Source organism: Amborella trichopoda, chromosome 11 (genome assembly GCF_054954075.1).
Source record: "Amborella trichopoda isolate Santa Cruz 75 chromosome 11, AtrichopodaSantaCruz75HAP2 v2.0, whole genome shotgun sequence".
NCBI lineage: Eukaryota > Viridiplantae > Streptophyta > Magnoliopsida > Amborellales > Amborellaceae > Amborella > Amborella trichopoda.
This window is the reverse complement of record NC_142346.1, coordinates 35,780,367-35,852,455: the sequence shown is the minus strand read 5'-3', so window position 1 is coordinate 35,852,455 and position 72,089 is coordinate 35,780,367. Positions and strand designations below refer to the sequence as shown.

The window sequence follows — 72,089 nt, the reverse complement described above, 5'->3', positions numbered from 1 at the left end:
TCAATGAGCCATCTTAATATTACTCTGAAATCTACTTACAAGACCATATGCATGATTCAAATCAGGTCTTGTGCACAACATGACATAATTTATGCATCCTACAGCTTGAGCATATGGAATTTTTTCCATTTCAGCTTTGTCACTATCATATAATTGCCACATTTTCTTTAACAATTTCAAGCCGTTACAAACGGGTATATCTATGGGCTTGCAATATTTCATCTTCAATATATTTAAAATACGTTCTAAATAATTTTCTTGACATAATCATATAAGTCTCAAACTTCTATCTCTTGTTATTTTAATGCCTAATACATGAGGCTTTTTCTATATCTTTCATCTCAAAATGGGAATTTAGCCATGATTTGATATGATTAATCATGCCACTATCATTATCAACTATCAAAATATCATCTACATATAATGATAATATAACAAAATTGCTCCCACTATTCCAGACATATACACAATGGTCTAACCTATTGGCTATATAACCAATTTTAGTGATTGCATTATGAAAAGTAAAGTACTATTGCCTAGAAGATTATTTTAGACCATATAAAGATTTTGTAAGTTTGTAGACTTTGTTTTCTTAGTCTTTAATTGCATATCCTTCTGGTTGTTTCACGTATATATCTTCTTTTAATTCTCCATTTAATAAAACCATTTTGACATCCATCTGAAATAATTATATATCATAATATGCAATTAATGTTAGGATGATCCTAATAGATGAAAATTTGGCTACTGGAGAATAAGTTTTTATATAATATATGCCCTCCCTTTGGGTAAACCTTTTAGCTACCAACCTAGCTTTATATTTATTAATGGATTCATTTGTATGGATTTTTTTCTTTATGACCCATTTGCAACTGATGATTTTTCTATCTTTAGGGAGGTCAACCAACTCCCAAACTTGATTTCTTTTAATAGAATCAAGTTCATCATCTATGGCTTGAGTCCACTCAGTTGAGTCATGTGAGCTAATAGTTTCACTGTAGCTTTGAAGTTCATCTATTGAATTCGCATTCATTGAAGAATAATTATCTTCATTCATAAACACATAAAATGTAGTACTCTAGTTCTTTTAGGCCTATCTGGTATACTTGATTCAATTGAATCATTCTCACAAAATGTAGCGGGAGACTGACAAGTAGGGTCTTGGAGACCCTTATCTTTATCAATTTCGTGTAAGTCAATAGGCTTACTTAAAACATTTTTATCATCTATATTTTCTAAGAAATGAGCATCACGACTCTCTACTAAGGATCTAGTCTCATGGTTATAGTATCTATAGCACTTAAAATTTTCTGAATAACCTATGAATGAGTATTTTATAGTTTTACTTTATAATTTATCCCTATTTTGTGGTGGTATAAGTACATGTGCCCAAGAACCCCAAACTTTTAAGATAGTAATGTCAGGTTTCCTACTTGTTCATAATTCATATGAGGTCAAGTCTATAGATTTTGTTGGAACACGATTAATAATATACATTGCAGTGTTGAGAGCTTCACCCTAAAAAATAGGTGGTAAGTTTAAATGACTCATCATAGACCTAACCATGTCCATTAGAGTTCTATTTCTTCTTTTGCCTACACCATTTTGTTGTGGTGTATATGGCAATGGTTGTTTGGCGAATTATATCATGCTCCTTACAAAATTCAGTAAATAAGGAAGAGCAATATTCACCTCCCCTATCTGTTTGAAGAATTTTAATATATCTACCTAACTGTTTTTCTACCTTAGTTTTATATTCTTTAAATGTTTCTAAAGCATATGATTTTTTACTAATTAGGTATACATATCCATAACGTAAATAATCATCTATAAATGTTATAAAATATTTCATACCTCTATGTGTTTTTATATTTAATGGGCCACATACATCAAAGTGAACAATACTAAGTAGTTCACTAGACCTTTTCTCTTTTGGGAAAAGCTTTTTAGTTAGTTTACTAGAAATACAGAGCTCGCATGTTTTGAACACAATTTTTTCTAAATTGGGGAGCAAGCTTCTTTTAACCATGTGATTCATTTTATTTTTATTTATATATCATAATCTCAAGTACCATAAATATGAATCATCCACACACACAAAAGCATCAAAAGAGGCATCAAAATTACCAAAAAGAGATGAACTTTCATTAATATTCAATCGGCACAAATTATCAACTTTAGTACCATACATTAATACTCTAGAATGCTTCCCAATGGTGACTCGACCAGACCCGAACCTTATTTCATAACCCTTGTCGTCTAGCCTAGGGATAAAAATTAAATTGCACATCATATTAGGCGCACACAAAGTATCAGTCAATAAGAGATTTGTTCTTCTTGGTAAACACAGGTTAAAAGTACCGACACCTAGTACATCACAATAGGTGTCATTTCGCATATAAATCCGACGGTTACCGGCTGCAATTTCCCTCAATTATGTGAATCTGTCCTTGGTCTTGGAGACATGTTGAGTAGAGGCTGAGTTGACCCATCAATTTCTTAAGTCGGTCGGTAACTATTGATTCTAGGACTACGCCGATCAAGTCATTTTTTTTATTTTGATTATTTCGAACAGGGTTGTTATTCTGGTTTCTATTTTGTTTTTCAGCTTAGGATAATTAAACTTGATGTGTGCAATTTTTTTACAATAAAAATAGGTCTTCTCAACCTTATTCTTTTGATTTTTAAAATTTCTCTCATTTCCCTTATACCTATTATTGTACGGTTTCTTGGGGATCTGAGAAGATAAACTTTGGGCAAAGTAGATCTCACTTGACTTCTTCTTCATTCTTCTCTCAGCTTCAATACTAAGAGGCATGGGAAGATTTAACATGGTTATTCCTTGTACAGAATGATTCAATGCAATTACAACAGGCTCCTAAGATGAAGGGAGACCATTAAGGACCATGGATACTTGCATGCGGCCGAGGACTGGATTCCTGGCTGCAGCAAGGTCCTTTGCGAGCACTTTCATATTATTGATATGTTTGGTCATGGAGTCTGAAATGCAAGAATTGTATTTTTCTAATAACAATTGCACATGGGTCTCAGAAGTGATCCCATATTTTTTAGGTAAGGCACCCATTATACTTTGAGTTGTGGTGTGATCCTCAAAGACTCTACTTAAATCATTTTTTATAAAACTCAACATAGTAGTCCTAGCTACTTTGTCATCTTCTAACTATTTTTTAAGTCGCCTTCTGGCTTGACCATTGGCACTAGGCTCTAAAATTTGTGGTTATGTATCTAGAACATAATCTACCCTATTTTGGAAAAAATATATTAAATTTTTCTTTTCTACATAGAAAAATTGGTTTCATTGAGTTTTTCAAGTTTTGATAGTTCTGACATGACAAGCATAGATGCCATTTTAAATTTTAGATAATATCTAAAGGTTTAAAAAATTTAATTGTGTTTAAGAACAGGGTTGTCTGCTAGTCAAAACAATAAATTGCCGACTTTGTACGAGCAGTGACTTCAATGAAAAATTCTCTTAAAAGGTTTATGTTCACACTGCAGTGATGCAAGAAAATAAAAAAGTAATGCAACAATCTACTTTATATAATTCTTGCATAAGACTAATTTTGATAAATATATGAATATGTTTTAGCTCTAGAGAGAGTCTACGATGATATTTAATATTTTTCAACAAAAATATGGCATAGCATAATCACAAAAATGAATTAACAAAATCAAAATCATGAAATTTTCTTACTTAAAGAGATCAAAGCATAAGATAATTATGCTAAGCAATGATATAATTATTATGCAAATAGAATATGTAGAAATATCCCTAAATTACATTCCAAGCATATAAAAATATAGAGGTTTAGAGAGAGAAAAGAAACCCCCAAAAAAAAAAAAAAATTGGATAACTTAGAGAAAGAAAGGGCTCGTTATTTTGAATTGCAACTCATTAAGGAAGGGAAGATGTACACTTTTGCAGTCCAGATGGTTTAACAGAGAGAAGCACTAATATAATATTTCAGTGAAATTCACAGGATTTCAATGAAAAATCAATGATCGATGAAGTTGTACTTTGAGCAAACCAATTTTGTTTTTAAGCCGAACTTTATCGTGTCGACAACTTTTATTGAAACAGTTCGCCTTAAAAAATATATGGGTTACACAACAACACGCTGAAAAGCAGCAGAGCATTTAAGAGATTTGTAAAATACTGAAAGAAAAAAAAAATTGTTGCCTTGATGATGAGCCAGAAATAAAGGTGGAGACAAAAAAAAAAAAGTATGATATGATTCTCTCTGCCTTTGCGTAATTAGCGCAATAGATATCGCCATTTACAGAGTGCGTCTATTAACAAAATTCAGATGGTATAAGTTAACAAAGTGCGTCTATTCTTGCAGATGGTGTAAGTTTACAAAGTGCGCCTATTAACTCTTGAAGAAGGTATAATAGTTTAATGAGAGAAAATAGCAACAGAATGTATAATAGTTAATAGTTGTGCTGCTGTAATTTTTACGATTCACACTGAGATACTTTACGGTTACCTGGTTTTTTAGTCTTGCCTAAGCCGTGAGTCAATTCTTTATTCATTTGTTATTATCTTTAGGATAATTGTTCCATTGGTTTTCTCTTATCTGTGTAAGATTAGCTAAAATCTTTTGATATCATCTGTTTCTATTTTTTCTCATTAAATAAAGAATTGACTCACGGCTTAGGCGAGACTAAAAAACCAGGCAACCGTAAAGCATCTTAGTGAGAATAGTAAAAATTACAGCAGCACACTCAACAACAATCTCTTAGTTGGCTCTGATACTAATGTTGGATTATGAAGGAAGATATGGACTCTAAAACTCCAAGTATTACCAGCGGATTATGAGGGAAGAGATGGACACCAAAACTCCCAGGATTACTAGCTCTGATATCCATAATTATTAGCGGATTATGAGGGAAGAGATGGCTTCCAAAACTCCCAGGATTACTAGCTCTGATATCCTCAGAGGTCAGGGTTTTCCAGAAAAAATGAAAACTCAAAAATAACTTATCTGTGTATGCCTCTCCATGGCCTTGAAAGACCTAGTTATAGAGGAACGAAAGATGCCATTCTTCAACGTTCGGCTTTCTCTTAAAAACTCTCAAAAAACGTGATCTATAATCTGGAAGGTAGGTAGTTATCATCTAACATCTTCTCTCTCTAAAAAAATACCCTTATTTTAATGATAAATATAATCTTTATGATAAAACTGCTTGTGGGCTTAGGTAAATGCCCTACAGGTTACCTTTGGTGGATCAAGTAGGTGTGTATTCATTTTCCTTAAATCACGAATTAACGATAAACAAATGTTCTCATAACAATAGTCAGTTTTTGAAGCATGTTTCGGATAAATGGTTATTGCGAAAGCGTCCCATTACATATGGGCTCAAAGAACACTTCATAGAAAAAGTTTATATAAAATTGTAGAATCAAGGTGCACCTCAAAAATCTATCCGATAAAACTAGATTAATATTGGATGACAATCTAATTGGTCATCTCGATATTGAAATGTTCAGATATAAAAAAAAGAGAAAAAAGGCCTTTTATCCAAAAAATAGTACATTTTGCAGCACATTATCGGACTCTTCATTTTCAAGATTTTCATGCGCTTATATATCTACTTAATTTGAACAAATTTTGCAGTTTAAAATTTGTTAATTAGATATGAAAATAGATTCTCAAACCATCCTAAAATTTTTCAGCACCAAAATTGGATCTTATGACAAACTGGGGAGGTGCATCTTATTTGATTGTTTAAGGTTGCAACGTTATGCAGACCTAACCCTGTGTGATTGTTTGTTTTAAAAGGGCAAATATACAACATGACCATTTATTTTTAACACCAAAAAGTCAATACTTTTGTCATTTAGACTCCAAACTGGGGGTTGTGTGAGGAAGAATGAAATTCCGGACAATAGAGAGACCGGGAGAGGGACAAAAAATAAATCAACAAGAACGTGATGAAAAGAGGAAGCCCAACACGACATATGAAGAATTTAACACTTTAATCATACTAACAACATTTTTGTCCTTTACAAATACTACATTGACGGTCCAAAATATTAGATGCATTATTTCTAAAACTTAAAATTTATTTTTTTTCATATCTATGCATCGTTATGTCGTGATGATCATGCATCTTTATATCGTGATGATCAATTTGAGGATATGTGAACATCAAAACAACATCCTGTAGTGAAATTATTGAGATGGGCTCTAATTTTGCCTCGGCTCTATATAAACTTTTTTATTGAAGTAAATTTTGCTTTTGGCAAAAGTAATACACTACTTCCCATTGAGAATCCAACTTCCACAATTCCAAGTCATTACCAAATAAAATTAAAAACCGTTGATCCGATTCCAAGTCATTACCAACTAAGAGAAGCATAAGTAGGGGTGGCAAATGGATCCGACCACTTGACGTGTAGGGCCGACCTTAGGTCCAAGTATGAGTCCAAATTTTGGACCCAAATACTATTTGGGTTTGGGTCTGAGTCCAACTGGACCCGACCAGTATGGGTTGTCATAGGGTATATATGATAGCAATCATATGTCTTTAGTCATGTGTTAGGTGATCATATTGTCATAACATTGACAACAGTTACAGTATTATTGACCAAAAAAAAAAACTTATAATAATAAAATATATATATAACGAAAAAAAAAAACAAAAAATAATAATAATAAACATTATAGTCACAACGTGACAATAGATCTAACTCGACCGGATACCTGACACGTCTACGTATGATTCCAAATTTAACCCGACCCGTTGCCACCACCATGTATAACCTACCATACCTTGATCTCTACCATCCGCTCATTCACTTGACGGTGATGTCCGCAACATGTGTAGAATGTATGTACTATACACATAATAGAACGCACACGTATACGGAAAACTTATAGAAAACCTAGATCTTTCCAGAATCTTCCCGGCAACTCTTTTCTGGGGTTCTCTATTCATTACTTAAATCTGAAGAAATTTGGGGTTTACGCTTTTGAGTTTTCCTTTGTCATATGAATTCGAAACCCCATTTCGCCACCAGAATCGTTCCCGTAAAACAATCCCGAAGTACCCCAGCAACGTTTTCCGACAAAAATTTGGCCAAGAAATTTTCAGAAGATAAAATTTCCTGGTTTTTTAACGTGATTTTCGGACCATATTTGGCCGGAAAATACCTTTACCTCTCCTTTCACTGCCTGGAAGCCATGTTCTTCTTCTTTGTGGGAGGGGTGGAGCAACAGGTGAAGCAGGTGCTCAAGCCAAGCATAACCAGATGCATAAGGTGTGGATCACGAGCTTCTCTTGTGGAGTACGAAAACGTTCTGAAGCTCTTCTTCGTTCCGGTGTGGAGATGGCCTGGAAAGAATCCGGCGGTTTACTGTGATAATTGCTCCCTTTTATTGCCGGAAAGGTTCATACCCTTGCCGGAAAATGAAGATTCTGACGTTGACTCGAGGGTTCTCTCTGATGTTCTGAGATGCCATTCTTGTGCTCGACTTGTGGAGCCTGAGTTCAAGTTTTGCCCCTTTTGTGGCTCTTCCCTGTGAAAATGGGAAATGCCTTCTACTGTCCTCTGTGAATTACCGGGTTGGTTATCTCTGCAACAGACGAGAGCATTTGGGTAGTTTCTCTCCTCCGTTTCTAGTTGGGTCTTGAATTTTTATTTTATTTTTTATTTTATTTTATTTTTTATTTTTTATTTTGTGAGCTTCTGGTGTGGGGTTATTCTTCTTTGAATTCCTCTCAAAACTCTATCTTTTCTCTGACTCAACTCGTACTGTTTCATGCTTGCTTTGGAGCTGCGCTTTTCTCTCGAGTCCCGAATTGGACAGTTTTTCCTCTTCCTCTCTCCTCACATCTCATTATTATAATTTTTGAAGTTAATTACGTATGGATTATATATCTATCCCAAGGAAAACACGGTATACCTCTTGTATAGAAATATTACATATGAGGTGATGTCGGTTAATACAATTTTTATTTATTTATGTATTATTTATTTTTTTTTTGACAAAATTACCTCTTGCTCTTATTTTCATTTTTTATTTTATTTTTTTTATTTAGTTGGAAAAGTCCAACGTTGTTCCTCTCTTTTTTTAGAAAAATGGTCTCGGACTGCTCTTTATTCGGTTCAATCCTTCTTTTTTTTTCTTTTTTTTTTTTAAAAAAAAAAAAAAATGGTCTCGGACTGCTCTCTCTTTTAAATAGCGGTTCGAGAATGAGAGGTTCTCATTGCTATCATTTTGCAAAAAAAATAAAAAAAAAGAAGCGAGTAAACACTTTGGAGCGGTTATTTTTTTTAAATGAGAATGAGTGATCTGAGGTTATCGGACTCGTATTATTTTCAAAAAATAAGGAGCGGTCTTAGGATGGGGATCTCGAATCATTGTTTCTTTAAAAAATTGAATCGCTCATTTTTTTAAAAAAAAAAAAAAAAGAACAATCGGTTCGAGATTCTAATTTTGGGCCGCTATTTTTTTCAAAAATTAGAGAGCAGTCTCGGGATTTCACACTGCTGTTTTCTTTTTTTTTTTTAAAAAAGAGAATGATCGGTTCAAATATTCTAATCTCGGGCTACCCCTACTAATTTTAAAATATTAAAATTTTTTTAAAAAAAATTAAAATGCAGTTCGAGAATAATGTTAAATCGAAAAGTAATTATATATATATATATATATATATATATATAATCTCGGGCTACCCCTACTAATTTTAAAATATTAAAATTTTTTTAAAAAAAATTAAAATGCAGTTCGAGAATAATGTTAAATCGAAAAGTAATTATATATATATATATATATATATATATATATATATATATATATATATATATATATATATATATATATACATGGGAGTATACCGTATTTTTCCTTACGTAATTAACTCTAAATGTTGCATCTCTCCCATCCCCTTGGTCGATCTCTCTCCCCACGCCACCACTAACAGACCCTATTTACGTACAGACCCTAAAATGTAACGCTCACTTTATAGGTGGTGGAAATTAGGTCAACCCGCATTTTTTTAAAAAAAAAAATTTGCTGCTAGATTGGACCGGTTTTTAATTTTTTTTGTTTAGCTCTTCATTTGTAGGGAAACTAAACTTAAAATTAAAACTAATGAAAAAATTAAAAAAATTAAAAATTCGGTCCGAAGATCCTCGGTCGAAAGGTAATTTTGAAAAAAATAAAAAAAATGTATCAATTATTTTATAATTTCTGCTTATAAAATGATCATTTTTTATTTTGAAAAAAAATTAGGTCCATACATAAATAACTCTAAATTTAAGCCAGCACGTGGAGCGCTAAAGTTTCCCATGAACAGTGTACGGAAAGATGACACAAATTCTTAGAATTTTAAATTCATAAAGTGCGCTCTCTACCAACAAAAAAAAAAAAAAAAGGTGTTTGAAAAGTCAAAGACAAAATAAATGTTGGCAAATGTGAATTGGTTGAGTTAAAAAAAAAAAAAAAGAGAAAAAATTTAAAAAAACTAAAAATATATTAAAAATAACTGCAGAGAAAAAATTTAAGAAGATTAAAAAACCGGTTCTTCGGCATCAAAACCGGTTCACAGTTATGAATAGGCTGGAACCAGCTGCTTCCGTTATAGAACCAATATGGACTGGCTCGAACTGGCTAGAACCAATATGGACTGGCTCGAACTGGCTAGTAGTTTTGAAAGCGACAACTGGTTCCCAATATATGATGGGAACCATATCAACCCCTCGAGTTTCGGATCTGATAAGGCGATTTCAATCCGAGTTAGCAATTTTTAAAATACTGATTAGAACAAAACTAGTTTACTTGGTTTTTTTCTAAAAGTATTTGATTCTATATTATAAACATTAATCCGAACAAATATGTTTTACCGATCTTGACACTTTTTTTCGAAATATTTGACTGTATAGAATGTATGATAGTGCTGTAAATAGATACAAAAAAATGGCAGCCCGTAGAACTACTGGTTTTGGTATCATTTCACAGCTACCATCCAACTAAGAAAGTTTCAATGTTATTGGTAAAGTCATTAACTTCCAATTGTTGAAACTCCATACACGGGCCCTCATAGATTTGCATTGAAAAACCAGAACTAATCTCTTTTACTTTCAAGGGAATGGTTGAAAGTTGAAACATCACGAATTGCAGGAGGCCCATACTCACTCATTTTTCTTTTCAACAATGAAATGAGAAGCCATTGCTTGCACACGCTTTGACATGACAATGTTCGGCTCTGAACTAATGTCTTTCCTGCAAGAATAGATGATACAAAACGAAAAAGTAGTCATTCTAAGAGCCAATTTCAAGCATTTCCGATGAAATAACTCAATACATGTGATGCACATTCCGATACAATAGTAGAAGAATTGCAGTAGCTTGTGCGATTCTGGATCCACAATCCAAAAAAAAAAAAATCATGCAGGAGGTTATTCAAGAACAAAAGAAATAGAAAGAGATACAGAGAAGCAGGGGAGAGAAGAATTAGATCAGCACTGTACATGCAAAATTACAGACACTCAAGACATGAGAAGCCATTACTGGTTGTCTTCAGTGTCTTATTTTACATGGGAAGCAAACCCTGGATTTTTTGGTCTGCTGAATATATCTGCCTTTGGCCATGGATGCTCCTCTCTGATTGATGATACAAAAAGGGTTCGATGACTACGAAGTCCTCCATGAAGACATCACCTTAGCTTTGGCTTCTTGGGAGTATGAGAAAATGGGAGCTAAAACCATTCTCCAGATATCTTCTTCGGATTGCTGTATGGTAACTGCTTAGCGCCCCGTTCAACTGCATCTCTCCATATCCTGTACCTTATTCCTAGTTTATCATATGTAACGGGCCAGTTCCACACATTTGCGCCATTGATCATACGCTCTTGCTGTCCAAGAACCAGCTTTAAATCCTCATTCAAGACCTGAGAATGCACGTTAGAGGTTAAAATTTTTCTTTTCTTTTTTAATACCTTATTAATTATTTTTCTTATATTTTATTTTTTCAAAGATTCTTCATCACAAAGAAGGAAATCCCTGAAATATTCATCCATATTTCTGGTGAACTAAAGACAGTTGCATGCCATGCATATGGAGCCTGTAATTAATCTGAATTCTCTTGTTAGTCATGCAGATCACTGATCTCCATACCGTGGAAAAAATAAATAATGACCATTAAGTATTTGCTCCCTACATTTCTTGAGATTCAATTCATGTAAGAACTAAGAACTTGGTCTTTTTATTTTTATTTTTGGAATGTATGTATGTTGTAGGTTATTTTGAACATCAGGTACTTAGCCACCTTCTGTGTTATGTCCATTTAGAAAGTGAAAATCAGAATTGCCGTTTTATGAATTTTCATGAGAAAGAACCCAAACTACATATTATTCCACCCTAGATAAATAAAATGAAAAGATTAAGGAGAGCGGTTTGTTGGGTCCAACCTGATCTGCAAAGTGCCTCCATAAAATGTGCATGAATGGGATATGCTTCAATATTGGGGCAAAATCAAGAGACATTCTATAGAGCAATCTGGTCTTCTGTTTAGATGAAGGCAAACAAACATGGAGCTGGTGCAAGTGGGTGGAGCATTGCCTAGTGTTTTGTCCCTCCAGCTTGCCTGGCTTTGATATGCCGATGGTCGACAAAACCATACATGGGGGGCGGAACTCCATGTCAATTGGGTATGGATCCCAATAACCTTGTAAGCCTGATGCTGGTGTCAAGAACTTCACCAAGCTGCAAATTTTGATACAATATCAAATGCTTTAAATATTTTAAAGAAAAAATTAGGCCACATGAAATGGCTTCACTGATTTAGGAAATCTTGGTATTTTCAGGAAATAAATATTTGGTGGGCCAAAAGACTCGATGTTTTAGCCACTGCAAATGCTACTGGGTGGCAAGAGCATCTCAAATCTTTATCAGAATTTTATTTTTAATCTCAAATCTATATCTTAGGCAAAGGGAATTTGTTTTAATTAAACCATCCAGCATCTTGTGCACTGACATCTTGAATTCATTCAAGGAAAATTGTTTCATGTGGGCTGGACCGCATGATTACATATGCGGTCAACAAAAAGTGTAATTGTAAAGCATCCATCTTAAGGATGGATGCAAGTAGGTGTTCCATCTAAAAACAATGGAAACTAGTGGTCCAAACATTTTCTTACTAGAATTATTATTTTTAGTTTTTACAATTTATTTTATTTTTCATATTCATGATCTCCATGTTAGAGATTACATATCCCAAAAAATTAAGTCAAAAAATCCACCTCAAAAATAGATTTATTAATGAGCCCGCATTTCTACATATGCGGGCTTGGGCGCTTAGAAACCAGATCCTTCATTCAATTATGGATTGTCAAAATCACTCGGGCCCTGTTTGTATGGCCCAACAACTCTATTAAAGAATGGAGTTATTCGGAAATAAGTGACAACAGTTTTTTCGAATAAAGTAGTAAATATTTTGAAAGTTTCCTCCATAGAAAAAGATCAGCACCTTTCTATGAAAAGATTTTGATGGTATTCAAAGATTAGGGTTTTGTTTGCTTGCCACCATCAACCATTATTTGGCGCCCTTGGGGTAACATTTTCAGTGAGGGAACATTTTAGTTGAGTGATCCATTTGGATGTAATTCTATAATACCAACAAGAAGCCACAGTTATTCGTGAGATGAAAACTAGATTTTTCAGTTTTTCATCGCAGTCGCAAAATGCCGAAATTTTACTGTCCACATATTGATCAAAACATTTGTTGCAGCCAAACTTAAGGCAGGACTTGACTATTAATATCACTTTGATCATTTTAAAAAGGAAAAAAGTGAATGAAAATGATTTGAAATGACTAAAGTAACCAATTTTATCAACAAAGTGATTACTTTAGAACATCATTTCACTCGGGTACCATTTCAACTACTTTGTGAAAATACGCAAAATGGCCCATTCGGAGTTGGGAGTTGGAATCATGCAGGGCATTTTGGTGATTTGGCCACATTTTAAGTTGTTTGAACCGAATGAGACTTACTACTTTTAAACCCTGAAAGCAGGGGCCCTGTAGTAATGAGGCGCCACTTGTAATTTACCAAAATGCCCGAGCTTGTTCTAGGCTCCAATGCAAAACATCAAATTTTGAATATCTTTATAGAAAACAGTGGCCAAGGTACTTGAGTAAAACGATCATTTTAAAGCATTCATATGTTGGTTGATTTGACCACTCAATGACTTTTTCAGAGAATTTGACCATTTTAATGTAAATTTCCAAAAGAAGAATCAAGCTATTGTCAAAAAAGTTACAACCCCCAACAAGGAGAGGAAAAAAAAGAAAAAAGTACAGTCGGTGTATTTGATTATAGTGGAGCATTGAATATAATGGCCAGTCCAACCAGTTAGTCAGAAGATTTTGACAAACCTTGGAACGCTCCAGCCCTTGGCGAAGGTGGAGGTGTGGGTGAAAGGTGCATGTGCAAGGTCCAAAAGATTATCCAGCAGAAGTCCATGCTCAACTGGCAATTCCATGACGATCTGTTGGTACAATTGAAAAAAGGGAGAACACAGTTATCAAGCATTGTGCAAATCAGAGTTCTTTTTTTATCATGGGGTCAAGTTCTGTGGTTCAAAATACACACCAATCTGGCGTTGGGAGTTAGTTTTGGTACGTAGAAAGCTCTCATTGTAGCCAAGTAATCTTTAATATCATAGCATGAAAAGCTCAATAGAAAAGCAAGACTTCGTCGAAGGATCAGCTCTAGAAGAGGATAATTAATGCAAAACTATGACAAACAAAAAGAATCGTGTTCATGATGAATTACAGAAGAGAACCAGTGCCTCACTCAAGGAGAAAATATTCGGAAGTTGATTGGTATATAAAGTAGCATACAAAGCTAACAAACTATGTTAGAAGATATCTTTTCTGTTTTTCTGATAAATATTTTTCAGAAGACGTTGAATGATGTCAGTTGCAAAAATACATGCACGTACAAATATGAGTCATATAGATAAAACAGGGTATCACCTAGGAATATGGTATACGATCATAGGATATCATAACAGGAAACGCTCAGCATTACTGTCGATATAAATGCAAAGGATTCCATTGCTTTTGAACAGTTACAATTGTATGAAGCAGATTATAGAATTCAAAGTTATTTCAAATTCAGACAAGAAGGTTCAGCTCCAGATTCCTATATTTCCTGGATTTTGATATATTAGTTGAAGCAAAAAAAGGTAGAAATGAAGATAAAGAAAAAAATTAGAAGTATGAATAAGATCCTGGATGTACCTGTGCGTGGATTGTAAATCCAGTGGGAGGTTGTAAAGAGGGGAGGGTGGCCATTGGGGGTGCGTCTCCTGGCCATATCCAAACCATACCATCTTGCTCAAAACATGGTAATGATTTTATCCTGACATCTAGTAATCTAGTTGATGGCATTTTCTTACATTTTCCATCAGTAGAGTACTCCCACCCTGCAATTTCGACAAGAAGACATGTCACAAGTCATATTTTACTTTCAGTGAGAGCTAGACAGATATTTAAAAGGTTGGTAGGAGAAATTTTTTTTTTTTTTTTTTTTCTTTTTCCTCTCTTTTGGGTGTGGAATCGTTTAGTGGTAACGATATTCAGTATTTCGTGTTACTTTTTGGCGCTGAAAAAAACATGGTACATAACCGACCTGAACAAAAGACCAAGAAAAATGTTCGATAAAAAATTGTTAAACATCTCACTTTAAAAAAAGAAGTTCCAAGGAGGATACAGTCTTGCATGTGATGATTACAGTACTACATCCCAAGTTCAAATCCAATGGCAGAACCACCCAAAGAAAAAATGTCAAAGAACTGAGATGTTTCTAGAATTGATATTTTAGGAAATTGAGCAGAATGACCAACTTTTACACTACAACCTAGGGTCAACAAAAATATGTCTTTTCATGGTTTAGACGTTTAGACTCATAAATTTTAATCACCAGAAACAGAACATAAATTCTATTCGCCAGAAACAGAACTGGTGTGTGGTGTATGGTACATTGCCATCCATTGTCCATTCCTGAAGACCAGTGGTGGAAACTAACTCCTCAATGACGATTAACATTCACCTGGGTTAGGCTAATCTTAACCATCTGTCATTAGAAATGCACATGGAGGTCCCCGTGGTGTACTCTGTGGCAGATAGCACAGGAGGATGGAATTCTTTCCCATGGAGGATAATTTTTTGCATTTAGAATGAAATTCACTGACCATGATAGGGACATTGTATGCGGCCTTCATTGACAGAACCAAGGTGCAAGGGGCATGCTCTATGTGCACAAGTGTTTTGGACACAACCGGGCTCACCATCTTTCCCTCGAAACAACACCCATGGCTCCTCAAAGCAATCCACTGGGATCTGATATGTTCATCAAGAAAATTCAATACATCCATTAGAACTTCAAGTTTATCTCTTGGAAGTATACTTAAATCCATTTGCCTTTAGACCTTTAGAATACAATGGTCCATTTGGTTACCACCAGCCATTGTTTCAATGGATATGGAGGAACAATAGTCCATGGTTTATCCCAGTCTAATGGATTATAGTATACTTTCCCTTTCTTTTTGACAAAGAATAACCTACACTTGTACCCCATATTGTACATGAGTTTATAACAATGTTTGAAAACTCAAAATTGCCCTCTTTTCTTTTATATATCATTTTGAGCAAAGCTCAAAGGAAAGGGTGTCGGAAACATACCATGGTATCAGCTTTGAGGTCATCAGAGAAAGCCACAGGGTACCAAAAGTTCTTCAATGCAGGGGGGTAGTCCTTAACTGGACCTGACACATTCAAGCTTCTTCGAGACATCTTCGAACTACTAACAGTCATCGAAGAACTCGATGAAGTACTTGGAGAATGTGAAGATTGATCTGAATCAGATGTATTCCTATCTTGAAGCAACCTATCATTCACTAAAGCCTCCATGTAGGCGAGTTTGTCCAAAGCAGTTGCTACTCTGGCTTCAGATATGTGCACCTGTACATAGCATCACTTAGCAATGCAGGTAAAGTAGTGATACACAGCTTACATATAATACAATAGTATACAGTTGGGGTTTGTTCTCAGCAATGGATGGTAGAGATGAACCATACCAAGTTAAATGTCCTTATGCGCTCTTACATACCATTTATATGGGATACTCTTTTGGATTTTAGTAATTATAAACTAGAACTCTGCTCTACCTTATCTCTTAAAAATCTCAGACTAATATTGTTTAATCAATGAGTTAACCTTTCTTCAAAAACAAAGAAAAAAAAAATTTGTTTAATCAAAGGATGGATGGGGAGGAGAGATAGCAGTACCTACCACATGGGTCATGCAATGTTCTGATGGGTCCCTTCCCCCCATCCCGCCCAAAAAATAAAAAATAAAAGTTTCTCATCCATTGATTTGACGGCGTTAGCCTAGAGTTTGAACCATAGGTAAGCTAGAACTGGTTCTGTCTGATCATTTCTCATGTTTCCTTCACAACATTTTGTATACTATAGTTTCCAATGTGAAGTATAATAAGAGTATTTTGTGCTGGTGTATTTTGATAAGCTCATGAAATGTGGATTTTTCATTAGAAAAGCTTAAGATCACCTGCTTATGAGCACTTGCAAGGTCCTCCTGCAACTCCGCTAGCTCTTTCTTCACCGTGCCAATGGACTTGTATTCACGTGCCAACGGGTTAAGAACCTCAACTACCTGTAATAATATCATGAGTAAATTACGGAATATAACATGCTTCTATGTATCTACGCATTTTGCATATTTTCAACAAGCAACCTTGATTACATCTATAACCATACAATGGAGAAGTTGTGAGCTTTAAATTTCTTACGGCTCTTATTTTTGCCGTCAAATTTCCTGAATTCCTCTGTCTTTGTCATCCTCAAATTTATTTAATCGATATTTTTATTTGTTATCAAAATCCAATGAGAAATCATCTCCAACTCCCTTTGAAAATCTGTTCCATGTTTTATATTAATTATGGTTTTTGAAATAAAAAAAGCCATTGTGGAGAAGAAATTGGAACAAGCAAAAATAACAATAATAATTTAGAAATAACATTTAAATGCCAAATACTCCTACCAACCAAAAATAGTTATTACTATAATGGTATTTAGGTTATCTTAAATAGAGAACTCAAGAAAAATTCTACAAAATATAAGATAGAAAATTTTAGATTTAAAAAAGAAATAAAAAAAATATATTAATTAGGATTTAACATAAATTATTTAAAAAATGGACCATCTATAAGGAGGCCTTATCCTTCATTACACAAATGTAAAAAACATCCTAAGCCGGCAGATGTCAAATGGACAGAGTATAATACAATGCGGCCCCCCTATGTAAATTAAATGCAAGAAATGATCGTTTGCGTGAGAAGTATGAACTGATCGGTGGTTCTTATTTTTCTTGTTGTTCTAGAAATGGACGGTGGGGATGCATCTATCATGTTCCTACACGATATGCCATGCCATAGTCTATTCCCTCTGGTAGGTTTATGTATTATATATCATGTGCACCATTTGGATGGCACTCCATTGGACTCCTAAAAGCCAAGGTACATTACCAAAATGAACCCTCCCCCAAATCTTGATTTTCCAACAGTCTAAGGGGACGTTTGGTTCACGTGATAATATTTTTCAAGTGAAAATTGCATTTCTGGGTGGAAACCTTCAAATCGATCACCATTATGGTCATTAAAAAAAATTTGGATTTCAAACCCCAAAAATAATGTATATTTATAATCCATTATCAACCTTCCATTTTCAAGTGTTGCAAAAATCACCGGATCTCAGAGAATAACCCGATTCACTATTGAGAACCATACATCGCATCGCATCGCATCGCATGCATCAGGTTTTCTATAAACTGAACAAAAAGCCGATGAAATGCTACTCATGGAGATCCATCTCTTCTCGGCCTACCTTATCATGGAGTGTCATGATGGTGAGCACATCTTGACGAGCCCGCCAATCGCAGTACTGGATATCTAACCGAGCCACCTCGATGGCTTGGTTCATATCCAAGAACTTGCTCTTCCCCTCCTTGAGTTGCAGGACCCTAGGCCTTGGGTCCTCCACATCAAACAGCGTGCCCCATGGATTCTTCTTCTCCTCCTCACCACAGACTGCGACCACACCAAGAGCTCCCTTTCCACTCTAAATCACCACACCACACCACACCACACCACACAACACAAGCAATAAGTGATCAACTCTAGAGAGAGAAACACCAAGCTAGAGAGAGAAAATCCAAAGACAATCAAATTAGAGAGAGAAAAGGCTTAGAGAGTGCTAAGAGTTAGAGAGAGAAAGTGATAGTGCTTACCTTTCTTGGATTGAGCTGAGGGAGAGGAGGCCTTGGCCTGGGCCTGGGCCTGGAGGAGGAGGAGGAGGAGAGAGAGAGAGAGAGGGAGATGGCCAGTGTTGACATGGAGAGAGGGAGAGAGAGTGGGTTTTTGGGCAGAGAGGAGAGAGAAACGGTAGAGAGGGTATTTATATAGGGGGACTTCTTGATAAGAGGCTGGCGCTGCCCGCGATCTCCTTAGCCCTCCCAGTGTTTGCCACGTGGATCGAGTGGCCACGTCTGGCTGCCATGTGGCGTAGTCGTGAGCCACATGCTTTCCCCCTTTCTTCTCGTGTTCTCACCAAGTATGTTTGCCACGTAAAGCATTTATTAGTTTTCTGTTCTATTCTTTTCAAGACCGTCCGATCGATGGATGGACGACCACCTCTCTCTGAGCCCTTCAAGGGTATCACGCACCATGGAGACAAAAAGAGGGTGGCATCAGGGGTGGCCACAAATCGGGCCGGCTGGACCCCGACCTAGACCCGTATAGTATTTGGGTCTGGTTTGGACCCAGACCCGGACCCAAACCCAAGTTATTGGGTCCAAAAGTTGAACCTATACTCGTACCTGTGTCTTGGGTCTATCCCGTCAAGTTTCAAGTCGGGTTGGGTTCATTGCTACCCTCACCATGAGCTTCTTTTCTTCTTTTTTTTGCTTTTTTTTTTTACCATCATATACCCATATTATTGACAACAATGTCACAATTACCTGTCATTAGATTTCAAGCCGTTTTATTTGTTAAAAGATGACTACGACTTATTATTGTATAGGAACCTTAATACACCCAAATGAATAGGGCCTGAAGTATTTTATCTCCGACCGTTTACAGGTACGAATTGAGTATGGGTCGCGTCCAACCGGACCTGGACCCAGACCCGAATGGTATTCGGGTCCAGGTTTTTGATTCAGACCCGACCCCCAGGTTCAAATATTGGGCCCATACCTAGACTCGTGTCGGGTATACCCGGCAGGTCCTAAGTCGGGTTCGGGTCCATTGCCACTCCTAGGTAGCATGCCTTACAGTGTGGATTTTTTTTGAGTTGGTGGTATGGACCTAAAAACCTATTTGTCTTCTTGGTCAAGCACTCTTGCCCCTATTTTTAGTTTGTAGGCTTGCTATATGACTTTCATATATTCAGGCGATTCAAGGGATCTACATTAGAGTGCCATCAAGTTTGTTAATCTGGAATGGATCGACATTACAGTGCCATCAAATTTGTTGATCTGGAATGGGGTTGGACCAAAATCCTTTTAGAGGTGATCTTGAGGTATCTTGTTTTCGTTATTAAGACTTCTCTTGTTCCTTTAGAGGTGATCTTGACGCATCTTGTTTTCGATAATAAGATTTCATCTTTAGTATGATATTGTTCTCTCTCTTATGGTAGAGGTTTGTACAAGGCGCCCTCCTTATATTGGTTTGGAGATGTAATTTTGTTGTTGAACCTTTGCGATCGTGTGAAAATTTTTTATTCCTAGTTATGAAATTTAAAATTTTAAAAATTAGTACAAATCAAATCGATTTATAAATATTTGAAAATCTTGAAAATAGACAATCTAGATATTTTGTAGTAGTTCAGACAATCTTCTTTTGCAATCCCAAATAAAACATCTTTGGATTTTTCTAAAGTGCATGGAGTTCGTTACGGGTCTTAAGGTTAATCTATCGAAGACATTTATGATTGGAGTAGGATGTGCAAATACTTTAGTGAAACATATGGTGAGAATATTAGGGTATGGTGAATATTTGGGAATTCCTTTACCAATTGGCCATCCTCCTCGCTCCATTTGGGATCCTATTTGTTGAAAAATTTAATAAAAAATTAGACCTTTAGAAATCTAAATGCCTTTCCTTAGGGGGGGAGAGCAACGTTAATTAAATCCACCTTCTCCAATTTAAATGTTTACTATGTTTTTATTTCGAATGCTTGGACAAGTAGTCAGAATGTTAAAAGGCATCATGAAAACATTAAGGAAGTTTTGATAATTCCAAGAAGCAGCACTTGTTAAATGGGATCAATGTTGTGCAACTACCAAAGAGGGAGGCTTAGGTATTAGGAAACTCAAAGTTATAAATATTAGCCTGCTTACAAAATGGTGGTGGAGATGTAATGAAAATACCAAAGTCTTTATGGTGTGTTGTCCTCAAGAAAAATATGGTGCTGATGAGACAAATAGCCTTATCAAAATTCCAAAGAATAGATCATCTCTTTCTGCTATTTGGAAAGGGATTAATTATTGCAAGTCTATTTATCTTCTACAACATCATAATTGTGGGGAATGGTGAAAAAACTCTTTTATGATATGATAAATGGCTGGGGGATTTCCCTTTGCGCTACCTATTCCTAAAGGTTTTTTCAAAGGTTTGTAATCCCCATAGCGCAGTCAAAGAGATGAAGGGGGAGAATGGTCCTAATGTGTGTGGTATGTCTCTTGTAGATACAGAAGGATGAATGGCATGTTTATTGAAGAATTTCATAATATCATGCTCATGTTAAATCAGTTTCACTATTCTCCTTCAATGGAAGATTACAATATTTGGGATTTGACCACCTCGGGTGATTTTTCTATGAACTCTGTTTAAAATTTATTTTACCATGATCGCAGCAGAATGTTGGATGAAGAGTTGGTTGAGATCTGAAAATTACAAGTCACTTCAAAGGTGCAAATGTTCTTATGGATTGCATCCCAAAGTACGTTGGCCATTATTGATAATCTCCATAAAATAGGCTTTTTATTAACTAATATCTGTATTCTATGTAAATCTAAGAATGAAACTGTTGAGCTTCTTTTTTCTCCAACGTCCATATATTTCGGAGTTATGGAGTTGGGGAAGACAGATACTTAACCTTCATATTATGGTATCAGCATCTAGGAGAATGGTGTTGTAACAGTGGGTTTCATTAGGAATCTAAAAAAAGGAACGTGTCATTTGGAGATCATTATGGGTCAACATTATGTAGAATCCTTGGATGGAGCAAAATAGGAAAAAGTTTTAAGATAAGGCCATTGATTTGTCATGGTTGTAATATTATGGGAATGATAGTAAATTGGATTTCAGTGAATAAGGATTGCAAGTTCTATCCTCTGATCTCCCTTTTTTTGTAAAAATCTTCTTTTTCTGTCTCTATAGAACCTGATAGAAACATTTTCAAGCCCCAAAACCCTTAGTCTTTATCTCTCTAACTAAAAACTCATGTCACTGTAGAAAACCCTAGGTCTTCTCATTTCCTCTTTCTCTGCGAAAATCCTAGGGTTTCATTCGATCTCTACCCCAATTCTGCAACATCTCTTCCCATTTCATTTATATATATATATATATATATATATATATATATATATATATATATATATATATGGATTTTTCTAAACCTCACAACCCTTCAAATTACAAAGGTTCAAGATAGAGAGAGTTGTGAATGATGGATTTATTAATTATGTAGTCTATTTTTTAAAAAAAAGTTACTTTTGTAGGGTAATTTTGTAAATATTACTACAAGACAAATGGTACTTTTGTCATCTCCATAAGGGATAAAATTGAAATTTTAACTAAAAGACAATGACACTTTACAAATAAAGTTTCAGGACACTAATTTCCAAAATACCATTATACTTTTATGAAAATTTCAAATTTTCCCTTGCTTAATAGTAAAATTACCTATTTAAATAATTTTTTAATAAAAAATAATGATTGATTTGATAAATACACCCAGCACAACCACTTCTAACTTGAACCTTTGTATTTTTGAGTGGATGTTAACTCTAGACAAACCCATATATATATATATATATATATATATATATATATATATATATATATCCAATTCTATAACATCTCTTCCTATTTCATTTTTTTTTATAGGTCTTCTCATTTCCTCTTTCTCTTCAAAAACCTTAGGGTTTCACTTTATCTTAACCCAGTACTGGTATATTGAATACTGTTTTTTTGTGTTTTGATTTTATTTGTGCGTTTTTTTTTTTCTTGGTTTGTTTTAGTTTTATATTTTTTTTTCGTTCAGGCATTTTTTGTCTCAATCTATCTCTTCCCCAATGCTTCAACTTCTCAGTATATTTTTTGTTGTCTTTTTTATTTGTTTTTTTTTGTCTCAGATTTATAGAATATAGATTAGAATGTATATTACTTTTCACTGTTGTTTGAATTTGACCTCAATTTAGGTTGATGCATCTACAATCAGTATCTCGTGCAATTTTGTCTTTGCTAAGATAATAGCATTTTGATAGATGGTCTTGTTATTATTAAAGGTGAGGAGATTAATGTTTCTTGTATGGCTCAAAGGGAACTACTCAATTTGCTAAGAAACTTGGCAGAATATTTAAGAAACCAGTGAACTACTTCTGAAATTTTCTGTATTATCTATCGATAAGTCCCTGTCCCTAGGTAGGAAAATAAGATGGTAAACAGCTAGATCAGTATGGTGTAATTCACCCAAAAATGGTTAGTATGGTGTAAATAGAAACTTGCTGAGAATTATATTTACGCAATTTTGTTTGTCTACTCTCAAACAACATAGCTATAAATTTTGTATCCATTTTAGAGTCTCACTTTAAAATTTTCTCTTGAATGGGAATTTTTGGCTCCTCGTGTGCGCTTTTGTATAGGGCTCCCTATTGTTAAGGGTAGCCTTTTTACTAATTTTTCGGATTACTTGTAACTCTTACAATTAATACAATATACTTAACATTGTCAAAAAAAAAAAAAAAAAAGAGTTCTCCAAACCCTCAATTGGCTTACAAAATGTTCAAGTATGAATAAAAAAACTTCCATTAAAAGGCTAAACTTAAGCATATTAACTTCAAATAACATTTGGTTGCATCTCTCATACAATTTGAGTGAATCATTGATGAGGAACTATAGTTGTCAATTAAATATAGAAGCATACAATATGTAGAAACAAACATGTATATTTCTACATTTACACGTGTTAGGACTATATTAGGAGAATTGTAGGGCAGATAAAATAGAGTAGAACAACCTATCCTATTTAACAACCCATCAATTTTATATATTAAATAGCCTATTTTGTCTTATGACCCACAAATTACATTCATAGAAGTACATTTATATAGAGCAGAATAGCCTACTTGTGCACATTATATTATATACCTAGAGGTATATAATATGATGCCCACCACTTACATACATTGGACATCTTGACACATTCACATCCTTGAGTTTATGCTTATGGGGATTACGACATTCATATCCACTGAAGCCAATACACCAAATAATAAACAGACATAATTATATGTTGAAGATTATCTCCGGATCACATTCATCACCAATGCTAGAGTTAAACCACCAATCTTTTGCTACCATACAATACGTGGTCTCTTAGGACCCTATCGGAGAGTCAATTACCATTTTATTGAATTCATAAGGGGCCCCCAATATCCTCGAAATGAGAAGGTGTTATTCAACAAACGACATTCAACTATAAAAAATGTGGTGGAAAGGATATTCGGGTTATGGAAAGCGAGGTTTCCAATTTTGAAGAACCAAATACAGTACCCATTTATCACACAAGTCAACATTGTTATCGCGACGTCGATTTTGCATTACTACATCATGTGGTCACGAGGATCTAATACTAGACGAGAAATGAGATTCCGATAGAGGGTTGAAAGAATGCACGCAGAGGGGACGGAAGATGGGTATATACAAGCAACTCAAAGGCAAAACGTTCATGATGACGGCGTTGGACTTTAAGATACAATTGCATCTCAACTATGGCAAGCATATGCCAATCGCTATGTTTCTTTGTTTTTATAGCATATGTGAATTGCTAGGTTTGTCGAAATGCAGTTATTTGACCATGTATGTTCTATAGTCTTAGAATTCAGTTATTTGACCATGTATGTTCTATAGTCTTAGAATTCAGTTATTTGACCATGTATGTTCTTTTTTTATATGAACTGTATGTTTTGGCAGCTTTCCCACTTCCAACCATCTCTATTCAAGTTATGTGCATGTTGCCACTAAGTATATGTGGTTTTTTAATGGGTTTATGCTTCTTTCAAATGCTTTAATGTTTTAATATCAATAGCAATATCATGCAATTCAAGTATATGCAGTTTTATATTTGGTTTGCCATTATTGTCCTTCATCTATCTAGAAAATGAGCCGCAAAAATTACTACGTCATCTTTAAGGGCAATCAGCCAGGGGTATATGACTCTTGGGCCGAGTGAAAACATTAAATATTTCAGAAACTTGGAGTTCAAGGGATACGGAACAAGGGAGGAAGCGAAAGCAACTTATAATCTTCACAATATGCCATAAAGATTATTACCCAACAACATTTCCATGGCTATGAGAGGGATCAATTTGGGCCAAGCACCAATGCAATAGTTAATCACGATAATTATTGCATGTGCAAAATCTTTGCTTTTATTATAGTGGTAATTGTTGTTTTTTTTTTTTTTTTTTAAGATTTAAGATGAGAACATATTAGACAACTTTGGAACCATTCCAATTATGCTATCTCAGTATTATAGGTTAGTGTTGAATAATATGTTTTTTTAAATGTTGGGATACAGATACATAAGTGGTGAATGCATTTCACTAAGTTGTGTTTAATCTATTATAGCTTATTGTTGAATGGTTGGTTTCTTACTGGTGGTATATAAGGTACATGAGTGGTGAATGTATTTCACTAAGTTGTGTTCATTCTATTGCATTTTCAAATTTGTATGTTTAAGCTATTACAGGTTATTATTAAATGGGCTGGTTTCTTACTGGTTGTATATGGATGCATGACTAGTGAATGTATATCATAAAGCTATGCTCACCCTATTGCATTTTCAATTTTGTATGTTTAAGTTATTACAATATATTGTTGAATGGGTTGGTTTTATATATGGTTGTATATAGATGCATGAATTGTGAATGTGTGGTTGTATGTTTTGCTCAAGCTATTACAAATTATTGTTGTTTGGTAAGGTGATTTTGTCAATCATTGAAAGTATCTCAACTATGATCAGGGTATATCATAGATGTTTCTTATTGGTTGTATAAGGTTCTTCTTATTGAGGAGTGTATTGTTGGTTGACATGCATCAGCTTAACACTAGTTGACCTACTATAGAAATGATCGAGGGTTTTATTATAACTACCAAAGATTACCATAACAATATGAGCCAGTGGAACCCTATAGAGGAAGCCCAATTCATCAATCTCTTTTTCAAAGAGGTCAAGAAAGGGGGGAGCTCAAGAAAGGTGCATGGAACCGGATGATAGAATACATGATAAGCAATTATGAGAACTTTTATGACTTGGTATGGATGAAGGGTAAGTTCAAGCGGTTTGTTTCCAATTACATGGAAGTAAAACAACTTATGTGACAACCAGGTTTTGGCTGGGATGAGGCTAGTCGAATGGTGACTGCCAAACCAGCCATATGGGCTCAGTGTACAACGATGAGTTGAAACACATTGTTGTCTATTTCTTTGTGGATTTAAAAGTTTCAATGCGATGTTCACACAAATTCAATACATACATGTATTCTATTTACAGTAGTTTAGTTTTACAAAAAAGTATAAAGGCAAGTATTTGCCTGTATACTTCAACGAATTGGAGAAGATATTTGGCACTAAACCAGTGGATGGTTCAGATTAAAGCCATGTTGAAGGGGAAAGAAATAGGTGTTGATGGCTTCGTAAAAGCTTCTCGGCATTTCAAGACTATCTTCCTAGGCATCCAATATTTGATTTCATTATAGTTCTAATTATTGTCTCCTTTTTTTTTTTAATGTTGGGAATAATACGAGAGAAGCACCAATGCATAAGTGGGAATGTATGTCACTAAGTTGTGTTAAACCTATAACAATAACGGGCTGGTTTCTTATTTGTTGCATATGGATGCATGAATTGTGAATGTGTGTTTGCATGTTTTGCTCAAGCTATTACAGGTTATTGTTGAATGAGATTTTTTTTTGAGATTGGAATATGGATGCATGAGTGGTGAATCTATATCACTAAGTTGTGTTCAAGCTGTTATATGTTATTATTGAATGGATTGGTTTTGTATATGGTTGTATATAGATGCATAAATTGTGAATGTGTGGTTGTATGTTTGACTCAAGCTATTACAAGTTATTATTGAATAAGATTTTTTTTAGAAGTTGGAATGTGAATGCATGACTGGTGAATGTAGGTCACTAAGCTGTGTGCAAGTTATTGGATGGCTTATTGTTTTGACGTAGCCAAGTAATTTCGTGGTGGTTAGCTCTTTTACTGTTATTTGGTGGTTAGTTCATATACTACTATTTAATAAATTATTAGGCTTATGTGAAAAATTGTCAAATTATTTGGCAAACAATAACAAAATCCAATAGAATACGGGCAAACAATAGCAAAATCCAATAGAATATAGGAAAACATATCCATAAGTGCCATGACATGCGAAAGAAATGAGTGTGTGTGTGTGTGTGTATGTGTGTGTGTGTGTGTGTGTGTGAGAGAGAGAGAGAGAGAGAGTTTCTCTGTGCTCTCTCTGCAAGTAAGTCGTGTGGTTAACCTCTGCGAGCAAATTTGCTATATATATATATATATCTCTCTCTCTCGGAGCAACAAACTTGGAGCAACCTTGAGCAAAACTGCTGCATTTTTCTCTCTTGGCGCAACCTCTCTCACCCTATTCGAAGTCAGCATCTGTCTCTTTTACCGCGTCCAAGTAAGAGCAATTTCTCTCTCTCTCTCTCTCTCTCTCTCTCTCTCTCTCTCTCTCTCTCTCTCTCTCTCTCTCTCTCTTTGTTAAAAACTTTGGGTTTTACCTATTTTTCTACCTCTTTGAGCCTCACTTCTCTGTGCTCTATCTATAAGCAAGCCGTGTGGATAACCTCTGCGAGCAAATTTGCTACCTCTCTCTCTCTCGAAGTAACAAACTTGGAGCAACCTTGAGCAAAAGTGTTGTATTTCTCTCTCTTTGAGCAACCTCTCTCACCCTATTAGAAGTCAGCATCTGTCTCTCTTACTGTGTTCAAGTAAGAGCAATCTCTCTCTCTCTCTCTCTCTCTCTCTCTCTCTCTCTATGTGTGTTAAAAAATTAGGATTTTACCTATTTTTTTATGACATAAATCTGCCCTAAAAATGTTAGCCCTTTCATTTTTTCTAATGCCAAATAAAAATAGGGTTTGGCAGCTAAAAGATTCATGCAACAGTAATCATTTTACTGGCCAAAGGGGTTGATTTGAGCAGGTAAGATTAGGTTGATTTGATTTGTTCTTTGTTACTCTAGTTTCCATAAAATCACCAAAGTTATAGGTTGATTTGGCTCGTTCTTGTTATTTTAGTTTACATAAAATCAATAATTATGAAAGGTTTCAGAAATATTGATCATGGAGTTATCACACAGTAGTTACCAATATTTATTTCATAAGGTCAATCGTTTTTTGTTTTGGGTTTGGGCTATATAATAATTGTTTTTTGTGTGTGGGTATCTCTATGCGGAATTTCGTTTCAGATTTTTGTATGATTCATCATTAGGAATCTCTTTCTTGAGTTTTTCGAGCTCTTTTTCTGAATCATGATATGGGTTCTCTCTCTCTCTCTCTCTCTCTCTCTCTCTCTCTCTACAAATTAGGAAATTTCTTTAGAGTTTAGGTTATATCTGATATGAACAACAGTGAATTATTTTGGCACTCTCTTATATGAATTTTGGTGCATTATTTTTATAATCAAGGTGAGCTACATACTGCTAAAATTTTCAGAGTATGATACATGATGCAGCTAAAATTAAACAAACTATGATACACGTTGCTTATATTGATTTCTCTCTCTCGCTCTCTCTCTCTCTCTCTCTCTCTCTCTAGAATGGTGATGATGTTATTATTAAAAAATCTTTTTGGAATGGTGTGATGATGACTTGAATTTCACATTTCATTAGAATTTTGTGACAAAAAAGAAAGAAATGATAGTTTATAGGCACGTGCTAGTAAAATGTTGGTAATGTATTTCCTATATTTCTTCCAGACATAGCCAAACAATAGCAATGTATTTCTCAGGTTGCATCTAAACAATCCATTTGCAGGTAATGTATTCCACAGTGATGTATTATGCCAGGTAATGTATTACACAGTGATGTATTACGTCTAGTATATTATGTCAGATAATGTATTACACAGTGATGTATTACGTCTAGTGGTTTAAAAATCGGCGAGTGGCAATAGACTCGCCCGAGTCGGCACAGGAATCAGTAACCACGTACCGATTACTTCGCAAAACTGGGAACTATCCGGTTCTAAACCGGGAACCGCCCGGTTCTAGATCAGAACCGGTTGTTCTGAACTATAAACCGCCTATAGACGTCACAAATCGGGGAGAACCGGTTACATGACATAGCTAACCGGTCACATGACATCACTTTTTATCGGTTCTCTCCGGTTCTCAATCACACATGGCAAGCCTCAAAACATCAATTTTTACCGGTTCTCAATCACACAAAGCAAGCCTCAAAACTTAATTACACGTGGCAGGCCTTCAACACCACAGCATCGCAGCCCCGTGTTTTCACGTGTGCATGTAACAAAGCATAACGAAATTATTTATATCACACACTGTCATACTCATTCTTGGATGTGGGATAATTCCCACAAGGTGTATTAAATTAAAATAGACATTGAATAATTATTATTAATATGTAAAGCTATTACACTTGCCACAGTGTGGCTTTATGGTTATTGCTTCTTTTTTGTTGAAGGACGCCTCAGGTTCGAACCCTAGCTCGAGCGCGCTACATTATTTTATTTTTGTTACATTATTTTATTTTTGTTGTAAGAAAAATAAAAAATAAGCAAAAAATAATGTTGTTAAAAAAAAATTTATTCCATTTGAAATTCTATCTTTCTATTATCAATCTTTCTTACTAAATTTATTCTAGAATCTAAAAAATTAAAATTTTAAAAAATTGAAGTGTTATTTCGAAAATATTGTTGTTAAAAAAAAAAAATTCCATTTGAAATTCTATCTTTCTATTAACAATCTTTTGTACTAAATTTATTCTAGAATCGAAAAAATTAAAATTTTGAAAATTGAAGTGCTATTTCGAAAATTTGTACACATTCAAATAATTTTTGTATTGATAACCAAAATTTTATTTTATTTATTAACTTTTGTATTATAAATCATGTAATGTACTATTTTTCTTACAACTGTCAATAATACATTTTAAATTAGATGATATTATAAAATATTTTAGATTTGTTATTGTTTGTATAATAAAATAATCATAAAATGTTAACCAACAATTTTAATTTCAGTATATTATTATAGTTAGTTAGGTGGTAACATTTATGGATTATAATTAGGTTATAATAATTTGGGTTTTTTAGCGAATTAGGGTTTTCTGTCAATTCGAGATTTTAATGACCATTTTTTCATCGATTTAGTCTACTATTTATTTTAGTCTATGTATGATTGATATATTTTATCACTGATAATTCTATGATTTTTCTTTTGTGTGATGTAAATTTAATGATTAACATAAGTTTATACAAGAAAAGAACATCTCAATATTCACAAATTGATGAAAAAATGAAAGTTAACAATGTAGTACCATCGTTTCTTATTGGATTTCTAAAAGACAATATTTATAATGAATTTTAATAATTTTTTTGAATTTTTTTAAAGCTTAATCGAACCAAGTCAGATGATTTCCGATCCGGATCGTCGATAAACCGATCTGGATGGGTTTTTGGAGTGCCCGATCTGGGGCACCGATCCGTTGTTTAAACCACTGATTACGTCAATAATATATTTTACATACAATATATTTCCAGATATCCAAACGACCCCTTAAGGTCTGAGTTAACTATATGCATAACACTAAAACAATCATTTATAGATAAGTTAAAACTTTATAAGTTGAAGGTCGAAAGCAAGGGTAATTTCGTAAAAACAAAAAAATGACTTTAAATAAAAAAGCCTCACTAGATTTTATTTGCAATATATAGGATATAAGACTTATTGGCCGTTTATTTTTTACTTTGGCTCCCCTTCTTTATGTAGGAGCATAAATCAACTATTTTGTCCCCCTTTTAAAAACAAAATATTAAGGCTTCATTTTTTCTCATCTTTTTTTCTTTTTTTTTTCAGGGCTTCTTCCTTCCCATTGTCTATCTGTCTAGAAACCTAATTTTTAAGCTCTTCTCTTTCTCACATTCTCCATAAAAACTTAACTCTTATTCATTCTTCTCACATTCTCTCTTTAAAAACCCAACATGTTCTTCTCCACCATCTTATTCTCTTTGTAGAAATCCAACCTAGTTCTTACCTCATGTAGTCTCCCTAGAATTCTCAGACTCGGTCGGTTCAACTCAAAACAATGTGGTTAGATCAGAATTGGGCATTGGGCGATTCCGGTTTTGATTGGTTTTTGTTATCGAGCAAGTTATAATAAAAAATAAGGAAAATTATAAAAAAAACTCCAAAACTACACTTTATATACAACTTACTTCCAACCTAACTTTTTCTCTCATTTTTTTTCCTCAAAATATACTTTTTATGTAAAAACTCCCTAATCACATAAAAAATAAAAAAATGCCTAAACTACCCTCCCTCAGTTTTACCTTACGCACGCCACTCTCCTCTATCCCACAGAAATAGGGGCTCCAGCACCTACTGCAGCAATTGAAAAAGGCGGTCTGACAGTTGCGGTCGTGCAGTTGCAAATGGTGGTCCGACAGTTGCGGTCTTGCAGTTGCAAATGGCGGTCCGACAGTTGCGGTCTTGCAGTTGCAAATGGCGGTCCGACAGTTGTGGTCTTGCAGTTGCAAATGGCGGTCCGACACTTGTGCGCTCTGCCAATATGATGGTGCGCTCCGGTAATGTGCTACTGGGTCCAAAAGTTAATATCAAATCTGTCCAAAATGATTTTTGTGTATGAGGAGGGCATTTCTGTTTAAAAAATAAATTTTTTCCCTTGAAGATGTATTTGTATAGAAAGTTTATTTTAGAGAAAAAAATGAGAGAAAAAGTTAGGTTGGGGTAAGTTTGTGGTCTTGAGGGTTTTTTTGTAATTTTCTCTAATAAATACAAACAAAAATTTATATTTTAATGTTTTTTATCATTTTGGCAAAGATTGGAAAGTGTTGTGAATAATTATTTTTTATATTTTCTTATTTTAAAAAAAAAAAACAAAAATACCTTTGGATATAAATAAATTTTTTAAAATTTATTTTTTTCCACTAATTTTCTAACTTCATTTATGTGTTTTGTTTTGTAGAAAGATGGGAAGGAGAACGGTGGTGTGTTTTTTATAGCAACTCTCGTCTGATTTTTGAGATAATTTTCAATGCGAGGAAGGAGCTACTCAATGTGTTGTTGGGTTTGTCTCTCTACCAAAAGGCCAATGGGTAGTTGGATTTAGCGTTTCGGATCTCCCTTTGTCAACACCTACTCTTTCCTTGCTTACCACGGCATCAGGTATGACCGACACGGTTTCTATCCGTCCTTATAGACATGAGTCACCTCGTTAAAAATATATTTTTGAGATGGTCTTTTGGATTTAAATTTTTAAGGACATGTAATTTTTAACATAGACATAAAAAATATTAATAAATTAATAAATTTTAAAAATTAAAAATAACAATTCTATTAAAAATATTTGATAAGTTATTTTCAATTGTTTTTAGATAGACTACATATTTTCATCTATCTTTAAAATTGATGTTTTATACTTTGGGACTGTATAATATAGAAATACGGTCCAGTATGCATGAAACAATTTTCTATAACCTGTGGCCGCGTTTTGGGTGTGCGTGTTCGGGTGGTCCAGCGCAATTTCTTTTTTCCGTAGGACAAGTTGCGAAAATATTTCCCCAAGAAACGGTTTCTTTGCGGCCATCCCGCATATTGTAGCAATGCAGGTTTGGCAATAAATATATTTTTTAAATATAATTTGACAGAGAATATATAATCGAGACTATGAATGAAAAAAATAAAAATAAATATAATAAAAATAATATTATATTAAAAAAACATTTGGACCTAGTTGTTTTTTTTAGGAGGACAGCCCATTTGCATTCATCCAAGACGGATACTTTCTGGAACCGCATATTGTAGAATTCCAGCCACAGCCCGCATGAAACACTTTTCCAAATTTAAATGCACAACGATACTGGGAATGCTGGCATGATCATGGCTAGACACGTGTCATGTAGGTCCTCCCACGCCTTGGGTATGGCGCGAAGCTATCCTAAAGCAGACGACTTTGCTCCCAGCTCGCAAAAGCATGCCCTTCATTCTCCCCAAGAGAGAGAAAGTCCTCTCTCTAGGCACAGTCAAGAGAGAGAAAGAGAAGGGAGAGAGAGAGATGGGTTCTGCTGCATGAGTGAGAATTGAGAGATTTGTAGAGAGATGGGGAAGGAGAACCAGAACTGTGGTGTGTTCTTTGTGGCAACTCTTTTCTTGTGGGCGGTGTCTCTGGTTTTTGAGATTGTTTTCAATGGAAGGAAGGAGCTGCTCAATGTGTTGTTGGGTTTCTCTCTCTACCAAATGGCCAACTGGGTAGTTGGTTTCAGTGTTTCCAAGGAACCCCTCTTTGTCAACACTTCAGTTTCCTTGCTTCACTCTTCTGTTACCTCTGCATCAGGTATGCCCTCATCACTTTTCCATTCCTTTTTTGAATTCTACCTAGTTTTCTCTCATTTAAAACTTCTTACAATTGTACATTAATCTCTCCACAAAACTTCAAAATCATAAGCAATGAAATGATGACTGCACAAAATTCTCATCTGACAAAGGCCATGGAGAGCAGATTCTCATCTCTCGCTGTGTATGCTATGTATTTCCAGTACATAATTGGTCATTGAAAATAGAGGACTTTGATAGTCCTGATTTGGCTATGGAGTCTGCTATTCCTGTATTACTTGAGAAAGGAGAAATTTTTTCGTATAGTTTTATTAGTCACAGAGGGCGTTTAGCCGTTCTGCTGGTCCAGGCGATAACAGAGACAGAATGGCCTTCAGTTATGACTCTACTCCATTCTGGAGCTAAGTTTCTGAGACCAATAAAAGCCCAAGCCTCTGCTTATATGAGTTGCAGCGGCACAGAGTAAGTAGTGCTCTACCTTGATCGTCTCTCGCTATTCCTCCAAGACTGCCATTTCACATATTTTTCCTTTTGAGCTCTCCTCAAAATTTAACTGACCCAGAAGGGGGCAGCAGCTGCCTACTAGACTTCCCATCTCCCTTCCCTTTCACAATTTCCAGCCATTTAATCTTAAAACTGTTCATTGTGTATCACCAAAATTCTACTTCCTTCTTCACCCATGCTGCCATCATGGCTTTAATTTGTTCTGTTGTTCTTTACTCTTCTGTCTTGTGATCATTGAAACACCTACCGCTGCACTTTAGGAATGGTAGAGTAAACCACTGCAGTGTTATGCTTAAACTGAGACTGAACTTACCTAATACAAGCCCAAACAAATCTAGTACAGAGGCCCATATGGAGCTTGTTGCCAAGCAATGTAAGAATAGATAGTTCACCAATTTAGGTCCCTGTTTGTGCATCGCCAAAACATTAGGAATAACCATAACTCCTCTGTTATTCAATATGATCACCTGGAAAACCAGCCATGAGAGGCACTATGTTTTGGATGGGAACATACCGCACTTGCTCACCACAAGGTTTGGTTCAGGACTTCATGTATGCATCTGATGCATCAATTTCACAGAAAACTCCCCCTCGATGTCTGTCACCACCCTAAGAATAGACTCCTTCTTTCTAGTGTTAAATAAGAACGTATTTCTTTTAAATGCAAAAAACAAATTCATTATGGGAAGGTTTAGAACACCAGTTCTGTGACTTAACATTGCTTCCACTTAGTCCTTCAGTGGCCTCCTAAGGCATGGAGACCAGGGGGACCTGGTAAGTACCTCTTTCAACAACATCATGCATGTTCGCATTTGGGTATGAAACATAGTTAAGGGAACCTTGTGGGTAGGGTTACGATCCCGCTCCAGAACCGCGATCCTACGTTTCCTACAAGGGATCTTGTGGGGACCCTTTTTTCGATTTTGGGATCTCGCTCCCAAAAAAGGGACCATGTTCCATCCGTCAGTGGAATCCAATTCCATTTCGAAATAGAACCCAACTCCCATCAACCATGGTCCAAGGTTTTGGTATATGAAAATATTGGGTTCCATGTTTAGAGGTTCTACTTTCATAAACGAATAATCCCAGGTTAGAGATTGCCATTGTCTGAAGTTCCCAGTAATTAGGAATCACAAGTTCGATGATGTTAAAATCCAGTCCCGTTTCGCATAGCACAAAGTTCCATTATTTTAGATTCTTAATTTGAACTAGACATAGTTTAGAGTGACCCATTGTTTTATTAAGTTCGATTGTGTAAGCCATCCCTCTTAGTTATGAGAACATATACTTCATTTAAAATCTTATATTTATGATGTCCTATTGTTTAGAGTCGTAAATCTGATTACAGATGTGAGATGAGACTGTATGCTTTCATTCCAAGCTTTAAAAAGTTTCTTTTACATAAGTCAAAGAGAGAGAGAGAGAGAGAGAGAGAGAGAGAGAGTAGTTCATCTTGTCCTCTTACCCCTTTGGAGAGCCAGCCTTTGAGAAACAATGGAAGCAGAGGAGACTGCATTCAAAGAAGATGACTCTTGAGTGGTAGGATTCTGGGTTGCCGAGGGCTCAGAGGGAATGGTGCATGCAAACTTGTGTCATGGGTTGAAGATGTATTGGTCATCAGAAAGACCGACCTATAGAGCTACATAATTAATCCATTGTTATTCACGCAAAAATAAATAAATCCATTGTTAAGGACAGGGGGCACCTGATAAGGGATCCCCGGTAAATGGCACTTGCGGACCTCAGGGCCAATCAGCTGAGGACCTTGATTCCATATTAGAACAGGAGGAACCCCGTTATATGACATACATAAACCTCGATTCTTTAACCAAGAGAACTTGTACTAACTCTACTTAGAACCTCATTTTTTTGTATATTGCAGCTTAGATTCTTGCTAGTCAAAACATCAAACCCATTTACATCAGATCTTGCTCCCATAAATATAAGGATCTCGTTCCTTGTGTTGTTTATTGTATGGATGCCGATCCTAACACCAGGGAGCTTCCACTATAGGGCGGTTCGGTGAATCCTAAACCGATCCCACTCCCGCCTCTAACAACTATGATATGAAACAATCACAAAGAATCTTGGGTGCTCCTTGATAGATTGTTGTCGCTAGCGGTCCAACCAAATGGATCACCCCAAACAGACATCGGAGTGAAAAGACATGCATCCGGGAAACAGTCTGCATCAAAGAGGTTTATATAAGCAATGAAAGTTGGGGTGTGGTCTCATAGGTGGTTAAGAGGAGCAGGGGACAAATCATTGGCTTGATCTATGTACTGAAATGGGGGAGATGATTATGCAGGATTTGCAACTGTTTCATGATGTGGTGGGTCGTCTTGTTGTTCAACCCCCATTTTCCTCTGATGGACCTATAGAAATAATGCAAGCAGGTCACAAAAGAGAGAAACATACAAAAGAGAATAAAATACAAAGAGTTAGATGAAAAGTAGGTTGGAATAGGTACAAGAGTCGATGAACTGGGTAGAAGAGGAGCCAAACATTATGATATCAGTTTGAAAACATGTTGCGTAGAATAGTCCCAAAAAACATTAGAATAATTTCTTACCACATGAAAATTAGCAGTGCCAACCTCTCTGTGTTTCACTGAGAGCCTAAGGAGTTAATTCCGCATATATCTGGGGTGCCATTGCTTGTGCAATTTGTTGAGTGAGCTACGGAGAAGCGTAAGAGGTAGGTGAAAAATCTATCTTACCCTAATACTAGAGAATTGGCCTGAATAGTAGATCTAGAGTATTTGACATGTTGTTCTTAAGCTTGCATGCAGAGAGCAACTCGAGGGAAGAAATATGCACCAACAATTAAGGAAAAATTGAATTTTTTGCTCTACATTGCCTAAAACCAAAAGGCATGAAAATGGTGATGAAGATATAAAATCAAGGCGATGGCTGATGGGACCATGGAAAGGCATAGTGCTAAGAGGAATGTTTATGACCAGAAAGAGACATTTTCTCTACATGGTGACAGTGTGCACACATAGCTATACCTACTTTTTAGGCTAGATTTTCCATTCGATAGTAATGAAGAATGCGTTCCTCTTGTTGTTATTTATGAGTTATACATGAAGTTCCTGAATTTATTGATTCCAGTCTCAAATAGCTTTATAAATATGTGTATATGATCATATGGTCTGAAACAGGTTCTTGGAGTTCCATTTGTGACTACAAACTGCATTTATCCTGTCATAATTCTGTCAAACTTAATTGAATGGCTTACCCATGTGCTTGCACACATCCTGCAGATATAGCATCCTTGTCATGCCAGTGGTTTCAATGTCTCAATCCCTTTCGAGATGACTTGAATTACTGTTTCAGATGGAGCTTGGTTTTACTTGATTGGGATAAGAACTTAGGTTGTCTAGATGAGAATGTCTTATATGTTTATGATCTCATCACCAGAGATCATCTTATGGGAAGAGATAGGAGGTATCCTACTTACTGGAATTATTTCAAATAAGTAGAGAGAATTTGATATTATTTGTTAGTATCCTAAAACAATCTAGTCAATGTTGTAATGTTTGAAGTTTGGAATTATTTCTGTGATATATTTCAAGTATTTGATTTACAAAGTACATAATTTTAGAATTTGGAAATGTATGGTATTGTAATAGAAGATCGGTTAGTTTAGATTTCACAAGTACAGAGAGAGAGATTGGGTTTGGTTTGCATATGGAAATGCTTTCATGTGTGAGGACTCATACATAAGGTTTAAATTTGTGAAGTTCAAACATGGGTCACACATGATCTGCGCAATTGTTTAATTAGGCTTTGTTGAGTCCTGAAGGCAATGTTGTCAGTTTTTCTAATCACATGTTGCACCTAAGAAAGGATGACAACTTCCAAAGTGATCGTAGTAATAATTTGAAAGGACTTGTTGATCCTTAGTGGCTATCAATTAATAAGTAAACCGATATTTTCTTAAACTTGATCATTTTGATGGAATTAATTTTGAAATGTGGTATATACCAGAATTTGTTCATGTTCAAATATTTTAAATTGGTGTATTGATTATCCTCCACTTGTAGACCATCACCGATGTGTACAAAAAAGAAGAGGAAAACAATAGGCAAAGTGGGAGGATGCTGATATCAAACACTAGGCAACTGACTGTAAAGAACTTACGGGATTCATTGTAAGTATTTGTAATAGAGGATGCAGGAAGTAAGAAATTTTTATGCAATCATTTGTTGGTTTTAGAATGACCAGCTACAAGCTCATTCTTGAGCATATTCATGGATTACTTGTTAAAATTAAAAGTCAAGGTCATTAATAATTATTAAAATAACTATTATCAAAAAGAAAATAGTTCAATAAAATCATTATTATGTTAATTAATTAATTACTATTAGTATTGAATAACTTTTATATTTTGTTAGATTATCATTTTTTTTTTTCTTAGCTATTGGTAAAGTAATTATTGTTAATAATTTGACTCGCAATAATTTGTTGTTTTTTTTTTGGGTAGTTGAGTGGGGATAGGGCCCCTAATCATGATACGAATGGAACTCAAGACGTCATGTTATGGCGACTCACTACCCTAACCACCTAGCCTTGAGCCCATTCCTAATAAGTATTTCATAAATTTTCTCTAGAATCATTGTGTCAACGATCAAGATAAACAAAAAAGCAACTAACTAAAACTTTCTTGCTTCCAGCATCCTCAGTTTCGTATTCTTTTCTTAACAAACTTTTGTAAGTGCTTTACAGTAGGCTTGCTGGAGAAGATATCAGACTATATATAGGTGGTGCATCGATAATATTTTCAAGATACATGTATTCATCATATTCCACATTGCATTCTTGTTCACCTCCTCTTTGTTAGACTCCTTGGTAACAGCAAGATATGTGGTGGACCCTGTGTACACCAATTCCGAAGATTCCAACAGGAATAGAGCTTTGCATTGCTACTTTTTATAATTAGTTACATCAAAGCAATCAATTTTAATATAATCATGGTTGATCTCTCGATTGCTAGCCATTGAAAACCAGGTATTCCTATTGACTATTGGTAATAGATTGTGCAAAGAATGAAATCAGCCAATATGTCCAATAATTACTATATTCATTTGAAATTTTTAGGCATGGTTTTCACTTTCTTTACGGCAATGGTTGTCCCTTGGGTGCATTGGTTTTAAGAAAACCCCTAATACTTCGGTATACAACAAAGCCCCATTGGACAATTGTATTACAGAATTTGCACATTCAAAATGTAGCAAAAATACCAAAGTATTGGCTCTAATATATCCACTAATAAATTGAAATAAAAAAAATATTTTATAAGAATGGTATTTTCCTTGGAAATACTTTCCACTTCAAATGCTAATTTTCTGAGGAACTAGTAAAAAACAGAGGACAAAGGACAAACTAGAAAGGTTTTCTAAGACATAAGGGTTTAAGGGTAATATGGTAAGCAATGAGAGGTTTAGATAAAGCTGATAGTCAGTCTGTAGTGTATATGTAAGAGTGCTCACTTCAAATTCCATCATACTCTTTTTGTCATACTTGTAAGTTGAATATGCAATGCATGGAGTTTCACATGAATGGGTACAACATATATTTAAAAATACGGTTTGTCACCTCAACTGGAACTATATTGTGTAAATAGAATTTGAAGTCCTCTTTTACTCTCTTTAATGGGCGAGATAACCACCCACCAATGTTAAATTTGAGAGTTGCTTGTGCTGTCCGGATCCAAACTTTTCTCTCATGCTTTGTAGCACCACATGTGTCTGCAGTTCACATGTGTGACACATTGGTGAACTCATATTTGTGTGACTGATATGTTTGAGCCCTTGAACGAGTAAGCATTTCAACGTTTATATATTTATATATGTGCAATGAACCCAACAGCTCTTTTTCTGAACTTAAAGATATTCTAATGTTGCCCATTTCTATTAGAAAATACCCAAAATGTCCATATCTTCAAACTTCATACATCGAAAAATTAATGTTTGTAATGTATGAGTCAAATAAATCCAAATTGGAAATGAATCAAGCTGTATAAATTGACTAGAACTTCTTGAGTTGAACATTGAAATATGTAGATGGGTGGTTTAGTTCTTCAATACGCATTTTTCTTGTTGTCCGCAGTTTCTTCGTGGAAGCCTGTTCTTCTAGCTATCCCGACACGACCCAATAATGGGTTTATTCATCTTTAATGTGCTCCTAATAGCCTTTGATTTTATGTCTTATTGTGAGCTTCAATTTGTCTCATCAAGTTCACTAAGTCTTGGTTTACATTTCTTGGATCCCCATAGGTATCTTGGAAAAGGAGAAACAACTTTTAGGTTAACAGTTCCAAACTAGAATTCGAACACATGCTATCTGTTCGTAAGCAGTCTTATTGTTTGGCTTCAATTACTTTGTGATTTCCATTCATGTCCATTGGCTGAATTCACTAAACTAAGAGTAGTTCCATCCCAATTGCTTTTGTATGGTTGTTTCATGAGCAGACCAAGCATTCTGAATTGGTATTTATTATCTTTCATTTAAGAGGATTATGTTGTGGTTAATCACCCAACATAGGCTCGTGGTCATGGATGTCTGCATAAAGGCATGGAGGAGAAGGGGTAAAAGTAATGGACATCCAAGAACTAGGTGGTGGAATTTAAAAAAATAAGAAAATAGACTTATTTAGGGATAAATTAGTTGAAGAAGAAAACTGAAATTCTGAACATGATGTCAATGTAATGTGGAATGAAATGGCTGAATGTATCAAGAAAGTGGCAAAAGAAGTTTTAGGAGAATCTAGAGGGAAAAGAAACTTCAATAAAGAAACTTGGTGGTGGAATGATAAGGTTCAAAAGGTCATTAGCAAAAAACGATCATGTTATAAAACTTGGCAATGTAATAGAAACGATAAAAACTTAGAAGAATATAAAAATGCTAAGAAAATGCTAAACAAATAGTAAGTAAAGCTAAACTTAAGGCATATGATTATCTATACAATAAACTGGGAACAAGAGAAGGTGAAAAAGATATTTTCAAATTAGCAAAAATAAGAGAGAAAAAGTGTAGGGATCTAAACCATATTAAATACATTAAGAGTGAGGATCAAAGGGTGTCAACGAAAGGTTGAGAGTCTATTTTAAAAAATTATTAAATGATGAAATCAATGGGAATATATAGTGGTATAAGGGACTACTGGTATAAGTGACGACAGAGGTCATAGATACATTTGTAGGATTAGGATGTCGAAAGTGAAAGAAGCTTTGAAAAGGATGGAGAGAGGAAAGGCTTTAGGACCTGATGATATCCCGATAGAGGTTTGGAAGTGCATGGGGAAAGTTGGCATTGACTGGCTGACAAACTGTTCAACAAAGTGTTGAAAACAAAGAAAATGCTAGACGAATGGAAGAAAAGTATTGTGGTACCTTTACATGAACAACAGAGACATGCAGAATTGTGCAAACTATCGATGGGTCAAGCGTATGAGCCATACTGTAAAGCTCTGAGAGAGAGTCATTGAGCAACGATTGAGGCATGAAACAAGTGTATCTCAAAATCAATTTGGTTTTATGCCGGGAAGGTCAACAACTGAGGCTATTTTCCTACTTAGGCAACTAATTGAGAAGTTTAGGGCGAAGGGAAAAGACCTCCACATGGTCTTTATTGATCTAGAAAAAGTTTATGATAGAGTAACTTGTGATTTGATTTGATGGGTGTTGGAAAAGAAAAGCGTCTCTAGACACTACATTGACTTGGTGAGAGATGTGTACAATGGAGTGCTAACTAGTGTACGAACAATTAGTGGAGAGACGAGTGAGTTTTTAGTCACAATAGGTCTACATCAAGGTCAGCATTGAGCATGTACCTCTTTGTCTTAGTTATGGACAACTTAATTAGACACCTACAAGATGCGGTACCGTGGTGCATGTTGTTCGCAGATGAGACCCGAAGCGACGTCAACAAAAGCTAGAACTTCGAAGGGATGCTCTAGAATCTAAAGGTTTTAAAATTAGTCGGACTAAGACAGAGTATATAAAATGCAAGTTTAGTAATAATAAGAGTAGAGACGAGGAAGTAATCAAGATTGACGGCCAGGAAGTATAAAAAAGACTACACTTTCGATATCTTGGATCGATAATCCAAAAAAATTGTGAGATCAAAGAAGATGTCGCACACAGAATTAGAGCTTGGTGGGCGAAGTAGAGAGGTGCAACTAGAATTTTATGTGATCACCGTATACCAATGAGGCTGAAAGGCAAGTTCTATAGGACAGCGGTGAGACCAGCTTTGCTCTATGGTACGAAATGTTGGGCAGACAAAAAACAATATACCCATAGATTGAGTGTAGTAGAGATGAGCATGTTGAGATAGATGAGTGGCAAGACAAAAATTGATAGAATTCGAAATGAATCTATTCGAGAGAATTTAAGCATGGCACCAATAGGCGATAAAATGATAGAGAGTAGATTTATGTGGGTTGGTCATGTGTGGCGCAAACCAAGTACAACGCCTGTTAGGAGATGCGAGTTAGTTCAAGTGGAAGGATTGAAAAGGCCAAGAGGTAGGCTCAAAAGTGCGTGGTTGAAAGTAGTTCGAAAATATAATGAAGATTTATGGCTTCACTAAGGATATGGCCTTTAATAGAGCAAAATGGAGAACCAAGATTCATGTAGTCGACCCCAATTAATTGGGAAAAGACTAAAATGATGATGATGATGACGATGTTGTGGTTAGTCAGTCTTGTTTGGAGAGACTTGTATTTAACTTATGATCATTGTAGGTCTTAGGTATGCAAAACCTCCCTCACTTGTTTATGCAAGTTTGAGGCATCAGAGAGATGTGACTTGTTCATAAGATCTTTTCTAATATCGATGGTAGTTTGGTGTCTGTTCATGCCCATAATAGTGTGATTGTGTCGGAGTGTGGCTTCTCTTCAATAAGCCATTTCCTTTAAAACTTGCAGGTTTGTTCATGAAGGAACTTTTAACTGCCGGAACAGATCAAACTCTTTGTTGCAATCGATGTTTGCTAATGTTCTTCTCTCAATTGGTTGTCATATTTATGCAAACAACTATTTTAATTTGCCTAATCAAAATTCACATAACTTTCTTGAGTAAGCTCTAGATGGCAAAGCGAAATGTTTATTTTATCTTCTGTTCTGTCTTTTATTTGGTAGAATGTTTTCTGATCATGTTAGCAAAACCAAAATCAATACACTTTTGTATCTGTTTACTGATCAACAGAATCATAAAATAAACCAGAAAGAAAATCTCCTTATTCATTAAAACAAAATGCGTGGAATCAATGTATTTGCCATCACATTTGTTTATTCATTCTGATAACATAACAACTTGAATTTTTGTGCATGGAATGACAGTTATGGCTGTTCTGGTCATCCAGTGGATGAAGGTGGGTCTCAGTGCAATGTTTGAGCATGAGCAGTTGTTTGGTGGAACATGGATAGGGGCATATACCGCATTGTGCTTCTCATGTGGCTACTTCGCATATGATCAACTGGACATGCTTCTGCACCATTTATATAGTGGATGGTTCCCTTCCATTCTAGTTCACCATTTGATTCTTCTGGTTTGCTTCACACTTGCTCTTTACCGGAATGTCACCATCAACTACCTGGTCCTCACTCTGGTGTGCGAGGTACCCAATTTGAGTTATTCATCTTCAATGCCTCTCTGTTTTGAATTTAGTTGGAAAATGCCTCAAGTTTATATATTTGGGTGAAGAACAAAGCACCCTCTCTGTCTTCATAATCAAGAAGACTTCAACCTTCTTGGGTTTTGAACAAATTTAAAATAGAGTTTGTTGCAGCTGCATTCCATCTTTCTACATGTGAGAAAAGTGCGTAGGATGGCCGGATTGAGAGATGGGAGAAGCATCATCGTGAGGGCCGAATGGACACTCAATTGGCTCACCTTCTTCTTGGCTAGGCTTGGGTGCCATCTCATAATCACTTATAAGCTCATCAAAGATGCACCGAAGTTTGGAAAGGGTGTGGAGTTCCCATTGGCCTTGTTCGGCATGGCAGCTATGAATTTGCTCAACCTCTTTCTAGGCCTTGATCTTTTCCGAGCATACAGTAGAGAGGAGAAAATTCAGCAAAAGCACCGGGAGTGAAAAAAAAAAAAAGTAAGGAGGTGCTTCTCCCCTGTTGCGATAAAGAGGTGCTTCTCCCCTGTTCCTTTATAGCAGCTTGATGTTACCTGGCTCTCTATTTGTTAAGAGTCTTAGAGAGAATGAGAAAATGGGCAACCACAAAATTGTTGGTTTTTCCATAGTTGATCGAAATGATGTAAACTCTTTTTGTGAGAGCTTTTCATCAACGACTGTGAGTTGTAAAATTTTAGGGGTTCAATGATGAAAAAGCATTGGGATTGTATTTTTTCATACTGACTTTTCCCTTTGAGAGATCCTTTTTTTCTTTTTCTTTTTTTGGCTTTTTCCTTTTTCTGAGGAAATAATAATAATGTTTTCTAGGGAAGATAAATAGTTGGGTTGGGGTTAACTGAAAGAAATGAAAAATAAAAAAAAGGGCGACCCGGGGGGGGGGGGGGGTGGAAGCGAGGAGGTTAAATGAGAGAAATGATAAAGAATAAAAAAAAGGTCCTACCGGGAGTCGAACCCAGGTCGCTGGATTCAAAGTCCAGAGTGCTAACCACTACACCATAGAACCGTTCGTTGACAAGGCCTTTTGACTTTTATTATTTATTTAATATCCAAGGTGGGGGTGCGCCCACGTGGTCATGAAGGATGCGTTCATTTGCAAAAGATACATGAAAGTGTGCACAAAAAATCATGAAAAATACATGGAGAACTTCTTTCCTACAAACCAAGAGTTCTAGGTTTCTTTCTCTTTAAGGGATAAAGAAGAACAGGTAGGGACGGTTTAGAGAGAGAGGGATGACTGGCTTCTTTGAGTTCTTCTTCCTATTTAGCTTTATAATTGGATAGGATCTGATTTACATTCATGTCTTAATTCTTTCTCTAATCAGAATAGGATGGATCTAGATTCCCTTCCCCAAATCTTATTTTCTAACTCAATAAAAAACTTATTTAAATTTACCTGCTCAAATCCTTATCCTAATATCAATAGGATTCATCCTACATTTTATTCAAAATAAGTATCAATCAAGGATTTCCAAAATCCTTATCCATTTACATAGCTCTCGTATTAATTCTAAACTCATGGGAGTAACTTCTACCTCTCTACCTATTACCAATCTAATTGGCGACTCCCAATTGCACGTGGAGTCAAGGGGAGGATAGCTTTTATAATCCACCAATGTCCATTTTCATTGTGATGGTGGACTATCCTGCTCCGAAGGAGACGTGCAAATGCAATGGTTCTTCTCAACTATCCATCACAAAGAATGAACTCCACCTTTAGATCGGATGGCCAGGAGAGGAGTGGCATATTATTTGGGCCTCAAGCTCCTCACCTTGTCCTCTCCCCCTTATCCTCTCGCCCAGGTATACGAAGAAATTACTCATATTTGCAGGGATATGGCGGCATACTTGACAAGAATCCAACACTGAGGCAGATATACTTGCTAAAGATGGAGCCCACCACCGCCACACTGGAATTTTTTGGACACTCAGTCTTGAGTAGTCTCTTGTATTTTTGTCTATAGCTCCTGGGCAACTTTTTTGGATATTTTTGGATAGGGGTGCTGACCCCGCCCAACACACCTTACCTAGTGGTATATAGAAAGCTTTCGCATATTTGTATACTAAAGGTGGTATGGTAGAGCTTTCGAATGATTAACACTTCCAAATCATGTGTATGCTCAGCAAATCTCATGTACGTTAACCCTTCCAAATCATGTGTATGCTCAGTACATGTTGCGTAAGTTACATAACTGCATTTTCATCTCATTTTATTCCAAAATTGTCTACTACAGGTCAGGATTCGAACTTGGGCGTGCTGCATCAAGATCTGATGTTATCATTGAATTGGATGGCTAAGAGAGTTCGGTATCTACACTTCCCATGAAGACGAGATCGTCAAATTTCAACAACTTTGAGATTGATATTCATGCTTTCCCATTACAATAGACCCAAGGATCAAGGAAACCAGCTGACCTGCTCCATCCAAAATGGAAACAAAATACGAGAAAGCCCCGCCACATCTTCTTAAGTGCAGTGGATCTGATGATATAAATAGAAGTCTTAATGCCAGCATAAAACCTTAATGCCATAGCATACGCATCTGTCACTACATCCCTTGACGGAGGAATCTGACATTTTCACTTACTTTAGGAATCATTCATTAACAGTTTCAAATCCCCTTAAGCTATTAATGCAGCACCCCACTGCATAAAGTACAACAGGAACGAAAAGACTAAATTTCTTCTTTCCTACCATTAAACATGGCCATGCCACGTTCAGTGCTTGCAAGATCACATAACACGCAAATCGTGTATCCGTATTGGGCCTTCAATGCAAACAAACCTTCCCAAACACAGCCCTATTCTTATTCTACTGTCATAAGACAACAAAAAGGACACAGCTGTCGCTTTTACTCTCAGATTTCATGTTTAAAATGTACACTTTATAATATGTTCAATTTAATGTTTAAGCATCTGAACCTCAACATAGGTTGGTAAAATCCACATCTCAAAACTTTTGATGGGCACATATAATTTGGTGTTGGGATTATTCTTCCTCCTTTTCCTTTGCAATATGTCAATTCCAAAATTAAGAATTTTGTAAAAACCCATGTCATGGCTACAAGGTGGCATCCAAAATAGCTGCCATCTTTGCGAAAAATGGTTCTTCATTTCATTTCTTTTTCTCTTTGTACTTTTGCTCCCTTCATGGGAATAAAACAATGTGTCTGCCAACATAATTTGGCATTAAGCACACACTACGATTTTTCATTTCGAGGGCCACTTCGGTTTCTAGAGAAAAGCCTTCCAAACCCATTTCGAGTTTTCTCTGATGAATCATTTGCTGAAGAAGATGAGGAAGATGAAGAAGGTGGAGACTCCCCATCGTTGATAATGGGTAGGTCTGAGCTGCCATTGTTGGACGGCAAGTTGGGGTCTACATCAGAGAACTCAGGCTTCCCAGCATCAAACATGAAGTCATCAACTGTTGCCAATGCTTTTAGCTGCCTCCCAAGTGAGGCTATCGTTTTTTGACACTCTGCGAGCTTCCCAGCCGCCACTGCAAGCTCCTTTTCCTGCATGGTTTCAAACCAAAAGAACAAACAAGGAAGAGAAAAAGACAAGAATATAGTGAGAAATAGAACTCGGATCTTATGGTTTGCTCTCACTAAATGCAACGCCATTTGTTAGGTAGTGCTGTATCACCCTAGAGAATTTGCGATCTTCGCATCAAATATAGTAAGATGATCAACCCACTGATGTCTTCTTTGACAATAATCTACAGAGATACAGCAGTTTTTCCTTTGTGCGAACGACAACTTCGTAACCGTCTTAACAATTGAAAGTCACCACTCTCTCCCTATAGTTTTTCATGTGGTACACTGGATTAGAACCCACAAACTCAAGGTTCACAAGTGCCTTCAAGGTTTACCATTTCTCTCTCTCTTGCTCTCTTTGTGTGTCTGCACGTGTGTGTGTGTGTGTGTGTGTGCAGACAACATGGACCACTTTAGGCATGATATATCCCACAAGGCCACAACAGAAGAAAAGAAACTTAAAAGATCAAAAAGAAAATATCTGACCTGTTTTATTTTCAAACTCCCATTGGAGCTTACAAGCGTCGAGAGTTCAGCATCTCGATTCCTCTTCTTCAGCTCCTCCTCAAGTTGCCTGCATTTCGCCTCAACCCCAGCTGAAAACACCCTTTCTTCCTCAAGCCTCAACTCCAATGAATCCACCCTCTCATACAACTCCCCTATCTCCTTGTTCAAAGCCTCCAGCCTCTCCTCAGCCTCTGATCTCCTCGCACCTGCCACCTCCAACTCGAGCTTGGCAGCCTGCCTCAACTCATTAGCTGAGCCCAATTGAGCTCGCAGGCTCGTTAACTCATTCTCTGCCTCCAAAAGCTGCATTCTCAAAACCTCAACCCTCTCTTCTGCTTCAGCCAAAGCCTTCTCTAATTCACTTTTCTCACTCTTAAGCCTTTCAACCTCCTCCTCTAAGCCTTTAACCCTCTCCGACAAGGAGTCAACTTCAGGCTTTGTAGGGCCAACTGAACCCATGAGTGGAGGACCTGAGGAATCATGGGCCCCACCGTGAGCGGCCGACATTGAAGCAAGCTTCTCCATCTCAAGGAAATCGTCCATAAGATCGAGATCTCTAGGCCCAACATTTGAGATATTAAGGCCCAACCCCAAGCCTGAGGTCCCCGAGCTCTTCTCCTTCCCAAACTGGTCGAGCTCGGCTATAAGGGCCGAGGCCCAAGAGCCCGATGCACTTGGCTCGCCATCATTGGACTCCGAGTAGCTATCGGCAATGGACTCAACACCAACCTTTGGGGACGAAACCGGTGGGGCCCACGAGGCCTTGTGGACCTGGGCCCGAAGTCTTCTACATTCAGCTTCTAGCCTTGCGACCTTCTTTATGCTCTCTAAATGTTGCTTGCTTGCCATTTCAGCTGCTTGGGTGCTTAAGTCTCGGTCTCTCTCAGCTTGATCAAGCTTGGCTTGAAGGCTAGGGTTAGCATTAGGGGATGGTTCAGTTCTTGATAGTTGTGACTTGAGATGAGCTATTTGAGCCTCTAGCTCAAATTTGGTGAGATCCAAGTCCCTGGTTTTCTTGATAACAGCTTCATGGATGGCTTGCTCCCTCTCTTCACGTGCTTGACGTAACTGCCTTACACACTCCTTGAGGGCGCCATCGAGATGGCTCACTCTCTCTTCGAGGGCTGAGTTTTGTAGGGTTGCTGCATCAAGTTGTTGTTTCAAGGTTGCAGCTTCATTTTCAGCCTTCTCCCAACCTTTTTTGCAGAAAAACAACATATAGAATTATCCTTGGGAATTGAAAACATAAATCATCAGCATATGGCAAAAAAAAAAAATTAAAAATCAAAAATCAAAAGTCTCTAAAATTGGTAAAAAATAATGTAAAAAATGCAGAGACAACAAATGCAACCCTTATTGAGGCACAATAAAATTCTTAATATCAAATAAAAAATTGTTTCTCACAAAAAGGAAAAGAAAAAAGTGAATTTTCATTATTTTATCTCCAATAACTCTAAGATCGTTCCTTTTTTCATCAGAAATTCATTAGATAATACATAGGGAAAGAATTCATTGGGTCACACAAGCAAAATTTTGGAAAATCGGTTTTTCTTGTACCAACTTCAAACAATCAATTAGCACTAGCTTTCTGTCTTTGCTGGAGTTCTTAGGAATGAAAGATGAACGGAAGAATAGGGGGTACCTGATACAGCCTCTTCTGCAACTTTGGCATGTTGATTGACCAAGTCCTCTTTAGCACTGATGTTCAAGAGAGCAGCTGATAACTTCTCACTTAAAGCCTTTACACTCTCATTGGTTTCATGCCCCTCATCCTTCGTCTGAGCATGAAAAGGCGAAGGACGCAATACCTCCTGCTTCTTTTTTTTTAATATTAATATTTTTCATTGATTACGAATTGTATATACAAGTATAATAATCATGTACAAAACCTAAACAAAAATGAGTCAGGACAGTAAAAATAATAACAAAAAGTCCTGACAATGAGCTCAGGCTACTCTTCAAAGGGGTAGGTACCAACACGACTCTCTTGATTCAATATGCCATTCAAAAATAATGATTTCCCACCCAAAAGGGCTATGATTAAAAAGATACAAGAAGCTCAGGGCATCTCACTTGAGTCATAGGCCAAATCCACATTCAAAACCAGTAATTAGATCTAATGGAGATACAAAGATTGGAAAGCACACATATAAGGCTGCAATTTTTTATTTCTAATCATCAAACATTGTAAGCCCCATGTCATATGTTAGATTAGTAACAATGGAACAATATCTTCAGGATGCCACTATTCCCAATGGACATGGGCATTCGCATACCAGCAAGAAGGATTGCAGTCATTTATATTTTCAAATTTTTTTAAAAAACAACCACTATGGGAATGCAGAATTAACCGGAACCTTGGACATAAATGAGGTTTGGATGTCATAGATACATTCATAGTATTTGGATATCTCAGGTAAAAGAAGCTTTGAAAAAGATGAAGAGAGGAACGGCTTTAGCAACAAATAGTATCCCAATAGAGGTCTGGAAGTGCAAGAGATATTGGCATATCCTGGCTGACCAAGTTATTCAACAAGACTTTGAGAACAAAGAAAATGTCAGAGAAATGGAGAAAGTATAGCGATACCTATTTAAAATAAAATAAAAGACATAGAATTGTACGAACTATAAGGCATCAAACATATGAGCCACACTATGAAGCTGTGGGAACGTGAAATGAGTGTATCAGAAAACCAATTCTATTTTATACCAAAGAGGTCAATGATTGCAGCTATTTTCTTATTTAGGCAATTGATTGAGAAGTTCAGAAAGAAGAAAAAAGGCATCCACATGGTCTTTATTGATTTAGATAAGCACATGGAAGGGTACTATGGACTTAACTTGGTCGATGTTGGAAAAGAAAAGTCTTTAAAGGATGTATAGATGAGAGATATGGAAGAGGAAGCGTTGACTAGTGTAACGACAACTAGTGGAGAGAGAAGTGAATTCTTAGTGACAGTCAAGGTTTCAAAAAACGCTAGGCAGCCTTGAGGTGGCCTACCTAGCACCCAGCGCCCAACGCCTAGGGGGGCACCCAAAACCTCGAGCGCCTGTAGTTTTTTCACTTTGGGGGCTTTAATATATTGAGGGTTTTTTCTTCTTCTTTTTTTACTTTGGGGGTTAAAAATAAACCCCATAACATTTTTATACAACCTTGGGGGTCAAAATGATGCCTTTTGCCCTTTTGAGTGGTTTAAGAAAACAAAAAAGGCCTTACGGCCCTGGCCGCCCGCCTAGGCATGCGGATTTTTGATCCAGGTCGCCAAGGCACCAGGCGGACTGTTTTTTAAAACATTGGTGACAGTAGGTCTACATCAGGTGTCCGTGTTGAGCTCATATCTCTTTGTTTTGATTATGGACAAGTTAACTAGGCATCTACAGGATGAGATACTATGGTGTACGTTGTCTCCATATGACAACTTTGATTAATAAGACCAGAGATGGTATCAACGCAAAGTTAGAAATTTGGAGGGATGCTCTGGAATGAAAGAGTTTTTAAATTAGCCGGACTAAGACAGAATATATGGAATGCAAATTTTAAGGCTATCACAAAGATAAATATAAAACTATATTTTAAGGCTATCACAAAGGCTTTCAATATTGAAAACACATTTCTTGACACTATTTGAAAGTAGGCTCTAATTTAATTGTCTAGAGCCTAATCTCTATACAAACTGCACCCTTAGTAATAATAGAAGTAGAAACGAGGAATTTTAGTTAATATTGATAGCCAAGAAGTACCTAATAGAGATTATTTTCAACATCTTGGGTCAATAATCCATGAGAATAGAGAGATTGAGGAAGATACCACACATAGAATTAGAGCTAGGTGAACGAAGTGGAGATGAGTTTCCAAAGTCTTATGTGATCGCTGTACACCAATGAAACTAAAGCGGAAGTTCTATAGACAGCTGTAAGACCAGCTATGCTTTATGAGTGGAATGTTGGGCGGTCAAGACAAAACAAATTCATAGAAGAAGTGTAGCGGAGATAAGGATCGTGAGATAGATGAGTGGTATGACAAGAAAAGAAAGAATTCAGAATGAATACATCAAAGGGAACTTAGGGGGGGCTCCAATAGACGAATAGAAAGTAGACTAAGGTAGCCTGGCCATGTGCAATATTAACCTAGAACAACACCATTTGGTTCAAGTACAAAGCTCTAAAAGGTCAAGGAAAAGGTCTAAAAGGATATGGATGAAAGTAGTGAGAAAAGATATGAGAGAACTTAGGGGGAGCTCCAATAAGCGATAGAAAGTAGACTAAGGTAGCCTAGCCATGTGCAATATTAACCTAGAACAACACCATTTGGTTCAAGTAGAAAGCTCTAGAAGGTCAAGGAGAACGTCCAAAAGGATATGGATGGAAGTAGTGAGAAGAGATATGGCTTAATTGAGGTATGACCCTCGATAGAGAGGAATAGCAGAATAATATTCGTGGAACCGACTCCAAATAGTTGGGATAAAGCTTAGATGATGATGATAATTCATCCAACATAATTTTTTATACAATAATCATGTTATAAATAACAATTAACAAATCAAGGAATCAACCATTTAAGCGATGTGAGATTAGGACAATCTAATTAAATCCATACATTAGAAAACGTTTGTCGCTTCTAGACATACACATATCAATGGAATGAAACGATTTATATAAAGAAAAGAGTAGCAGAAATGCTGATCCAGATCAATCTCCTGTAATGTCTCACTCGGGAAACAAGCCTTCACCTCCTACGAATTTGTTATTTTATAGCACTTGGAATCGAGTATCTATCATCCAATAACACAACATATGCAACTAGGCAGATCTACCAAAAAGCAATTTCCAGAAGGAAACCAACTATGAGAAATGGACACTAAGAGATATTTTCTTAGTAAGATTCCAATTTTTGAAAGCCAAGATCATTAAAATCCTTTACTATCATCCCTTCACTTTTAAACAAATCTTATTTTTATAATCACGATGTCACAATAAAACCATAACTTTCACCATTAGTTGGTGTAACACAAGTTTGGGTGTCATAGCTTACTACTTTTCTAAAAAGCTTCACCAAACAAACATTTTATTCAAGCCCTTCCTCGTAGGAAGCGATTAATGAAATTTGCTAAGGGAATGTCAAATACACAATCTCACATTAATCTCAAGTACATGACACTTGTGAATCTTATATTAAAACTTAAGAAACCTTGCCCCAATAGCAACTACACTTTACTCTCTTAGTCCTTTAAGTTCTATACATTGCCATGACTATAACAATCTCGTATCACATAAAAGTAAATTTAGAATTAATAGAATGCAAGCACTTATCTCAATGTGAGTTACCATTACATGTAATTCGATAACCTCATGTTAAACTATGCACAAAGACTGTACAAGGTGCATGTCCTGCAACAGATTAACTACAAGGTTGCAACATTAAGTGTTGCGTTTCAACATAAGCATCTACGAATCTAAGTACTAAATAGACCACTAATTCATCTAAAAAAAGGTAACATTTTGCAAAATGTATCATAGCATCAAATACTTATGATGTTGAATATATTGATGCGAACATTGAAGATAGGCGACATCTCTAAAATCCATCAACACAAGGATGGCTCATACACCTAAAGGCCTTCACAAGAAAACTTTGCTGATTTGCAAACAAAGAGAAAAGGGCAAACAGCTGATGCTGGTAAAGAATTAAAGACGCATATGCACATCGCATGTCTCCAAGCACAATGTCAGCAAATGCATTAAGAAGACTGCATTTTTTTACAATATCATGCTCTCTTTTTTATACAGTTCATCAGGGAATATGTACAGCATAATAATGTAAGATGCCCATATTCCTGAAGAATATTCCCCTTCACTATCATGGAAGATTGACGTTTACTCATATTCTTGCAACAAAATTTTAAAGGCTAGCAGCAATTAAACATTCTGGAATTGTGCACCAAATAACTGAAATATGTAATAAAGGTAATAGGCACTGCTGCTGCCGCACCTTTATGCAAAATAACTAGAGAAAATGTAGAAGCTACCACCACTTTCTTCAAATGTGGTTCTAGCTGTTTATCAAGTTGATCAAGGAACCATCCAGAAAAGATGGGGTCATGCAAGAAAGTGCTACTAAAGCTCTTTATAGGACAAACTGAGTCAAGATGGGGAATATTCAAATTTGGATGCCTACAGCAAAGAGGAGTCCCATATACATTGGTTTATGAAAGGGCTCCAACATTGTGGACAAGTTGTGTTTTCTAGTTAACAAGTTGTAAAGAAACCTGTTAGGGAATTACTGAAAACTTTCTAAGGATTCACACATGAAGGTGTGCAAAGGAAGTGAACACAATAACTTCTCCAAAAGGACATGCTAAGAGAATTTTTTTGGTACTTCTGATTTTTGTAGGTGCAGACAGATATCTTATCCATTGTTTTCCTCACGCAGAGTTCCTGCTGCAGAAAAAAAAACCCATATAATATATGCACATAATTTAAAATGAGGAACATATCCATGGACTCAAGCATGGAACAATGTGCCTTGCAAATTGCACCTCTAGAACTAATGGAACGAAAACTAGAACTAATGGAATTCAAATAATGGAATTCAAATAATGGACTCTATCACTTTTCATTTTCTTAAAAAGGAAACGAAAACTAGAACTAATGGAATTCAAATACTGGAAATTGCTGACAAACTATCAATGTAAGACCCCTTTGTGTATTTGAACATAAAAAGTGCAACACCAATCAGTATGTCATGAAGTGAATTTATAATACAAGTAGATCCCACTAAGAAATAGGTACAGCACAACAACCACCTATCATAGAACAATCAATATCTCTCGTAAAGCAACAACCTCTAAGCAAGGCTATGCATGCCACATTGTTAGCAACGTCTGAGAAACAAGCTATGCATAGCTATAGAAATTCATGTTATCACTTTTCTTCAGTGTTTAAAAAGCAGGAGTCAGCTTCAAACTCGGCCATGGGCCAGGCCGAGAAGGCTTAGGTTAGTCAGGCAGATTCCAGCTTAAAAAGCATTTAAAACATCTACAAAATGACTAATAACTAAAAATACTGATGTCAGGATATGGAAAAATCAGTAGAAAAAGTTGGGTATATTGATGAAAAAACTACATAACTTATTGATACTAAGTTCTTTTTATCTGCGAAAGTGCCATACATTCATTTAATGCTCAAAAATGAAGTACATAACAATGAGTTCCATACAAGCATCCAAATTTCAAAGTTACAAATATACAAGTCAAATTACACAATCAAGAGCCAATATGAATGAAGACGAAACAAGAGATCAACTAAAATACGAGAGGACTGCCGTATGAATTAACTTTTCAATGCTCGATTAAAAAAAATCCCCATGCTCAGATTTCACATGCTAATCTTTAAAAGCAATTATTGGCCGGTTCATATAAAATGGACATTATAGGAAACCACAACATTGGCCCTTCAATAAACCTTGGTCTGAAACAAATTGTCTACTCACTTGCTCCCTTACAATAACTCAAAAGAATCAATTAGATGACATGTATGGTACGCCACAGCACATGATTATAACAAACATATAAAGATTTTATACCGAACACAAAATGTGAGGTACAAACCATATACACAATGATAGAGGAACGTAATGCAATGCAATAGAAGGTAACTCTAGCTTAATATTATATCTCAATATGATGGTACAGAAAATTCCCAACATGCCATCTTGGGTCATTAGGAAAATGCATTAAAGTTTGTTGGCCTGCGTGCAGTGAACGTATTCAAGCTCCAGAATTTGCATCCTTTCACAAGCATCAAGAGAAGTTAAATGGAATGGTAACCTGAATCCCGTATATCTACAAAAAAAGGGAAACTAAGCCCTATATTTCCGTGCTTCAATTAGGTGATTGGGGCACAGTTTTTTTTTCAACTTTTAGATTTCTGTTAGTGGTTAGAAATATGGATCATTCAAACATCTTCCCATATGTTAGTCCAAAAAAAGCAATTGCGTATAGTGCTAAAGGTTATCAAAGAAAAAGACCCAAAACACCAGTACATAATGCACTCAGGATAATCTAAATCCAGATTCTGATAAAATGCTTCCTCTCACTACTCACCAAATACACAGGAAATGAAGTTTTTCATGTATTTCACAGGAAAAAATAATGAGAAAAATAAATAAAACAAAGACATACAGTAGCTGCAATAAGTAGAAATTTACAGGCCATTGCAGTAACTGGTTTACCTGCTCATCAGAAAATCTTTCAGAGTGAGAAGATAAGGAGCCCGAACTCTCGGTATCCGCAGGAGTTTTATCAGAAGACTTCCTCTTCCAAAGCCAGCTCCTTTTCTCCATATTTTATTCCAACCATTCAAAGCTTGCATCAATTATCACAGCTACTACATCTGTTCAAACCACAACCATTCTTCTATGGTCATCAAAAGACAAGCAACAAAAGCATGTGTTAACCACCAAAATCAAAAGCTCTGGATATCAGAGAAGAAGAAGCAAAAATTTATCAAAACCACATTTTCCATTTGGTAATGCCCTAAAAGAGTAACGAGCCAATTGCATTAACCTCATATGTATCAAAGAAAACAGGAAGCGATGGGAGGGGACCATGACGTGGGGAAACATTTCCCCAAAACCAATCGACATGAAGGAAAAAAAAATTACTTTTCCTTTAGAAAAACATCAGAAAAATGCAAATAAGGGGGACGCTTTTATCAACAATGACCTCAAAGTTTAAACAAACAAAAGTGCAGCAGCTGCAAAAACCCTCATTAAAACATGAAAAAGAGCCCCCACAATGCATTGAATCAAGACCCATTTTCCTCAAACAAAAATGCAAAATAATTTACAAGAGTACTTTTAACCCATTTTCCTCACAATAAAATGCACATTAATTTACAAAACTACATTTACAGCAACTTTTAGAGGGACCCATTACATCAAAACCCACCACTATCAATATCAAAAAACCCCAAAATCAAAAAATGGAACTGGAGGTATTGTTAGCTGATCTAAGTAAGAAATACCAATATTTAAAAGAAATAAAAAAAAAAAAAAAAACCAACCAAAGAGAAAAAGATAGAAGGAACAATGAAATGAGTGCTCTCTCTGTCTCACACCTGCTGGCGTTACAGCCCCATGTGACCCATGGGTTGAATGAGTCTCACTTTTTCAACTTCTCCTTCCTTTTTTCTGATTTCTCCTTTTATTTGCTGCCTCCATTTTCAAACATGGGCTCCCTTATTCCCGCCCTTGTATCAGATTATCTGCCATTTATTATCTGTAATTACATTTATTATTGCTTTAATATTATTGTTTGGGTACAATATCGCTTTACAATCATACCTACAGTCTTTTTCTACTGTTTTCTCTAAAAAAAACAGTTTATTTTTTTCTTTTGATCAGAGAGAATTCTTAGAGTGCACGCCTGGTTTGTTAATAATGAAAGGCCAACCAGAAAATGAAATTAGTGATTTTCTATTGAACTATTTTAAATTTGTTTGGGTCTTTTGTTTGTTTTTTTTTCTCTGTTGTTCTGGATTTTGTACATTTGCACACGGTTTTGGTGAGTAAGCCAATTCACTTATTACCATGCGGTCATCGTCTATAACGTCATCTCTACGATTGATATCCAAAAATGCTACATCCACAAAAGTTAATGGAGTGAAGAAAGAAGTTTAAAAAATTAATATTTGTGTTTTTTTAAAAAAATAACTTCAAATTTAGATCACTATCATAGTTGAGATTATCAAACCCTAAAATTTTGGATCTAAAAAATATATTTGAAACATGTTTTATAGGGAGACCGTACTAAAGGGTGAGGTTTGTATAAGGTATGAACCTTAAACAATCACTATAAGGTGCAACACTCAAATCTCATCAAAAAATGTATTTTCGGTATTAAAACTTTTATCATGGTCTAATAGTCACCCTGATAATGAAATTTAAAGCTCTGAAAATAGTATAAATCTAGTAGATTTATAAGCAGTAGAGAATTTTGAAAATGGATAGTCTCGATAATGTATTACAAAATGATGTATTTTTTGTACTAAAACCTCTTATCATGGCCTAAGCGTTTATTTTAAACTCTTATAATCAAATTGAAAGCCCCAAAAATGTTGTAAATACATTCAAAAATCTTGAAAATAAGTGGTCTAAATAATGTATTACAAGATACATTTTTTAAGACTTAAAATTTATTGTTTTATCTTATTCATATATCGAGATCAAGATGATGAATCGGATAATTTTCTACTGACGATAAATACTTTTTACAAAGAGTTTTTTAAGGAGCACCTTACCTCTACAGTATAAGGTCGACACGTTATATAAACTTTATCCCCGTACAAAAATACAGTGTGTGTCTGACTCGACTCACGGAACACTTTTTCTTTATAATTTCAGTGCAAAGGACTGGTAATGTGGGGTGTGCAGCGTTCGAACCCGAAACCCAAGGGTCTGAATTTCAACTTTAAATAGTCTTACGGTTTTTACTCTTTTGTAGGTTGGTCCCCACCTAGATAAGTGACGAATAATATCCCTATCTTTTATGACAATGACCATACCTATCCCGTATCTTTTTGCCAGTGTATTTCTCGCCCCTGCTTTTATTTTTTTAGTGGAAATATGCCATGAGACCATTTGTCTTTTCCACAATGAGGTGGCACTCTTCTATTGGCCTTTAGCTAGACGTCTGAAAATTCGAAAATGACATTTTGAATTTGGTGATACATCGGAAATTCCCATATTTTACCTTTGAAAAAAGTTTATATATAAGGTTGCAATTTTACATGTAGAATTAAAGATGCACTTTATAAATATATCAAAAATTATTATTTTAATATTGAAAAATCCTCTAATTGATCGTCTCATATGTATGAATATGAAAGAAAAAAAAGATTTTGAGTCTCCAAAATAGTGTATCCTACAATTCATATGTTTATAGCTCTTTTTTATTTTAACCAATTTTTTAGTTTAAAATTTTATAATTAGATATGAAAATAGATTTTGAGATAATCTGAAAAATGCTTTTGCCAAAATTGCATATTATGATAAAATTTGAAGATGCGCCTTAATTGGATTGTTCAAGACTGCAACCTCATAGAAACCACACCCAACATAACATTCTTGTCCCAAAACGCTTTCATGTATATATTCTCTTTTTGTTAACATATATATTAGGAAGAAAGTTATTTCATACGGCGGGGACTGCATTTCTATATTTATGGTCCTCAAGATATAAAGTATTCATCTTAAAGATGGATACAAATAGGTGGTCCATCTAAAAACAATTGAAACTAATGGTTCAAATGCTTTTTTAATAGAATTATAATTTTAAAATTTTAAAATTTATTTGTTTTTTTATATTTATGATCTCTCCATGTCAGAGATTACATATCCTTACCAAAAATCTATGTCAAAAATAGATTTTTAAAAGGTGACTCATTGCTACATGGGCTCATGGAAACCGTGTCCCTACTATAAAGCAAGCAGCTATGTCAATCGATGCATTTAGTCAAATGTGATCTTCTTCAAAAATTGATATTAGGAAAGGATTTCAGATGTATAAAATTATCGCGATCATGAATCTTAAAAAGATATAGTCTAAAATTTGAAAAATAAAATATTTACAAGTTTGTTACTGAACCGTTCATTTTAAATATTTACATACAATGAGATATAAGCATTTTTTGAGTGACAAAATTGAAGGTCTAAAATATAAAGGCACTTAAGACTTATTAACTTACATCCATCTATACGAGGATTATTGGAAGGGAAAATTTTATATAAGATGTCAACTTTATAATATAGAAATAAGGTGCACATATGAAATCTATCCAAAAAGTTTGTTTCAACATAAAAAAATAAAACATAAAACATAAAACAAAAAAATTAAAATAATATATATATATATATTTGAACATATCGACTCCCGAAATGTGTGGATATAAAAAAAAAGAAAACAAGATTTTAAATTCTAAAAGTAGTGTATATCAGAGCACATTATATCGATAGTCTATTTTCAAAATTTCTAAGCATTTATAGATTTGCTTTATTTTTAGAGTTTTAAATTTTATAATCATGGATTAAATAGATTTCAGGTGTAATAAGGATTTGCGGTACCAAAACTACATCATTACTCATACTTAGAGGTGTGCCTTACTTTGATTGTTTAAGGTTAACGCCGTGTACAAACTTCACCAAAGGAAAGGGGGCAATGTGATCTCATTTGAACTTCACTATGATGTAAATACCAATGTTGTCGGATTTGTTTCAGAGTCTTTTTCAATTTGATGAGAAAAATGATGCAATTCAGTGCTTCGGCCAATTCGGAAGAAGATTTCAGATTTTTTTCAACAATTAATATAAATAAATTAGATATTTATAAAAAAATATATATAAAATAATATATATATATATATATATATATATATATATATATATATATATATATATACTTTTATATCAGTATTTCTTTTCTAGCCAAAACAGCTCGAAGCTTCGACCGAGGCATACCTGAATCTAAACAAAGCAGTAGGACCAGGCTTCTCTTCACCTCAATTTATATCTAAAATCTTAAGGTTTGATAGCAATGGTAAATAATGTATGAAGCTTTCACGATCGTAATGAAAGACTCGCAAATCAATCGTACAATACTCCTAATTCAAGAAGAGCAGGGAACTTGTCATTCTAAAATGACAAGGCAAGTTTATTCATTTCCACATTAGACGAGGGTATAAATGGCATTCGGCATTAATTTTTTGCTTTTTTGCTTCTTTTTTTTGTTTTTTTTTGTTTTTTTGGTGGGTTTTTATGAGTTTTAGGATTCACATGCAGATATGCAGCCCCTCTTTTTTATTAATTTTTAGATTGAATTTGGACCTGATTTTTTACATATTTATAGTCTCCAATATGTAGATCATTAAAATTTAAAAAATAAAAATATAATTTTTGAAGAACCGTTAGATTTTTCTTTTTTTTAGGAGGGACCACAACCATAACTTTACATCCATCTTAAAAAAATAGATATTTATACTTCAAGGGACACAAATGTAGAAATGCGTCCTCCGACTCATAAACTACTTTTCTTTCCTTTTTCAACCTTTGATTAATAATATCTCAATGGTTTTCGTTGTACAAGGGTTTTTGAAATTTGGAGCCATTCATCATTGTTTTCTATCAACCACTTTGCTTTAGTCACTTGTGGCAATACTCTTGAAAGGGACCTCCATTTTTAAATAGTCAGACTAGTAATTGTAAAATTCAACATAGTCAAACTAGTAATTGTAAAATTCAAGAATTATGCTTCAAAGTTGCAATAATAAGCAATGTTTTCAAGAACATAGATATGTAGGCAGGTAGCTTGTCTGTATCCCATGCACTTTTAATGATGTGTGGTTCATACAGCTGGTTAAAGTTAACCACATGGATTTAATGAATGGTTTTTTTTTTTTTTTGAGTCAATGGGGAGAGAGTCCTTACCCTTAGTAGGAATTGAGCTTAAGACATAGCGTTGCAAATCGTCAGGCGCTAACTAACTAAGCCCAGGCTCTTTTCTTATGATAAATGTAGTTTACAAACAACATACTACACATCAACTCAACAATATGGTTGAGATGAACACTTAGAAGAGGATGGTTCACATCAATTGCCCAATTTCAACAACGGGTGGTTGAGATAAGATGTACTTTATTGTTAATAAACTATAATATGGTGATTTATTGTAGGTACGATCTTTGATAGAGCAAAATAGTAAAACAAGATTCATGTAGCCGATCTCAAATTGTTGAAATAAAGTTGAAATGATGATATGGTATGATAAAAAGTAAGTATTTGGTTTTCAAATTTAGGACATGCTTGATAATGAGGAAGCTCAAGCATCTAGACCATTCCTTGCATTGTAGCTCATGTTTGATGACAGGAATAAGCTATTAAGATCATGGACAAGAATATCTCCATCCCTAGAAATAAGGGATGCAAGAAACTCAAGGGGGGAAGTGAACTTTGCAGGTTCCATCAGTTTGGGCTTTGGTGTACTCTCAAAAGTTACCGAACCCGGTTCCTCAACAAATGACCACCCCTAGTGTCACATAACCACGTAGTCCGTCGGATGACCTACCTTCCCAAACACAGGTCATCAAAAAGGTATTTCCCATCACCAGGTTTCTAAAACCTAAGTTCCGAAGAACAACAATTTCTGAGTTTCGTAAAGGCAAAGGTTTCTATACTTCCCTTACAGCATAGAAGATATATACTTCCCAACCTCATCTAACTGTTCAATTTAGATCAATTGAGCTACTGACTGTTTGATCTAAATCTGACGCTTTATAATACTTTAATTTTAGTTTTTTTAAAAAAAGTGTATGAAAATGAAATTTGGTACATGACATCTTCTCAGTGGGGCACATCTAAATAACATATTAAAAAGAGTTTTTCGATAAAAATGTAATAACTAAAATATACCTTGAAACTCTTAAGGGTATTTTGGTCATTTTATTTTATTGAGAATACGTTCTCTATTTTCCAAACGTGCGAGTTTAAAAGAGGAGTGGATGCTAAAATTTGGTGTCAAAATAAGTTGTATAAAAAAATTAAAAATTAAAATAGTGTAGAGACATGACATTGTCATTGGAGCTATCTCAAATTGGTATCAAAATAAGTTGTATAAAAAAGTAAAAAATAAAATAGTGTAGAGACATGATATTGTGATTGGGGCCATATCAGCCGTCCATTCAGAATTGACAGTTGGACAAGGGGAAGTATATAAGTTTTATGCAGTAGAAAAAAACATAGAAAGCTTGGCCTTCTATCAATTTTCCATATCCACACTGTCCTAGTACCACCCTTTCCTTTTCTTAGTCTCAAATAAATTTTATTTTTCTTTCTCTTGCAAGGCTTAATGAAGCAATGGGCTTGCTTTCACAAAGATTCTCTATACAAAATGAATGAAGCCGCAATTCATGAGGTCCACTGCAGCATTCTTCAAAATAAAAAGGGAACTTCACCTTACTTTTGCATTTTATGTTCAGCATGGATTTATTATTTTTCCAAGTAGTGGGTCGAAAGGCACCTAACTAGCTTTTATTGAAATTTAGTTTCCATCATCAATATCCAAGTCCGTCCTTTCCAAATTCCTACCATCATATGCATTGTCATTATCTAAATGTCCTTATCAAACCTTAATTATTGAAACATGCCACAATTACTCAATGAATGTTACATAGGATTTTAACCATCACCAAGCCAACTCAGAATCCGTTCAAATGGATGGACAAGTAATTTTAGTTTGAAAAACCCCTAAATTTCCTTGATTTTTTAGATTTTGAAATTTTTTATTTTTCATTGCATCATATGATAATCAAACTTGGGAATTGCCCAAGTTGGACCGGTTGACCCTTGGCTATTTACTATCCAATTTCTTATTTTCCAAACCCCGAAAAAAAAAAGTTCACCTAGACAAAAAAAAACATCATCTAGACACCCATGGCCATGTTGTTTCCTTTTTAAAATCTTGCCAGATTTGAGTCGTACATTACGAAATTGGTACTGTATTTTGTCGAACATAGAATTGGAACTTACTAACCTCATGCAAACATTGAAATTTGCCCATCTTAAACTTGGTGAAAATATTTCTATGGCATTGTTCCCATCAAAGATTCTCTAAATTTGTTTACTCGTATTGATAAAAATAGTTGCACATGACACACATGCAAGATGGACGGTGGGATGGATTGAGGATACACACATATTGATGTGCATGCAATGCTTCATCTCAACCATCCATTATCCTAAAAGCAATGGTGGATATGCAATCATTATGTTCCACTGCACAGACTGTGTATGCACTATGCATGCTCCATGTACAAAAGTCACAATCCTCACTATCTATATGTTACATTGTTAAGTTCAAGTAAATGGGTGGACACGTGTTGCAAAAATAAAAAAGCACCCTGCGTATAAAGATAAAATAAAAATAGAGTGTTTAAGATATCTTTCTAATTAAATAAATCAAATTCATTTATTTAAGACTTAAAAATATGACATATATATAAGATAATTTTCAAGATTTAGAGAGATAACATGGAAGAGGGAGAAAATTTGGAAAGTTTGAATATGAGAAAGATACTACAGGAGATAGATATCATTCACGATCCCCCGTCCTATGCCAAAAATAAAAATAAATTTGGCAAACACAAATTTTAGAGCACCTCCTAAAATTTGTGCATGCCAATTTTGTAAAGAGCTATACCTCCTAAAGTTTGTGCATGCCAATTTTGTAAAGAGCTATATTTTTAATTATAATTTGAAATAGTTATAATTATTTTAATATAAATTATAATATACTTATTATAAATATTTTATGAGTAATGATCCTATGAGACCTTCTCACACATGAGACCTTCTCACACCCATGTGTGCAAGACCTCAAATGATCACCATTAAATTTGTCACAGATCTCTGGAAAAATCAAGTCACACACCCATATCATAATTTTTCTAGAGATCTGTGCCAAATTTAATGGTGATCATTTGGGGTCCTACACACATGGGTGTGGGAGAGTCTCATAAGATCATTACTCATATTTTATTTTAATTTATACTATAATAATATTAACGTATAATTCATCATCCAAGCCTTATCTTAATTATTTGGGGTTGCTTATATGAATCTTGTTTTACCATTTTTCCTTATTAAAAGTCATACCCTCAATAAGACCAAAAGTCATCATATATTTTTTCACTACTTTTATCATTATCCTTTTGGGCATTCCACATGCCCTTTTAGAGCTTTCCACTAGAAGCAAATCACACTTCCTAAATGATACTGTATTAGGTCTACTATGCATATAACTAGTTCACCTAAGTCTATTTTTCCTCATCTTATCGCCTGTTTAAACCACACCTAGGTTCCCACGTATTTATTTTTTTTGAATTCTATCCTTTTATGCGTTCTCACTCACCCATCTCAGCATCATCATCTCAACTATGCTCATCTTATAAATATGTTGTTTTTTGACTGCCCAACTTTCCGTCTCATAAAGCATGACCAGTCTTACAGCCGTCTTATAGAACTTTCCTTCCAGTCTCAATAGTTTGGAGCGATCACATAAAACTCCATATGCACATCCCATCTTTAATTTAATGTTGAACATCTTCCTCAATCTCTTTATTATCCTAGATTATTGATCTAAGATATCAACAATATTATCTTTTAGATATTTCTGGATTATCAATCTTAACCACTTATTCGTTTTTAGTCCTATTATTACTGAACTTGCATTTTATATATTTTATCTTAGTTTGGCTAATTTTAGTACCTTTAGATTCTAAAGCATCCTTCCAACGCTCTAACTTTATATTGATGCCGCCTCTAGTGTCATCGATCGAAACTATATTATCCACAAATAAGATACAGCATGGTATCTCATCTTATAGGCACCTGATTAATTCGTCAATGCATAATCAAAACAAAGAGACAAGGGCTCAACGTTGACCCTCGATATAGGCCTATTGTCACTAAAAACTCACTTGTTTCTCCGCTAGTTATCCACACACTAGTTGACACTCCCTCGTATATATCGTTTAATATGTCAATATAGCCTCCAGTGACTCCTTTCTTTTCCAATACCCATCTTATTAGCTCTCTATATATTTTATTATATTCTTTCTCTAAATCAATAAAGACTATATGGAAGTCTTTTTCCTTTTCCCTAAAGTTCTCAATCATATGTCTTCATAGGCAAATAGATTCGACAGCCATCCTGACATAAAACCAAAGTGACGTTCTACTACACTTGTTTCATGCCTTAGTCGTTACTTGACCACTATCTTGCAACTTTATAGTGTAGCTCGTAAATTTAATCCCTCCAAAGTTCGTAAAATTTTATATGTCTCATTTGTTCTTTTCTCCATTTATCTGACATTCTCTTAGTTCTCAACACTCTGTAAGTGAGCATATGCTAATCTCTCACATGCACTTGTAAACCTCTATCAGGATTCTATTTGGTCCTAAAGCTTTTCCTATCTTCATTTTTCTCAAAACGTCCTTCACTTTAAATATCGTAATCCTGTGAATGTAACTATGACCTCTGCTCTCATTTATGTCAAATGTTCATCTTAACATTATGTTCCCATGGTGATAATTATTTAATAATTTTTTAAAATAAATTCTCCGCCTTTCATTGATGTCGTTATCTTTCACCAGGATCATTTGATCATCACTCTTAATGCATCAAATGTGATTTAGATCCCTACACTTTCTCTATCACATTTTAAATATCTTTAATATATAAAAACAATATTTAAAGTACTTTTACTAGTTCAATCTAATCCTATATCATACAAATTATTATATCATGTACTATTATCATAATATTTGTGTAATATAGTATAATATTTGCATATTAAGTTACTTTATATTAGCAATATCTTCAAATTCAAAATTTTGTGATATTATTTATGTCTTACTTTTTTAAAAAAATGAACTATTATTCAATTTTTCGTTTATATCAATTTAATTTTCTATGATTTATTACATTTTGGCTTCACACAGTATTCTAGTTGATGAGATTGACTAAAGTTTCATGCAATGTACGAACTCCTTACTAGTTTAATTAATGTTCAGATGGCGTACACACGTGTTACATTGAATCCACCAGCCCAAAGCCTGTCACCTAATCTTTTGCGGATTTATCATTTGGACGACCACAATACTGAATCTACAAAAAAGAGAAACAAAAAAGAAGAAAGAGAGAAAAAATAACTATCATTAAATAGTGGTTTTTTTTTTTTAACCATTTAGGATAAGTCTATTTTGTACTTTATTTTTTTAAGTAATTTGTTTTATTTCATCAAAATATAGTAGATAACCAATTATGTTAGAGCTCCAAACTCATGTACCTGAGGTGGAAGATGTTTTTGAGTGATTTGGGTGGTGTTCGACATATCCGATTTGACTTGAATGGGTATTTCAAATTTTCTTTTTATTATCTTTCTTGGTTGTAGAGATTTGACAGGTAAAATTGAAAGTTTATTTCTTAGGTGAAGGGTTAGGATTTTTGGGTTTATCAATGGTTTATAAATGTGATTTCACGCTTTTCTATTATTAAAAAAATAGGAATCTTACCCCTGACTGGAACATATTTGTGGTATTCCTGCTTGATCTATATTTTCTCAAATTTACAGTGGGGAACCTTTTTGGTTTCTCGTTTCTTTTTTTTGTTTATTTTGTTATCGTTTTGCCACCGGTGCTATCTTAGTAACATCGAGCTGTTTTTTTTTTCTTCTTTTTTTCTTTTTTTTTAAAAAAAATTAGATGATCTCTAGACTAATATCAAATAGCTCCATACTTGATATTAACAACTTCAAACCGCTATGTACTTAAAAATCTTTTTACAAGTATGGAGAGGTTGATGTTGCTAATATCAAACTGCTCCAATTTGAAGTTGCTTGTTAATATTGAACTGCTCTAGACCTGATTAAAAAAAAAAATTAAGTATGGAGAGATTCCATATTAACAACATAAAACCAAATAATATCTACCCAAAACACCATCAAACAACTTATTACTTTTGTTTTTGTTTAATGTGGTTGCAATATTAATCCAGAGAGAAAGAGAGAGGGGTTTTCATATTATCTTTCTCAATTGATTGTGAAAACACCAAGATTGGTCGAAATTTGGGAAATTCCCATATCATGGTGGAGAGAGAGAGAAAGGGAGAGAAGTAACAAGCATTTCAATGTTGCTAATATCGATTTTAGACGCATGGAGTGATTAGCAGTTGCTAATATCGAACCATTCTATACTTAAGAAAAACAATTGAAGTATAGAGCAGTTTCATGTTTGCAATATGGAGCTGCCTAGAAGCAATTAAAATTTTTAAAAATAAAAATAAATAAATAAATAAATAAAAATAAAAATTGGAGAAAATATAGCGTAAGGAGCAGTACAACGAATATTTTCCAATCCGTCTATAAATTTCCTTAAAAATGGAAGGAAAAAACAGAAGATTCTACTACATACTATTGCTTAAAAGAGGGTGGAGAACAAAAAGAAAAGATAAAAGTTTTAACAATGTAAAGTTTTAAGAAGGATGATATTATCCATTTTTGGCACCTACCGGTCTTTTTCAAATTGAGTAGTAGAAGCCAAGTCTTGTCTATTTTTCAAGTTTCGAAGTTGATGACGCAGACTTCAATCATTCTGGCTTCCCTCTGTGTTTCTTCTCTATGAATTCCAAACTAACCCTTCTTCCACAATCGACTCGATTGCAATTATTAGGGGTGAGAAAGGTCGGACTGGGTCGGATCCGATCAGATCTAGATCCAAATAGTATATATTATATCTTAATTTAGGTTATATATATTATTTTTTAAAAAATATGTATATATATATATATATATTTATTTATATAAAAAAAATGAAATGCTATTATAAAAAAACTTCATATCTGGATTTGAGTCGAATCTAGGTTGAATCCATCTGCACGCGGATCCAATCCAAATTTTAATTCAAATCTGACTTGTGGATCCGGATCTAAATTTAAATCCAAATTTTGGGTATTAGGGTCTAAAATCTGAGTTTACCCCTAATTCCAAACCGAAAATAAATAATTTTAATATCCATCTATCCATGTGAGGAGATGCCCTCTGAGGAGCAATATGTTTATATAAGGTTGCAACTAGTTGTTAAAGCAAAAGTTGCAGCAATTTATGCTCTCTATTTTATTTGTATGGTAGAGATTTGACAATATCTTAAAAGGCGCGTCGCTTTTTAACATTGTTTCAAAAGATGTATCAAATTTATGTCATTCAACTAAAATGAATGGTGTAGAATATTACAATTTTATTTCTATAAGTAAAGTTGTAATATCATATAAACCGCACCTTTTATTAAAATATACCAAACAATTCAACAATTTAACATTTTACACTTCTTCAACTGTTCCAACCCATAATTATGTGCATTTTGGTGCGTATTTTGAAATTAAAGTAAAAAATACGGTTAAAATGTTAAATGGTTCCGCTAAGGTATATCTTCAACTGTTCCACCCATAATTATGTGCATTTTGGTGCGTATTTTGAAATTAAAGTAAAAAATACGGTTAAAATGTTAAATGGTTCCTCTAAGGTATATCTTCAACTGTTCCAACCAGTCTTTTAAAAAACGCCGAGTCGACTCGAAAATTGCAAAAAGTGGATCGTATCGGTTAAAAAATCGAAAATCGTCCGGTTCTAGAGAGAACCGGACGATTTTGTACAGTGAATCGCCGATTCACTGTACAAAATCGTCCGGTTCTACAGTGAATCGCCGATTCACTGTACGGAATCGGCGAGTCCGAACAGTGAATCGGCGTGTCCCGTACGGATATTTTTTTTTTTTTTTTGGTAATCCATGATAGATTTTTTTGTAATACTTGATCGATTTTTTTATAATCCATGATCGAATTGCTTTTGTTTTTTTGTAATCCATGATCGAATTTTTGTTTTTTTGTAAGCCATGATAGAATTTTTTGTAATCCATGATCGAATTTTTTGTAATCCATGATCGAAATGTTTGTTTTTTTTTCTTGTAATCCATGATCGAATTTTTTGTTTTTTTTTTTTTTTTTGTAACCCATGATAGAATTTTTTGTAATCCATGATCGAATGTTTTGTAATACATGATCGAAATGTTTGTTTTTTTTTTGTAATCCATGATCGAAATGTTTGTTTTTTTTTTTGTAATCCATGATTGAATTTTTTGTTTTTTGCTTTTTTTGTAACCCATGATAGAGTTTTTTGTAATCCATGATTGAATTTTTTGTAATCCATGATTGAATTGTTTTTTTCTTTTTTTGTAATCCACGATTGAATTTTTTGTTTTTTTGTTTTTTGGTTTTTTTGTAATCCATGATCAAATTTTATGTAATCCATGATCGAATTTTATGTAATCCATGATCGAATTTTATGTAATCCATGATCGAATTTTTTGTAATCCATGATTGAATTTTTTGAAAATTTGTGATTTTTTTTTTTTAATCCATGATCGAATTTTTTTTTGTAATCCATGATAGAATTTTTGGAAAATTTGTGATTTTTTTTTTTTTAATCCATGATAGAATTTTTTTTTGTAATCCATGATAAAATTTTTTGAAAATTTGTGATTTTTTTTTTTAATCCATGATCGATTTTTTTGAAAATTTGTTGTTTTTTTTTTAATCCATATTATTCAAAGAGAAAATGAGAGAGATGATGATTCTGAGGCCACCCTATCCCAGCCATATTATTCACATATCGAGTCCCAACAACAACAGTGTAGGGATGAGCACGACAGTGCAGGTGAGCATGAAGGATGGACAATCTTCGGGGATTTTAGATTGGGAACACAACAAAACACTAACACTCAGGGATTTGAGAATAGTCAGACGCCTGCTAATATCGATGATTCGTTTTTAGATCGAATCAATGAATTGTTAAACGAATTCAATCAATGGCACCAGCGTGACCAAGAAGAACAATGACGTCGTCTATCATTTTATTTTTAGATCATATGTTACTAATTTTATGCTTTATTGTAGTCCATGTATGTTGATATACTTATTCCATGATAATTATATGTTTATCCTTTTGTGTGATGTAAATTAAATGCTGAATAGCGGTTCATGCAGGGAAAGAACATATCAATATTCGCATATTCATTCAAAAACATGAAAATTCTTAATGAAATACCCTCATTTCTTATTGAATTCCTAAAAAACAATATTTATAATGAATTTTAATAATTTTTTTCGGATTTTTTTTAAGCTTTATTTTGACCGATTCACCCGATTCCCGATCCGGATGGCCGATTCGCCGATCTGGATCGGTTTTTTGGAAGCCCGATCAGAGTCACCGATCCGTTTTTTAAACCATTGGTTCCAACCCATAATTATGTGCATTTTGGTGCGTATTTTGAAATTAAAGTAAAAAATACGGTTAAAATGTTAAATGGTTCCTCTAAGGTATATTTTGACGAATTTCTTTAGAAGAAAAGATAGAGATATTCTATGTGTCTTGGGGAGCATGAATGAGTTTCATTTCTCCCAAGGTCAAGGCCTCAAGTTAACATTCAATAGAAGAAAAAACAGAACATTCCAATGAAAAAAGAAAAAGAAAAAAGAAAAAGTGATAATGAATGTGGTTGCCGAGAGGAGCTTCTATCTATAAGGAAGGCGAATTGAAAGAGAGAGGGCGAGCTCGATTATTTTATGGGATTTATATTAGGGTGCGGTTTCTATATGGTTGCAACCTTATGCAATCCAATTAAGGCCCACCTTAAAATTTTATCATGTAATTTTGTTATAAAAAAATTCGTAGTTTTATCTTAAAATCTATTTTCATACCTAATTAGAAAATTTTTAAATTAAAAAATAGTTAAAATCAAGTAGATCTATAAATATATAAAAATCTTGAAAATGGATGGTCTAGATAATGTGTTGCAAGATGCACTATTTTCCGGACTCAAAAACTCTTTTTTTTTTCATATTCATACATCTCGATGTCGAGATGATCGATTAGAGGGTTTTTTAAATATTAAAACAACATTTTCGATAGATTTTTGAGGTGTATCGGTGATTCTACATTTTAAGGTTACAACCTTATTAAAACTTTTCCCTTTATATTATGAGGCCATCTTTAGAGTAAGGTCGTCACCACTCATCCTAACCATTAAATGTCAAATTGGACCGCTTAAAATATTTGACAGAGTTTGAAAAAATATTCTTTGAATTGTAAGCCTAATCAATCATAAACCCTCACTCATTTAATTTCAAATCTAACAGCTAAAAATGATTGTGTCCTCTTTACACAAAAGATAAATGATCTTATTATGTATAGGGAAAAGTTTATATAGAGTTGATGCTTTAAACAATCAAATTATAGCCTACCTCAAAAATTTCACTAGAAGATTTTGTTTTGATGCCCAAATATCTTCAAATTGATCATCCCAACATCAAGATGCATGTACATGAGAAAAAAATGGATTTCAAGTTTTGGAAATAGCGTATTTTGTAATACATTTTTGGACCGTCAATTTTTAAGATTTTTCAAGGTTTCATAGATCTGTCAATCTACCCTATATTTAAACCTTTAAACTTTATAAATAACAATGGAAATATATTTTAAGGCTATCACAAAGATTTCCAGTATTGAAACCACATTTCTCGACACCCAGTATTGAAACTACATTTCTCGACACCCATTTGAAAGTAGGCACTAATTTGATTGTTAGAGCCTAGGCTATGTACAAACCACACCCTTATGTATAATTCCATATAATAAATGTGATAACCAATGGCTCTTGGCCCGAGAATATGATTGTATTGAGATAGGCATATGAGTGATTATGGGGACATATATAAGTTGGTTATGGTTCCCTCAAGAGGATACAAATAACATTTTCTCTCGTATCCTGGATATGCATATTCAAGCTTTGCAAATCCTATGATCCAAATGGTCCATTACTTTTTTAGGAATGAGGCCTTGGTTTCAATAGTCAAGGCTGCGGAGCCACACTGGATGTCAAGAATTCCATTCCTACTATGTTAACAGTAAAAAAAAGATAAACATGTAATATTATATCCACTTTCAAAATATTTTAAAAGGCTGATGATGTAAACAATCAAAGTAAAACTCACCTTAAATATTGAAAATCATTGTAATGGCCTAAAAATTTGGTTTCATATCTAATTATAAACTTGAAAAACTTCAAAAAATAGAGCAAATCTATGAACACTTGAAAATCTTAAAAATTGACGATCCAAAAAATGCATTATAAGATGTACTATTTCCAACACTTGAAAATCATTTTTTCTCATGTTCATTGCACTTGAGGTCGAAATGGTCGATTTGAGAATTTTTGAGAATCGAAACAACATCTTCTAATGAATTTTTGAAGTGTGCCTTT

General features: G+C 34.8%; 4 protein-coding genes and 1 non-coding gene across 19 annotated transcripts; 2 read left to right on the top strand and 3 right to left on the bottom strand.

Annotated features, from left to right (window-relative positions):
• Positions 1 to 6,788: 6,788 nt before the first annotated feature.
• On the top strand, positions 6,789 to 7,799 carry LOC18436733 (zinc-ribbon domain protein). Its single transcript, XM_011626036.3, has one exon. The coding sequence runs from the start codon at positions 7,017 to 7,019 to the stop codon at positions 7,548 to 7,550; it is 534 nt and encodes a 177-aa protein (XP_011624338.1). The 5' UTR covers positions 6,789 to 7,016; the 3' UTR covers positions 7,551 to 7,799.
• Positions 7,800 to 10,293: 2,494 nt separating this feature from the next.
• On the bottom strand, positions 10,294 to 18,478 carry CH1 (Pheophorbide a oxygenase family protein with Rieske 2Fe-2S domain-containing protein). 2 transcript variants are annotated; one of them, XR_016043945.1, is made up of 9 exons: positions 18,343 to 18,478; positions 17,940 to 18,173; positions 16,606 to 16,710; positions 15,721 to 15,999; positions 15,089 to 15,378; positions 14,278 to 14,462; positions 13,408 to 13,520; positions 11,441 to 11,735; positions 10,294 to 10,921 (listed from the first exon to the last, which is right to left on the bottom strand). XR_016043945.1 is itself a non-coding variant. In XM_006846954.4 (9 exons), exons 1-9 carry the CDS (start codon positions 18,445 to 18,447, stop codon positions 10,730 to 10,732), a joined length of 1,656 nt encoding a protein of 551 aa, XP_006847017.1. In that variant the 5' UTR covers positions 18,448 to 18,478; the 3' UTR covers positions 10,294 to 10,729. The 2 variants fall into 2 exon arrangements, 1 of the variants encoding a protein (XP_006847017.1); XM_006846954.4 differs by having other exon boundaries at positions 15,231 to 15,378.
• Positions 18,479 to 32,549: 14,071 nt separating this feature from the next.
• On the top strand, positions 32,550 to 43,842 carry LOC18436731 (TRAM, LAG1 and CLN8 (TLC) lipid-sensing domain containing protein). Of its 2 annotated transcripts, none has more exons than XM_020668763.2 (3): positions 32,550 to 32,966; positions 42,818 to 43,095; positions 43,255 to 43,842. In XM_020668763.2, exons 1-3 carry the CDS (start codon positions 32,732 to 32,734, stop codon positions 43,570 to 43,572), a joined length of 831 nt encoding a protein of 276 aa, XP_020524422.1. In that variant the 5' UTR covers positions 32,550 to 32,731; the 3' UTR covers positions 43,573 to 43,842. The 2 variants fall into 2 exon arrangements, with proteins under 2 accessions (XP_020524422.1, XP_006847016.1); XM_006846953.4 differs by having other exon boundaries at positions 32,582 to 32,966; positions 43,267 to 43,842.
• Positions 43,843 to 44,056: 214 nt separating this feature from the next.
• Positions 44,057 to 44,128, bottom strand: TRNAQ-UUG (transfer RNA glutamine (anticodon UUG)). Its single transcript has one exon. It is a non-coding gene; the product is annotated as a tRNA-Gln (tRNA).
• A 2,085-nt stretch (positions 44,129 to 46,213) lies between these two features.
• LOC18436729 (filament-like plant protein 3) lies at positions 46,214 to 56,341 on the bottom strand. Of its 13 annotated transcripts, none has more exons than XM_088851382.1 (5): positions 55,732 to 56,341; positions 55,398 to 55,558; positions 48,810 to 48,978; positions 47,147 to 48,363; positions 46,214 to 46,639 (listed from the first exon to the last, which is right to left on the bottom strand). In XM_088851382.1, the coding sequence occupies exons 2-5, from the start codon at positions 55,506 to 55,508 to the stop codon at positions 46,322 to 46,324; spliced, it is 1,815 nt and encodes a 604-aa protein (XP_088707508.1). In that variant the 5' UTR covers positions 55,509 to 55,558; positions 55,732 to 56,341; the 3' UTR covers positions 46,214 to 46,321. The 13 variants fall into 13 exon arrangements, with proteins under 13 accessions (XP_088707508.1, XP_020524468.1, XP_088707511.1 ...); XM_020668809.2 differs by having other exon boundaries at positions 48,810 to 48,984; positions 55,398 to 55,581; positions 56,231 to 56,341; XM_088851385.1 differs by having other exon boundaries at positions 55,398 to 55,581; positions 56,231 to 56,341.
• Positions 56,342 to 72,089: the final 15,748 nt, after the last annotated feature.

What these genes read in the sequence shown, in the direction of transcription:
- LOC18436733 (XM_011626036.3), top strand. Translation starts at nt 7,017, where the DNA reads ATGAATTCGAAACCCCATTTCGCCACCAGAATCGTTCCCGTAAAACAA.
- CH1 (XM_006846954.4), bottom strand. Translation starts at nt 18,447, where the DNA reads ATGTCAACACTGGCCATCTCCCTCTCTCTCTCTCTCTCCTCCTCCTCC. An exon ending in CTCAGCTCAATCCAAGAAAG is followed by an intron (nt 18,174 to 18,342) that starts GTAAGCACTATC and finishes GTGGTGATTTAG; the next exon opens with AGTGGAAAGGGAGCTCTTGG. An exon ending in CATACAATGTCCCTATCATG is followed by an intron (nt 14,463 to 15,230) that starts GTCAGTGAATTT and finishes TCGAAATTGCAG; the next exon opens with GGTGGGAGTACTCTACTGAT.
- LOC18436731 (XM_020668763.2), top strand. Translation starts at nt 32,732, where the DNA reads ATGGGGAAGGAGAACCAGAACTGTGGTGTGTTCTTTGTGGCAACTCTT. An exon ending in TTCTGTTACCTCTGCATCAG is followed by an intron (nt 32,967 to 42,817) that starts GTATGCCCTCAT and finishes ATGGAATGACAG; the next exon opens with TTATGGCTGTTCTGGTCATC. An exon ending in TCCTCACTCTGGTGTGCGAG is followed by an intron (nt 43,096 to 43,254) that starts GTACCCAATTTG and finishes AATTTAAAATAG; the next exon opens with AGTTTGTTGCAGCTGCATTC.
- LOC18436729 (XM_020668809.2), bottom strand. Translation starts at nt 55,508, where the DNA reads ATGGAGAAAAGGAGCTGGCTTTGGAAGAGGAAGTCTTCTGATAAAACT. An exon ending in AAAGATTTTCTGATGAGCAG is followed by an intron (nt 48,985 to 55,397) that starts GTAAACCAGTTA and finishes TTAAAAAAAAAG; the next exon opens with AAGCAGGAGGTATTGCGTCC. An exon ending in TGCAGAAGAGGCTGTATCAG is followed by an intron (nt 48,364 to 48,809) that starts GTACCCCCTATT and finishes TCTGCAAAAAAG; the next exon opens with GTTGGGAGAAGGCTGAAAAT.